Source organism: Asparagus officinalis, chromosome 8 (genome assembly GCF_001876935.1).
Source record: "Asparagus officinalis chromosome 8, Aspof.V1, whole genome shotgun sequence".
NCBI classification, from domain to species: Eukaryota; Viridiplantae; Streptophyta; class Magnoliopsida; order Asparagales; family Asparagaceae; genus Asparagus; species Asparagus officinalis.
Genome location: NC_033801.1, coordinates 119,215,034 through 119,265,557, shown reverse-complemented (window position 1 = coordinate 119,265,557; position 50,524 = coordinate 119,215,034). Strand labels below are relative to the sequence as shown.

At 37.5% G+C, this 50,524-nt stretch overlaps 4 protein-coding genes, 1 long non-coding RNA gene and 1 pseudogene across 7 annotated transcripts in view; 4 read left to right on the top strand and 2 right to left on the bottom strand.

The window, feature by feature from the left end:
* Positions 1 to 2,384, top strand: part of LOC109820303 — a 2,710-nt gene extending 326 nt beyond the window's left edge. The window contains exons 2-4 of the long non-coding RNA XR_002241796.1: positions 928 to 1,523; positions 1,694 to 1,867; positions 2,218 to 2,384. This is a non-coding gene — a long non-coding RNA (uncharacterized LOC109820303). The remainder of the gene's footprint in view (positions 1 to 927; positions 1,524 to 1,693; positions 1,868 to 2,217) is intronic.
* Positions 5,827 to 22,172, top strand: LOC109820590 (sm-like protein LSM5). The gene is made up of 4 exons (XM_020386749.1): positions 5,827 to 5,969; positions 6,031 to 6,154; positions 14,275 to 14,347; positions 21,836 to 22,172. The coding sequence occupies exons 1-4, from the start codon at positions 5,936 to 5,938 to the stop codon at positions 21,866 to 21,868; spliced, it is 264 nt and encodes an 87-aa protein (XP_020242338.1). The 5' UTR covers positions 5,827 to 5,935; the 3' UTR covers positions 21,869 to 22,172.
* Positions 15,522 to 21,826, bottom strand: LOC109820589. Of its 3 annotated transcripts, XM_020386748.1 has the most exons (5): positions 21,061 to 21,826; positions 20,146 to 20,247; positions 18,052 to 18,277; positions 17,760 to 17,960; positions 15,522 to 15,744 (listed from the first exon to the last, which is right to left on the bottom strand). In XM_020386748.1, exons 2-5 carry the CDS (start codon positions 20,164 to 20,166, stop codon positions 15,644 to 15,646), a joined length of 549 nt encoding a protein of 182 aa, XP_020242337.1. In that variant the 5' UTR covers positions 20,167 to 20,247; positions 21,061 to 21,826; the 3' UTR covers positions 15,522 to 15,643. The 3 variants fall into 3 exon arrangements, with proteins under 3 accessions (XP_020242337.1, XP_020242335.1, XP_020242336.1); XM_020386746.1 differs by lacking the exon at positions 15,522 to 15,744 and having other exon boundaries at positions 17,417 to 17,960; XM_020386747.1 differs by lacking the exon at positions 15,522 to 15,744 and having other exon boundaries at positions 17,417 to 17,960; positions 20,146 to 20,203.
* Positions 24,121 to 34,518, bottom strand: LOC109851454 (annotated as a pseudogene).
* Positions 34,825 to 35,961, top strand: LOC109851455 (histone H2AX). Its single transcript, XM_020421587.1, has 2 exons — positions 34,825 to 35,091; positions 35,549 to 35,961. Exons 1-2 carry the CDS (start codon positions 34,894 to 34,896, stop codon positions 35,768 to 35,770), a joined length of 420 nt encoding a protein of 139 aa, XP_020277176.1. The 5' UTR covers positions 34,825 to 34,893; the 3' UTR covers positions 35,771 to 35,961.
* On the top strand, positions 36,578 to 43,448 carry LOC109851453. Its single transcript, XM_020421586.1, has 7 exons — positions 36,578 to 36,832; positions 37,913 to 38,131; positions 39,172 to 39,258; positions 39,635 to 39,781; positions 41,242 to 41,268; positions 42,265 to 42,360; positions 43,084 to 43,448. The coding sequence occupies exons 1-7, from the start codon at positions 36,590 to 36,592 to the stop codon at positions 43,282 to 43,284; spliced, it is 1,020 nt and encodes a 339-aa protein (XP_020277175.1). The 5' UTR covers positions 36,578 to 36,589; the 3' UTR covers positions 43,285 to 43,448.

The window sequence follows — 50,524 nt, the reverse complement described above, 5'->3', positions numbered from 1 at the left end:
CACTAAACTCTGTTTTAAACCCATCCAAAGTCAAGCCTTTGCTTGCTAAAAATTTTAAACTCCCTCCAATCTATAAGCTAATAGTTTTCGTGTTTCTTGACTTTCTTTTTATTGGCTTTTGTAATGAATTTCAATTTTAGCAAGCTAAGATTGGCTTTAATGGGTTTATAAGAGAGGTTGGGTTCAAGACAAGAGTAGAACCTTAAAAAACAAAATCTAATAGCCCAGTTATTTTGTAGTTGGGGTAATCAAAAGATATTGTACTATGAAAACTATTTCAAACAACTGAAAGGATTTAGGTGACTTATTTAAAAAAATATGAAGATTTGTGGGACATACTTCACAATAGATGAGACTTGGAAGACCAATATCTCAAAAGCCCTTCTTCTTATAGTTGCGAAATGTTTATGTTTATATTTGAATAGTTTGTGGTATTTGATTGATCCCTATATACATCATGCAACACAATTCGGATGAAGTTTAGCCTAGTAAGAAAATTGAACATTGTTGTAAAGTGTTAACTTTGTATTCTGTGGGTTGCTCTCGATTGTTGTTGGTTTTCTCATCTTCTCATCCAAATTGGCATCCATCTGTACGCAGGATGCTCTTCATGACCTTGCAAAACTAGGTTCCATACTAGCGAACTAATACGGCAATGAAAATTGATAAACAGGAATCCATGGTTAAAATCTTGAGATTTTTATGGAGGTAGTTTTTGAGAGAGTTAGTTATGCTTTATCATTTGCATGAACTATTAATTGATGCAATTGTTGTGAATACTGTACTTATTGATGCAAAGTTTCGCATCAATATTTGCTATGTTCGTTTATGTTGGTTTCAAGAACACCTTCCTAATAATTCGATTATATTATTGTTTCAAGCACTTGGACTCATGAAGATAATGGGGGTTTTTGTTCAATTTTGCAGTGGATGATTAAAGGAATCAATCCAGTTTCGTAAGTCAAAATGACCTACACGGTCTTTGACAACTTCTACCTCATGGATGAACAACTCAGGCATTCACCCTCTTACAAAAATGGGATTGACAAACACACAGAAATGATGCTTCGGATCTAGAGGTGTGAACTCATCCAGGAGAGTGGCATTTTGCTGAGATTGTATCCTTTTTAGCTACTAAGTATCATATTAACAGTTAACTTTCAATCATATGTTATTTTTGATACGATAGGAGATCGACCTCTTGTAAAATATTTTCCTGTGTCACTCGATTGTTAAAGGCCTCGAGCTGTCATGGCCAGGGACAGGTTCTCTTCCACCGATTCTATTGCAAGGCATCATTCTTTAATATTACCTTATGTCAATATCTGGTGCATTATATTTTGTCTGACATATTAATTTTTTTGAATTCTAATTTTTTTAAGAGGGTTGCTACTATCTCTATTTGGCTTGCGTCGAAGTTGGAGGAGAAACTCAGAAAAGCAAGCCAAGCTCTGATTGTCTTCCACATAATGGAATGTCGGAGAGATAATTTACCAATAGAGCTTTTGGATTTGTTCTCTAAGGTTGTCTCTTTCTTCCATTTCCTTTTTGTCCCTTCAGGATTAATAATATTGTGTTTTCAGATATTTCCTTTGCTCGTTCACGAAGAAATTTGTTGTCTCTGAGATTAGAACTCTCAATTTCAAGAATAAGTTTCTTACTTACATTTCTCTTCTCTTTTTATTGGCAATAGAAATATCCAAAAATTGAAGGACTTGATAAGGACAAGATGATATTTGTAAGCAGAACTGGGCTTTGTCTGCCATTTAGCACTTCCTCAGAACTGTATCTCCCACTAGCTTGAAACACTTGATAACCCTTACGAACTGAGATTGAAAGCATGGAATCTCAATCTCGCCAACGATAGGTATTATTCTCGTAATCTAGTAAGCAACGTATGCTCATATGGTCCATTATGATGTGTTATAGATAGCACATTTGCAGTCTGAGAAAGCCTGATACATTTGTTTCGTAAGGTCCAATGACAATAACCACACACTGTAGTTTTAAGTCATCCCAAAATTTCTGTGGCAAAGTGTACACATGTGTATGACTTATTGTTTACGACAGTAATGCAACCGCACAATAATCACACTCCAACTATTTACATCTTTCTAAATTATATTGTCCTGGATAGATAGGTTTCTGATTTATTATTTACTGGTTAGAGGATGAAATGTACATGCTCCAATTAAAATATTTGCCTCAAACTTGCAGGCAGAGGAAGGCTGATGAATTACGGGAGTCATGGAGATCTTCCAATGATCATGAATGTAATTTTCATTCAAAATAATGTCGTCATTTGGAAATACTCCAGTCAGTCGCCAAATCATAAACCTTCTCCTTTGATCATCATTCGTCTTCACAAACATATCCTTCACATCTTGGGAAATATTTTGACTAAGGACAGTCAATCGTTCTTCATCGGTTCTTCACAAACATATCCTTCACATCTTGGGAAATATTTTGACTAAGGACAGTCAATCGTTCTTCATCGGTAAATTCTGGAATTGAAGCCACTCCCTCGACCCACGGTTGGTTGCGGCTTCGCAACAACCTCACCTCTGTGACTAACTCTTGTAAAGCCTTACTTATAATTATAATTCCACTCGCCATTTTACAATGCAGAGGCGGTGGTGCGGGAAGGTGCTCTACGAACATTTCTGCTAGTGCTAGAGGTCAATGGTACAGATTCAACCACGAGAGTGGCAGGACCTGGAGTGCTATTAGGGGGAGGTGGTGGAGGATCTACTGGTGGTTGGGTAGGTTCTACTTCACCCATAGCATCAAGTCCAATCTCATCATCAAATATACCCTCACCCAATGCATTATGTAATGTCGCACTCTCTACACCCTCACTTCCTAAGCCTCCAGCTGCTATCTCACTAGCTGAGTGGCTACCCACCACCATCTGCATATCCTTAAAATTTTCAAACAACTTATCTTTAAGCATTGATGTATTAGGATGAGCCTATCAAAAAACAAAGATAACAAATTAATTTTTTCTTTTTTTGTAATTAGCAAACATAACAATATATTATGTAGTTAGAAACTTTGGGTAATCTAACCTATTTGTAATTTTCCCACACCTCAACGGAGCAAGTAATTCTTTGAGATATTGGGTCCCAACCAAATCCGGAATTGTTTCTCAATAGTAATTCAATTGGTTCAATCTTCCTCTTCCAACTCTTGATCTTATTCTTTACATGATCAAATTTAAAAGTTCTTCCAAATTTAGCATTCATGAATGGAAACACATTTTGAGTGATGATATATTACTTGAAGTTGTCATTATCCATCTTGTTGTCATTCTTCACCTCCTCCACTAAAAGCCTTAGTTGCTCTCTATTCTCTTGCTCTAACCATATTACATAGTCACACCTAGCTTTTTTGGCCCTCTCACCATCTTGAGACTTGAGAGTACTCTTTCACATTTTGAGTTTCCGAAGCAAAATTTATCCTACAACGCAAATATCAATAATGACCAAAATTTATTTGCTTAAAGACTATAGCTTTATGTAGTATATACATGTAAGAGTTCAAATATAGCAAAAACATTGGTGTTTGAATGCTCAAGTCTACTATGTCAGCACTTATAATTTATGTTCAATAATAACAAACAACTTTAGCATATAACAAAGGGATCACTTATAACAAACAACTTCAGCACTTATAACTTCCACTTTCACTCAAAAACCATTTTACCTTAAATTCGTCCCAATTTAAAGAAAATCGTATATTCAGACTGTAACAATTGAGCAGGGAGCACCAAACATCTAGCTGTTAGTCCTCAGTAGATACACATATTTTTTATATAATTAGATGGACCAAGAATTCACATTTCACATCTATAAACTTAATATTTTTCTAAATTTGTAAGTAAATGGAAGGGACAAAGTAAATCAACTCCCTATTATTAACTTAAACAAGGCCAATTATAAACCCAATATCCAAATCTAGATGCACGTCCTCATCTTCTTGTCACGCTTCACTTCATTTATACCGACTGTTGGGGGAAAAGGGCACGTATCTGGGTTCGAGAGACGAAGGAGGAGGCGGAGGAGGCGGAGGAAGAGGAGGCGGAGGAGATGACAGTGAGGAAATCCTAGCTAGGGCTATCGAGCTCGAGAACGGCGACAGAGGTGGGCCCAGCTAGGGCTATCGAGCTCGAGAACGACGACGTTGAGGGTGACGATGTTGGCGTCGGATCTCTTCGAGGGGGCGACGGAGGAGTGGGCGATCAAGCTCGAGAACGACGACGGAGGAGCGAGCGATTGGAAGTGGGTAATTTTGTTCCCCTCTTGTTCTAGGAAGCGATATGGGGTAATTTTGAGGGTAGGGGCTGAGCAGTCTTTATATAGTTGGTGTAATTTTATGGGAAGTGGAGTATTTGTCCCATAATTATCCCAACAAACCAATAACACCATGAAGTTGAATACAACACCATCAACCCAATGAATAACACCAAAAAGTGTTGTTCCAAAAATTATTCCATTATCCCCAAATTTACACCAATGAATAACCACCCCTAAGAGAAACTCCAAACTAGTTATAACTGGAATTTACAATAATGCACCTTTTCTAAAACTTTTATATGCATGGACTTAGACCTGCACAATTAGCTTAAGAGATTAATACATTGCATAAATTTGCAGGCTGTTCATTTTTCATGTCTTTTGAGTTTCAAATATAGATAAAACATTTATGACCACCATCTCGGTTTGTTCTCTTTTTTATTTTATACTGTTTGTGGACAAACTTGTGCGTCTGCTTCAAGAGTGAAGTGGTAGCATGCGGGCTTATACATGTAGCAGCGTGCAGGTTTCAAATTCCTCTTCCTGGTTGGTTAGTATTCGATGCTCATTGGAAAGGGATCAATGAAATTTTAAGAGTCCTCGCACATTTGCGCTCTCTTCAAAAGGCACAATACATTTCAGTTTACCCAGGCAATATTGATTCTTTCTCGTCCAAAACTAAAACACCAAACTCACAGCCTCAAGTTCCGAGGGTAACACAAGTCTATATGCTATTATTTTTCGAGTGAAGGTGCTTGGTTTTTGTCTGCTTACAAAAGCATTTGTGTTTTTTTCATTAGAATTCTACAAAGAATGCTAGGATAAAGTTCATTCTTGACAAATATCTGAAGTTGAGGAAAATGGGTGATCACTCTAAATCTGAACAAGTTGACTTGCATTCCCAAAAAGATTCTGCAGAAACTCAGTTGCAGGAAAAAAAAAAAAGGAAGAGAGAAACGGAGATATCAAAAGCTAGGGAACGAGATATAAGGGGTAGAGACCCTGATCGTGATAGCAGAGGAAGAGACCCTCGTCGAGAAGAGGGAGCGAGCGCAAAAGCTAGTACGAGGAAAACCCTGAGTGTATTTTTCCTTGGGTTGAGACGCCCCCTGACGCACGGCCTTGGATATTTTACGAAATTAATTTTGTGTGGGTATTAATTTACTGTGGGCATTCCAAGAAATTATAACAAAAATCCTCCTTCATATGTATTTTGTTTTTCAAAGAAGCCCCCCTTATCTAAAAAGTTCAAATCGCCTCACCTATCGTTAATTTTTATAATAGAGTTTGGTTCTTCGTAAGTTTCGGCAAGCGCATTCACGTAACTAGGTTAATGATAAAATATTTTATCTAAGAACTAATTTTTTATTTTCTTCTTTCAACTTCTGAAACAATAATAAAATTATGGCCTGCGTTGGAAATGTACGGTACTTTGGTTTCGAGAAGAGGCCCACAATCAATCAAAGCCCATAGGCTGTGGATATCGTTCCGGGTTGAACGATACCAGACCCAAACACTATATTTGGGGTTTTCCCAAAAAAATAAAAAGGAAAAAGAAAAAGAAAAAGAGAAAGCAGGGGAAGGGCAAAACCCTACAAACTCAGTCTCAGTTTCAATTGCTGCAACCTCAAATTTTGAAGATGTCTCATAACCCATCTCAACTCTTGCCTTCAGGTAATTCATCTCTCTTTCCACAGTAAAAAATCGTTTCTTTTTTCCTTCTGATTTTTGTTAGAGCTGATTGATCGGTGCATTGGGTCGAAGATATGGGTGATAATGAAGGGAGACAAGGAGCTCGTTGGAACCCTGAAGGGATTCGACGTCTACGTCAACATGGTTCTCGAGGACGTCACTGAATAGTATGGTAACCCTAACCCTAATGTTACCAGGTATCTAGACTTCTTAAAGTTCTAATTTTGCTTATGTTTACTTTGTGGGGGAAGAAAAAAAGATTTATGTGAAAAACGTTGTAAGAGTTAACAAAGAAAGTTGTATCTAATTTGAGGTAAATTGCAACATTTAGTAGTGTTAAGAGGACGAAGCAAATGCTTAAATTGGAGCACTAGCGATTTTGGAATAATTGAATCGAGATTGTGAATCTTCGACGATCTTTCATTTCCTACTAACAGCCCTTTCAAAGCAATGAAACTGGAGGAAAGAAGCAATTTTCGTTGGTGTTGTTGTTGCTGGGAAGAGCAGAAAAGGAGGCGAATGATGAGATAGCTTTTCTTGAATAACCATTAAAAATACCAGTTTAGTGGGGGAAAAATAGTGAAAATAGAAGTATTTGCTAACAATGAGAAGTGCTTTTAGGTTAATGTTATTAGTATCTTATTCTACTTTGCATATGTAAGATATATACATGCATACACAGCAACTTAAGTAACTTCTCACTCCTATAAAGTTGATGCTATTTGCTAGATAAATGTATTTATTGTTCCAACTAGTTACCAACGAATCTCACTTCCAATTTTCCATGTTCTTAAGCAGTAATATTCTATGTACCTATCTGTGTTTTGCATATTGGAGAGATTTATGTTGTGATAATCTTGGATGTTTTTATTTGGCACATGGAAACTGTATGTTGCCATGCGAATAATAATAATAATAATAATTTACTGCTAATGACAAGTTACCATTTAGCACTTAGTTAATGATAAAGCTTAGTTAATGATAAAGCTGTTAGGAAGAAGTGTTTGCCTTAAAAAAGCATATAATTAAGGAGTAGGTTCTTCCTTGAGCCTTTCATTGCATTTATGGTCATTTTCTTCTGCTGAATTCAATACAAACTTTTTTAAAAGGGTTGCATGGATCGTGTTTTCTTCATATTCTTCATCCTCTTGCCTTTTCTTGTAGTCTTCAAGCTCATGTTTTTTGTCTACCTTTCACTGTTTGCGTCAAAAGTTGGTTTTGTCATGGAATTCATTATATCTTCGGTCGATTACAACAAATTCAAAAGAGATAGTCTTTTTATAAGACTTCTTTTACACAACAAAAGGAAAATTACAACTCTTGAGAAACAAACGCAGGATCGTTGTTTGGATCGCTGCTTGCGTGGGATCTTTGCCTGTGCCGGGAGCGCTTTGACTCGTGGACCACCAAATCACAGATTCTGATTGAACCGTGAGGGGTTTAATGATTCTTCCTTCGTTTATCGAAGTAAGAATTTGAAGCGAATATCTTATCGATGTAAGATGTTCACTCTTCTAAAGATCAAGTCAGAGCTTAGATCTCTAGGACTCGCCAGAAGCTTCTTGAGGATGTTTGTGAAGAAGGAAGACTCTCTCTCTTGCTCTAATTCACCAAAACTCAAGGCTCTCTGCTCTAATCTCTCTGGAAAATGCTCAGCCCCCGTCAATGATGGCCATAGGGGGGTATTTATAGCCTCCTTAGACGATAACTGAAGAGATAGCCGATCAACAACTGCCTCTTTAGGCGCGGCAGTTGATGCTGTCGCGGCTAAAGGGCGCGACAGTCGACACTGTCGCGGCCAAAGAGCGCGGCAGTCGACACTGCCGCGGCTAAAGGGGCAGTTACACCCACGTTCATACGTGTTTGAAACAGTTCTCCCACGACCTTTAACCACCTTTTTCGTGGTTTAACTGCTTGTACACGTCAGCACACGTTCTGTTTCTGGTATGCTGCCACGTGGGCCTCAAAAATCATCATATAACTGTTTCGTAACTGCTGCAACACTCCTTTAACATAGCCGCGGCACCCTAGATTGCAGCGCCCAAGCCGCGACACGACAAGCTGTCGCGCTAAAGCACGCGGCACCTATTGACTGCAGCGCCTAAGCCGCAGCGTCATATGCTGTCCGCGCCTTAGCCGCGCACCATGTCCTGCCGCGCGGCAGTGTTGCCTGATCGACGTGATATCTTCTCTATGTGTCTTGAGTGGTGTTAGGATGTCTGTAAGCACTTTTTTGACGCCTTACAGATATCCCCTCCAAAGTATCTCAGACTCATCATTTTTAGGAGAGGGGCTGGGGTCACTTGGAATATGATAACTTCTCCTGCGCACGATTTCTCCAGTGTTTTGTGAGGAACATTAGCGTTAGATGGTCTGTGAATGGCTTCAATGCCTTGACTTCCTTTAGCTTATTCAGTGCTTTGTAGAATAGCCTAAGATTCTTCCGGTGCTGCGTCTATCGCTTGGCGTCTGTTCGAAGTCTTGAATCACGAACTGTTGTGAAGAAGAATGGAGAAATAGTTTATTACTTCATATGCTCTAGTGTGAGTAGTTCGGGAACAGTTTAACCCTCATATAGCCTTCGGGTGTTTAAATCAGTTATTTCTTAAGAATATGTTTGAGTAATATCTTTCTCGGAAATTCCTGTTGAGATTAGCTGAAATAGTTTTAGACTCGGTCTCCTATTGGAGTATTCTGGTTCTCTTTTTGATTGGTAAGAGACGAATCCCGATGATGGCGGAGACAAGAATTTTATATTCTATCTCCCTGCTGCTCTTGTTTGTTGGGTAGAGTAAACCCAAAATCGGAGAGGAAGAATTTTATATTTCTATCTCCTCGGTCTCTTGTTTTGTTGCTAGAGTATGAACCCGAAAATCGAGAGAGGAAGGGAATTTTATTTCTATCTCCTGGTGCAAAAGAAACTCAAAGTGCGAGACTTCAACTTAGAGAAATCTAGATTGTTTGAATAATCCTAACTGTCATAAGGTTTGACCTGATTCAACTTAAAAGTGGACCTCTCGTTCGGCGAAGGAATCGAAAGAGACTTTGGCTGTTGCGTCCTAACTGCTAGTAAGTACTGACCAATTGAGTTTTGAGACGATCTAACTGTTTAAAGTTTTGATCGTTCGTTTTGTTGACCTTCTCGTTCATGGAGGAACTTCGAGAGGAGATTTTGTCTTGTGCCCAACTGTTTAAAGGTTTGACCAGATGGGAAATTGAGACGATTTATCCTAACTGTTTAAAGTTTGAATCGTTTAATTGTGGACCTCTGTCATGGAACGGAATCGAGAGGGATTTGGTTTGTGGTCCTACTGTTTAAAGTTTGACCAAGAGGATTTGAGACATCCTAACTGTTAAGTGTTGATCGTTCAATTTTGTGGACCTCTCGTCATGGAACGAAATCGACAGAGGGGATTTTTGGTTCGGTCCTAACTGTTAAAGGTTTGACCAAGATGGGAATTTGGACGATCCTAACTGTTTAAAGTGTTGATCGCTTCACAATTTGATGGACCTCCTCGTTCATGGAACGAATCTGAGAGTGGATTTTGTCGTTTTGGTCTCTAACTGCGTTTAAAGGCTTTGACCAACAATACGAAAAAAAACGATGGGAATTTCAGAGAGCGATCCTAACTGTTTAAAGGTCATTGATCGTCAATTTGCTTGCGACCTCTGTTCTGGAAACGAATCGAGAGGGGATTTGCTTTGGGTCCTAACTGCTTTAAAGGTTGACCAGATGGGAATTTGAGCGATCCTAACTGTTTAAAGGTTTGATCGTTCAATTGTGGACCTCGTTCTGGTAACGAAATCGAGTGAGGGGTTTTGGTTTTGGCCACTGTTTAAAGCGTTGACCAGATGGGAATTTAGCACGATTCTAACTGCTTTTAAACGTCCCGTTTGATCGCTCAATATTCTCCTGAAACCTCTTCCGCTTCATTGGAAGGAATTCGAGAGCGTCGAATTTTAAGCCTTTGGTCTCCATAACTCTTTAAAGGTTTGACCAAAATGGATTTTATGAGGGAAGATTAATCTAAAGAGGTAATCGAATCTCATCTCAGCCAAAAGAGTATTCGATATTCATATATAGAGTTAGGTTTATCACTTGTTCATAATGCATCGGGTTATCCCTAAGAATATTACATTTAACATTCTTCCGTGGAACTTCCCTTACATGAATATCCACCACAGCTTCGTTACATAACAACTATCAGTTCTTGTGTAACCAGATTACGTTTATCTCAGTCCGACAGTCGGGTTATCCTTAAGAATATCAAGATTCTCCCAGGAACATTCCCGTTATATAAATCATCCACCCCAGTTTCATTTCGAAACGGGTTACATTGTACTCCAGTGCGATATCGAGAGCAGTTTATACTCATATCTCTTTGGAGTGTGGGGAAAGTTCTATACTCGTGCCCACTTGGGCGGAGGTTGATGCCGTCTTTACCGACTTCCTTTCGTCGTTATGAACGCCGGAGTCAATTAGGGCTATGGATCCTGTTTTTAAGTCCAAAGCAAATCTCGGTGGATGAAAGAACCTTCTGTGGTACGCCCACAGTAGTTTGGATCCAGTATCCTCTTAGCTCCATCCTGATCTTAAATAGGTGTTAGCCCGATTTAGTCATATGGCGAGGCAGTATCCAAGATGGCTGGAGCTTCATCATTTCGAAGAAATACCCTTGAAAACTTCGGATCGGATCGGTCCGTGATTGCAGATGTCGTGCGTTGCTTCTCTCAGCTTTCTTTATTTAAGAAAGTGTTATGCTTGTTCACCGCGCCATTTTCAACACTTTCCAAGTCTTGGATGTACGACCCCCAGAGTCCAGAACATCGATAGAGAGATTATTTTGGCATGTGTGCCAGAATGAAAGTCCTCTTAACAGGATCTCTGCAATTCAGTTGCCCTTGTTACGGAGCGAGAATGACAAAATGTCGAAGACTCCCCGTCTTTTTGTTTTTCATCCAGAAGGTTTCCGATTGACACTTCGGTGTCATCATCGAGAAGTTGCCTGATGAACAAATTTCTTCTATTTCATTCCCAGCCAATTGATGCCTCCCTGCTTGAGCCGTCCGGTTACCAATCGAAGCCGACCGCGAAGGTGCAACGAATGACCGGACCATTAAAGCTGATTGCCGGAGATCATACCAAATGAGACTTGAAAAATCAAATGCTGAATTAGGCGCAGTTCTTCCCGTCAACGGGAAAGCTAATCATGCTTGAATTTTGCCGTATGCGTAATTGAATCCATTCCCTCGATAAGAATGCTGCAATACCGTCTTCTTACTTTGAGCCGTCATCACAATCTCTCTGTTGAGTGTGGCGACTGGATTCAGCTCGCTGACTGGACTCAGGAGGTTGAGGCCGTTGAGTTAGCAATTCTCTCATTTGTTGGATAGCTAACTCTATTTCTGTCTTCACTTCGGCTCTAATTTCTTCACGTTGTTTGGCTAGAGCTTCTTGAAGTATTTGAGCAAATTGATCAGAGGTGATCGTGAGTACTTCTCTGGTTTGTCCCGTGCTAGACATTGTATCATCAGAAGTGATTGCAGAACAAGTGTCCGAGAATTCATCCTCCGAGGACATTCCTTCTTGCATTCTTTTGTAATCTCTGCGTCTGATGGCTCCTAATTGGAGTCGAGACATCCTTTGAGCAATTCTTGGATTGACTTTTCCACTGGGAGAAAAGTCAGGATTTGAGTCATTTGAATGCCGCTTTGACTTTCTTTTATCAGCCACGTTGATGGTGACTTCAGGGAATTCATCATCTTGGGCAGCTGATTTTCTCTTGCGGAAATGTCTCGGCTTAGGCTTTGACAATACAGAGACTCTTCGTGAGATGGCTTCTCGTTTAAAACAGTTACATTCTGATAATGCTGCTTTAACGAGTCGCGCACAGGAACAATGAGAGTTTATTTCTCGAATAACTCTCTTTCGAAAATTATTCACAACCCCAACTTGATAATACGACTCATCGGTATGATTGCCAAAAAATCGTATCGTCTGTTGGCATGACCTCCCAGGTATGACGATATCATTTGGTGAATGCGTCTTCTTCTGGGGGTGTAAAACCTTGTTGGCATTCTCAGGACAATTTATTTTTGTCTTTGAGCGATCCAAGGTTATGTTGGGAGTCGCACGTCTAAAACCACCCGTCTTTGAGCGATCCAAGGTTATGTCGGGAGTCGCACGTCTAAAACCACCCCCTTGCGGGTATGGAGTCTTAACGGGCTCCGAATGCTGATTTTGCATAAGTCCAGACTTCGGAATCCAAACTTGGCGGAGTTTCGGTGGTTCTTTGGCCACCGTTTCCTTCCTCCTTTCTCGTCTTTGTTGTAGGAGAGCTCGGGCATGAGCAGCGTTTGCACGACGTTTTTGTATACATTCTTTGAGGGTCGAGCGAGCCCTCTTGACAAAAGTCCATTCATCCGTCGTCATTTTAGCAGAGATATGAGTGATTGGTTGTTGAGACAACTGAACCACTCGATGTCTCCTCGACTCTAGGTCCGCGTGATAGCGAACCCCGTCGGTTTGTTCCAAGGCCTTTCGTCAGTGTTGGTGGGCTTTGATTCGGTGACTCTTTAACTAGATAAGAGCCATTGTGAGCAGAGGTGTTGTGAGTAAAATTCTCAGCAACAATCAGGCGAGAGTCTTCATTTTGTGCCTTCTTTGGCATGTAAGTCTTCCTCAATTGTGAGATCCTCTTGTACTTGTGAGACAATGAAGATCTTGAAGAGGATGATGAGAGATATTCCTCAAATTTGGTTTAAAGGAAACTATTTGCATGTTTAACCTGTTTGCGTCAAAAGTTGGTTTTGTTATGGAATTCATTATATCTTCGGTCGATTACAACAAATTCAAAAGAGATAGTCTTTTTATAAGACTTCTTTTACACAACAAAAGGACCGTTGGCTCCCACTGTGGTCGCCAGCTTGTTTGCGTCAAAAGTTGGTTTCGTTGTGGAATTCATTATATCTTCGGTCGATTACAACAAATTCAAAAGAGATAGTCTTTTTATAAGACTTCTTTTACACAACAAAAGGAAAATTACAACTTTTTAGAAACAAACGCAGGATCGTTGTTTGGATCGCTGCTTGCGTGGGATCTTTGCCTGTGCCGGGAGCGCTTTGACTCGTGGACCACCAAATCACAGATTCTGATTGAACCGTGAGGGGTTTAATGATTCTTCCTTCGTTTATCGAAGTAAGAATTTGAAGCGAATATCTTATCGATGTAAGATGTTCACTCTTCCAAAGATCAAGTCTGAGCTTAGATCTCTAGGACTCGCTAGAAGCTTCTTGAGGATGTTTGTGAAGAAGGAAGACTCTCTCTCTTGCTCTAATTCACCAAAACTAAAGGCTCTCTGCTCTAATCTCTCTGGAAAATGCTCAGCCCCCGTCAATGATGACCATAGGGGGGTATTTATAGCCTCCTTAGACGATAACTGAAGAGATAGCCGATCAACAACTGCCTCTTTAGGCGCGGCAGTTGATGCTGTCGCGGCTAAAAGCGCGACAGTCGACACTGTCGCGGCCAAAGAGCGCGGCAGTCGACACTGCCGCGGCTAAAGGGGCAGTTACACCCACGTTCGTACGTGTTTGAAACTGTTCTCCCACGACTTTTAACCACCTTTTTCGTGGTTTAACTGCCTATCCACGTCAGCACACGTTCTATCTCTGATATGCCGCCACGTGGGCTTCAAATAATCATCGAATAACTGACTTACAACCACCACAGCACTCTTCTATAATGGCCGCGGCACTCTAAGCTGTCGCGCCGAAGCCGCGGCACCCTAAGCTGTCGCGCTAAAGCCGCGGCACCCTAGACTGCAGCGCCTAAGCCGCGGCGTCATATGCTGTCGCGCCTTAGCCGCGGCACCATGTCCTGCCGCGCTGCAGTGTGTTGCCTGATGACGTGTATATCGTTCTTCTATGTTGTCTTGAGTGGTGTTAGGATGTCTGTAAGCACTTTTTTGACGCCTACATTCAGTTTTTTATATTGCTGCCACTATAGTTCATAAATTTCATTATGGTGTGAATCAAGGTTTGTATTGTATAAATCTGTCCATATGCTGGATAAATTTGAAGGTACAGATGCATTTTTGTTTTATCATATTTCTTTCTTTCATTTTCCTTTTTCTCTTTTCTTTTTTTCTTTCTCCTAATTCTGTGGATGTGCGAGTGGAATATTTTTCCTGAATCAATTGAAGATATGTTCACATGCAAACATGAATTGCTTTTCAGTTTGTTCCTAGTCTGTTACTAAACAATATGTTTATTTTTCTTGGTTTAGTGAAATTACGTCTGAAGGGCGCAGGATCACGAAGTTAGACCAGATATTACTGAATGGAAACAACATTGCCATTGTAAGTAAACACAACTTTCCGAATATTTTCATTATCTAGTCCACTTTCTAAAGCTGTAAGAGCTGGTACCAATTTTAACCTCAGCAATGAGCTGCTGTTCATTATGCTTGCACTTGCTATGATGATGGGGAAACTGTGGATTTCATTGATATGCTATAAATATAGCTTCTCTTTAAGGCTATGTTTGGTTTGAGAGAAAGGGAGAGAAAAGAAAAAGAAAGAGAAAGTAAAAGGAAAGGAAAAGAAAAAGAAAAGAAAATGATATTCTTTCGAGAAAAGAAAAAGAAAGAGAAAGTAAAAGGAAAGGAAAAGAAAAAGAAAAGAAAATGATATTCTTTCTATTGTTTGGTTAGAAAGAATATTGTAATGAAAAATGATATTCTTTCTATTGTTTGGTTAGAAAGAATATTGTAATGAAAGTTAGAAGAAAATTCATATGAAAATAATTTTCTTTTGTTTGGTTACCTTTATGAGAAAATGAGGAAGAAAATTATCACAACATAAATTAATTCATACTTTTTGGAATTAGATTTAGATTTTAAATAATTTATAAAAAATAATTAACAAGCAAAAACACAACCACAATTCCACTAATTAAAGAACAATTCTCACTCATAATATTAACAAGCAAAAGCACAACCACAATTCCACTAATTAAAAAACAACATTTCTCACACATAATATTTTCAGAAAGAAATGTCAATGAAAGAACCAAAACAAATCTAAAGTCTCTGTTTTAAAAAACCTTCGCCTAGTCCGCTTAGGCGTACGCCTAGGCCTAGGCGGTACCTAGGCCGCCTAACTAGCGCCTAGCGCCTAGGCGGTATTTAGGCTGCCCACCTAGATTTTACGAACGTTTAGGGGAGCATTGTCTGTTTACGTGTATTGTACCCTGTAGGCCTTGATTGTGATTTTATGTGTCGTAGCCTACACGTCCTTCAAACTCCATTAACCTCCAAATATGAACACCTCCACTACCTCCTCCGACCTTCAGCAAAACCTCATCGACCACCACTTAAATGAAGAAAGAAAAAAAAACGCCCAGAAACCGCTTAGGCGTCCGCCTAGGCGACTAAGCGCTGGGCGTCAAGTTCGACGCCTGGAAACGCCCAGCGTTTAATGTAATATTGTCTAAAGTAAATGTCATGATATTCCTAATATAAACTAGAATCCATTTCTAGTCACAAATTCTATTATAATCAATTTCATATAGAAAATCTTAATCAACAAAGTCTATTACAATCAATTTCATATAGAAGATCTTAACCAACAAAGTCTATTACAATCAATTTTATTTCATATAGAGAATCTTAACCAAAGAGAGAAAAATATGCCGAAGTCCTTGGTTTTTGACTTTAGTGAGCCCATCAAGACATCAATCTCACATCCTTTATTCCCTGAAATTAATTCAAATAAAAATTCAAATAAGTAGAATATAAACATGCAATAAGGATACAAACTTGTGACATAATTGAACAAGTTGGTCATCCATCAATATGAAGAGCTTCAAACGAGTCAATCACCGAAGTCTGGTGATCTTTATCACTAATAAAAGTCACGGTGACGATACATGAATCATAATAAAAATCTACAAGTCCACTGAATAACAAAGATGTCATCAATAAGAAGGCTTTTATATTAGGCAAATGAATGTTTCATTGTAAAATTACCTCCTAGTACCGATACCAAGATTGTGTGATGCCCATCCAAGCTTAATCTCCAACCATCTTTTCCTCTGATGAATTGGTAACCCAATAAAGTTTCTTCCTCGAGCAGCATCCTCGGTAAGATAGTCGTAGGCTACAAGCTGTTCGTCCTCATTGAGCCCTTCAACTTTTGAAAACTCCTCAAATATCTCTCCTTCTGTGTAAAAACGAGGACCGATCTTCCAAATTGCAGAAGCAATTGACTCCATTCCGCTTTTTAGCCCATCAAGCTCTTCACCCAAATTGCTAGTGGCACTATGCTTTCTTTTATATATCACCTTTGAAGATGTTCCCGTTGCAGAACGGGTTTTGGGATCTTGTTCTTTACTTTTTGAAGGGCCGATGCATTCTATATCATTCTCTTGAACAGCTTCTCTATCATCTTGATTTGTATTGATAGAACTTGATTCATCTCTTTCATTTTCTATGCGAACACGTCTTTCTTTGATAGTTTCAGAAGCTAAACCAACAGCCCTGTCTTTCCCATAAATAATTTGCAAGTGTTCAAAACACGGTACAGGTTTGTAACGAAATTGTTTTGCTCCAGGATGTGCTTATTAATAGATAAAGAATCAACTTCCACCATTGATAAGTCTTTTCAATGGCACAAAGAAAACACAAAATAGTCAAACTAATATAACAACTAGTCAGGATGTGCCTATTAATACATTTATATTTATATATGTATTCAAATTCTAAAGATATTCATGAAAAGAATACTAATTTGGAGGATTACCAACTTAAATACAAAAAACTGAGGAACAGATGATTTTCATTCATATAATCCTCAGTAGAAGTTCTTTTCTTTTTCTATTTTTTTCCCAGTGTATTTAGCCATTGTTCCAGCGTCCGACTTCACCACCTATGATCACAACTCCAGAGCTTGGCCCCATTATTGTTATGAAGTGGACAAGTCTAGACAATACCATAAGCTCAGTATTCTCCAATTGTGTCTTATACGAGTGTTGGAGCATTGTGTTTAAACTTTTTTTACTACGAACATTTTCATGAGTCAGAACAATTACCAAAATTAATAAATGACTAATTATCCAATGTACCTTTATGCAATCTTCCCAAACTTTTGGCTCCACATCCATCATCCTTGTCACTCGATTAAATGCAAATCCATTAGAAGAATTCTGCATGTCTTGAAATACGCCCATATCTTTTTTAAGTGTCTTTAATCGGTTTTTAATATGATCCACTTCAACCTTTATTCCACATTTAGCATATAACTCTGCACATGTTGCTTGATAAACATGATATGAGAAACTTCGATCGGGCTTTTGCCCTTTGTGCACTTGTTCTCTCAATGTTTCAGTTAAGCAAATATCCATCTTCTCTGTCCTACATCACCAGTACCTATAGACGATACAATTGTTTCCAGATTGAAACTTTTTTGCACAGGAACATTAGCAGAGGGCAAATAAAACACATTTACTTTTTATTTGAAGAATGAAAATATTTCGAATAATCTCTCCACATATCATCGGCTATTTTTTGCCTTAGAATCTCTCCTCGTCTATACTCTTCATTATCATTTACATGAGCTTCAACATCTATCATTTGGTTCAAAACTTCCTGATCAACTTGTTCAAGAAGCCCCTCGTCAGGATCAACACCCATTAGAAAATTATGTAGAATAGTACATGCATAAATGATATCTTTTTGTGTTTTAATTGGATAATGAGGTTCTGTTCCATTACCCAAGATTGGAAATCGCTTCTTCAAGACTCCAAAAGCACGCTCAATTGCATTTCGCAGTGAAGAGTGGTGATGGTTATACACTTCACGAGGATTTTCAGGTTGTCTTGTTGAATATTCCTTGAGGTGATAACGCGTGCTCCTAAATGGTGTAAGGAATCCCGGCCTCAGCATAAAACCACCATCAACTAAATAATATTTTCCTAAAATTGAACAAAATTTAACAGTTAAAATGTGTTTATGTAAACAAGGTCTTATCTGATCTTGAAAATGATTGGACATAAGAGTTATCACCTTGAGGAACAAATATTTTGTCTTGTCGTATTAATGCATTGTTCAACACCCGCGAATCTGAAGCAGACCCTTCCCAACCAGCTAGAACATATGTGAATTTCAAGTCAAAGGTGCAAGCGGCAAGCACATTTTGAGTTGGAAATTCTTTTCGGCCTCGATACCTTCTTGTATCTTCTTTTGCCACTTTCACTCGAAAATGAGATCCATCAATTGCGCCAATACAATTCTATAATAGATTAACAAAGTGATTAGCAACTTGACTATTATTATCATGATGTAATATTTATTACAAAAATTTTATATTTTACCTTGAAATAGGGTCATAATCTATGATTTGTCTGAATTTCTAGTGGAACTTCGAAGCCATCTGGTTGTTTAATAAATTGATCCTCAAGCGATAGTAATGCCTCTAATACTTTGTGAAAGTGGCGGCTAACAGTCTCACCCGAACGCATAAAATAGAACTTCACTGCTCGATTCTTCCAGTTATGAGAAAGAATTTGAAGGAACTTAGCAACTTGTTCCTCTACAGAACTGCGTCTATTATCATAAAGACGTCCCGTCTCCCTAAGCAACTGACACAATCTAGCAAAAGCATTAACTCCCATGCGTAGTTGTTCACGACAATCTCTATCACTTTGTTGAGTTAGTTGCTCCATAAGTAAGTTCCTATGTTCATCTTTTTGAGCTAAGATTGATCTATCTATATACTCCACTTGGTAGATATTAGTTGCCATAATAGCACCTGCATATGTTACATATGCAGCCACAATCCCTGCTGAACATTTTATCTTTTTCCTTTGTATAGCCCATTCATCATCTTCTTTTGTCTACAAATTCAAACACTTTCTATAGTAAGCACGTCACAATCATAAACAACAATCATGAAAATATTAAACTGAAACCTTCGACTAACCATTTATAACTGATATGTCCATGTTGTTAATCTAACTAAACTAATAGAGTATGGGTAATCAAATTGTTAAGTAGGCGATTATGAGTCCTGGTCATAAGCTTCTGTGGCTACAGATTAAATATATGAGAATAAGCCATAAGCTTCTGTGGCTACAGATTAGTCTGCATAAACATGGATAGAAACTTGAATGCCCAAAAGTGTAAAACTCACACTATATGAGAATGTACAATAGAAATCAATCATTCTGGATACAAACATCTGAAAATGAAATCTTTGATTCCTTTCCTTCCAAATGACGTAGAATGCGGCAGACAAAGCTGCCCTCTTGAGCCTCTAGTCATATGAGTTCCCTTTACAGTTTACATTAATAATAGAACTAAGGGAGCAATTACCCTTCCTTGCACACAGAAAAATATCATACGAGAGTGTAATCATTTAGACATAATGTAATCATTTCGATATTATTTGACTTTAATGAGTTCAAGATCCACGTATTAAAGCACTGGACAAAACTAAGCTGTCACAGGAATATAATATAGGTAAAGCTCCTCAGGAGTGATATAATCGTTCCCATTGCTAAGGCATACATACTTTCTAACTTCCTGTACATGTATATGACATGATTTACATAGATTATAATGGAAATCCAGTCCACCACACCAGATCAAAGATGCAAATAGCTAATAAACATGTATAAATATGGAACTCAACAGATCCACATGGAAATGACCCCAAACCTATCCAACACTAAATGCTCCAGTGACTGAAATAACATATCCTGACGCAGAAAGTCACATTATTTCAATCAGTTTTTTGTTTCCTGCCAAACTATGTAGCATGTAACATTCGAACTATGTAGCATGTAAATATGTATAGAAAGGAAACAGAAGCCACGCTAAAAAAGACTAAACGTCCTTCAAGCGGCTATTATAACAACATACATGTTACGCATCTCAAGAGGGTATTATAACAATATACAAGCACATATCATTCTAAATACCTCAGCCGCACTGTTGCAATAATTACAACACTTAATTACAACGAAGGCCACAACCCAAAACAATATCTTCTTAAATGGAAGGTATTTTCATGCATCAACAGTATGAACAAAAATATGAGCAAAATATCACCAACAAATTAAACTTCAAAACCAACAAAAAAATATGAGTAGAATTTACCTCGGATGAATTTGGATTCATGTTGACAGAGAGATCCAAGAGAAACCTGCAGTTGAATCTGGAGCGGTTCCGAAAAGATCAAATATATCACCAAATACAAGCCTAATTGCGAGTAAACCAAACGAAAACATCAATTCAGACAATGAATCATACTATGTTACTGTAAATAAATCAAAAATAACATCAAACGACTCATCGCTTCAGATTAAACCGCAACCCAACATCTACAGAACAAAATCCATATCAAAAATAAATTACGAGCTCGAATTCATGGATGGCACCGAAATGTTGTAAATTCATAAACAAATGTTCTTTCCTAAAGTTTCAAATACTAAAAACTCCTCTTATATCAATCCTAATCATACTCAAACGTTTCTGATAATATACCCCAAAACTCAAAGTTGCCAATGTACAGGTTGAATCTACAAATCATCTATATATACAAATTCTGAATATTGATACTAATTAAAGACGTAATGTCAATAGACATTAGTGAACCTCTGCAAGAAATCACAAGTGGATAATGTCAACAACTACTACTTCAAAAAAAGCTTCCTCCATTGCCCTTTATCCCAAGTTTAGAATACAACAACAGCTCCCTTAAAATATTAAGCAAAAGAAGCAATTGACTTTTATTTAGTTGAATCCTGAATGCAACAGCTCTCTTCAGGATATTGAGCAAAAGAACCAAGTAATGTATCAGTTATTTTGATTTGCTTAGGTTTCAGATTAATTTACTAAAACCAGATAATACTCAATAATCAACAATAACCAAGAAAATACCCAAAAAAGCGAGGTTAAAATCAATACGTCCACCTTAGCTATGATCACAACATAGATCAAATAAGGGCTGAAGTCTCAATTGTACTAGTTGCAACTATAATATCTAATACCATAAAAATCTAAAAAAATTACCTCAACAGATCTGAGATGAGAATTCAAATCTTCAGCAAATCTGATCGGCGTCGGAATGGGATTTGATCGGCGTCGAGAGTTTGATCAGCGTCGAGAGGGGTTCCATGGATCGAGAGAGAGAGAGAGAGAGAGAGAGAGGAGAGAACGAGGAGGCAAGAGAGGAGAGAACAAGGAGGCGAGTGAACGAGAGAACGAGGACTCGAGTTTTGGAGGGAGACGCAAGAGATCGGGGAGGCGACGAGCAAGGCGTTTCCGTCGCTCTCCTTCGTTTTCACTAGGGCAGCTGAGAGAAATGGGGAAAGAAAATAGATATAGTGATTTTTCAACAGGAAAGTTTATTTTCTTTTTCCTTTTTATTTTCTTTCAAAACAAACACTAGAAATACATTTTCTCTTCCACATTACTTTCCTTTCTCTCCCTTTCCATCAAACCAAACACAGCCTAAGAGTTTCTATTTTCTTTTAGGAAACCTAGTATTGGAGATTAAATCGCCTAATTACTTATTTGTATGTGGCAGCATAAGTCGACATGTTCAACCCAGCCCAATACTATTGCACGCATATTACATGATACTGGATACAAATCTAGCTGTATCTCATACTTAGGCATGCTAGACAAAATGTACACATATTACACTCCACAGGAAGCTCATATATAGGCATGCTAAAAACATGTACACATGTTACACTGCACAGGACGCAACTTTTCTATTGTGACCATGATGATGCTTTTGATGACAACGATTAGCTCATGCATGAAGTGTTGTTCTTTGCAGTTGGTCCCTGGTGGTTCTCCTGATCCAGAATGAGTGAGCGGCGATTTCCTTGTGCACATGCATATTTCAAGCAGCCTAGAGACCGACATAGTGTGTTATTTGCTAACTTTTTTATTTTCTAAGTGGGCTTGCGGGGGTATATGGAAGTAACGTCCATATGGAGGGAAGAACAACACAGCTCAAAGCAAATATTGAATCGGCATTGTATCTTCAAATTTTTTTCCTTGGAAATCCGTTCAAACTTAATATTTTATATTTACATATATTTTTGTCGATGACTGAGAATATCTGTTGTTATTTGTTAGTGAAAAGGAGTTGTTTCTCCCGTGTTATTTCCTGAATGAGTCTACACTATATGAAGTATGGTTTGATGGTTATCAATTTCAATTTTCCTTAAAAAAAGTAACTTATAGTAGAAAACTTATATAGTCTGTTGAAAATAGCAGTTTGGTAGTTAAAAAAAAGCAACTATATAATAGCATCTTATATAATCTGTTGAAAAAGCGGCATGTCTGCTGAAAGAAAAGTAGACGCACTCGAAGAGAAGTGATTGAAATAGTGATACAAAAAAGTTGCATTGCCATAGTAGACTTGCCAATTTGGTATTACCGGACCTTATACTAAGTTGCTTATAAAAGCAACTTATAGAAGCAACTTATTAAAAGCAGAAATAATTTTAATAAAAAATGCTAGAAAATTTTCACAAAAATATCATTATTGCCATCTTCTTGAAAAAATAAACAGAAGCACTATAAAAAAAGCAATACCAACTAGCTTTTAATTCAGTGAAGTTCAAGAAAAAGACAGAATAACAAGCTGGGGACGAACTAGTAATGTATGTTGCCAGCTTAAAAGGAACATGAGCTTGTTTTCCGCTAAATATCCATATTGGTATTTTAATTCTACCCTATTTACCAAGAATGTATTTTAATTAGGCAAACCTGCTTTAAGACGTTATAATTGGTTCAACTTACCAACAAGGCCATTTTTCTCGACGGCGACCAGTTTTCCGACGAGAGCTCGTCACGTGCGTGGCACGTGATGATTTAAACTGTTATTTAGCTGCTGATGTGGTACGGATCTGTCCTATTTCTGATGAATTAGGATTTTTAGAGGGTTAATTCCCACCTTTAAATACCGCAACGTCAGAAAATTCGTGCCACATCAGCAGCTAAAAAACAGTTTAAGTCATCACATGCCACGCACGTGACGAGCTCTCGCCGGAAAACTGGTCGCCGACGAGAAAAAGAACCTTGTTGGTAAGTTAAACCAATTAAAATGCTTTAAAGCAGATTTGCCTAATTAAAATACCTTCTTAGTAAATAGGATGAAATTAAAATACCAATATGAGTATTTAGTCGATAGGAATCTGTTAATGTTTTGTCCTATGAAAATTAGATCTTTGCCTGCGGATGTATCTGCGTCTACTCTAAAATCGAACTTTGAAATGTTGCCGTAGATAAATATGTAATGTTGCCATAGAAAACTTTGCATTAAAGTTATACTGTTCCTGGGGAGAATATCCACAAAAGGGATACAAATGTGCCCCTTAATGGGATGGTATGGATTGAATTAAAAATTGCAATATGGACAGGCCAACTACGTAAGTAGACATTTTATGGAATACTCCATCTTTTACATTTTTGAAACCAATTTGACATGGGAAAATTTGCAAAATAGTCCGTTTTTGCTAATTATTTAGCAAAATAGACCGTTTTGCTAAATAATTAGCAAAATAGACATCTTTTTGACCAACAGGTCAAAAAAAAGTCTATTTTGCAAAACAGCTCAGAAAACATACGAAACTAATAATCACATATGTTTTAATCACGGATTAGTGAACTCAGAAAATTTCACAAAACATTAAGATGAACTCAGAAAACATACGGGACTACTAAACTGTATGTTTTCTGAGTCACTAATCCGTGATTAAGTTGGCTCTAAACATACGGGACTAGTAGTCCCGTATGTTTTCTGAGTCTTATTTTTCAAAACCGACCTCTTTTTTTTTCAAAAGAAGTCTATTTTGCTAATTATTTAGCAAAACAATCTATTTTACTAAATTAACAAAAACGGACTATTTTGCAAATTTTCCCTGACATTCTATCCTCACATTTGGATTCGTTTTTCATATGATTTTGCACAACTCTTGGCTGTAGGTTGTAGCTACCTAAAACCGAAAGATCGCGCTTGGTTACCACACACACAACACCCCCACCCACACCAAAACACAACAACAACAAAAGAAAAGAGGAAAAAAAGAACGTATCCATCACAATACAAAATCAAGGGGACCAGCATATTTGGTGGCTACAAACAGAAGACATAAATTGCACAAAGGCCATAAAACAACTTTCATACCAAATTCAAAAAGGCCAGTTAATGAAAATGCAACTTCACAGAATATCAACATGTCAAATTCATCTTCAAGATCCTAAATAGTTTACATAACCAAAACATGCTAACATAATAGCATTACGTCTAATGAAGGATAGGTAACATATCCCATCTCCAGACCTACCAGCTCACATTGCTCGATTGTGGCGTGGGCCATCACCGAGGACTGCCCAACAGAGAAATCAGAGTAAGACGTTGAGTTTCCCAAAAAAATGGTAAATTGTATGTAACCCCCTCATCTATACCTTTAGCTGCTCTCAACACCCCTCAACTCATTCACAAGCACTTAGCACCTCTGGATTGCTATTTGTAGAAAGATTAATTGCAGGCAACACCCCCTTCTCCTCGTGAATTAAGGGGAGCTAAGTGCTTACAAATGAGTTGAGAGGTGTTTTCTGCAACTGAAAAGTACAGATGAGGCGGTTATGTGCAATAAGCGAGAGAAAAGATGGTATTAACCTGTAAGATCGAGACCTAGACAGGCTTCTCTCCTTCCTCCGAGGGCTGGGGGATTGTTGCTCTGGCCTGTATTCCCTATCACCATGAGGTGGGGTAAGCGAGCTTTGTGGAGAGTGATCATGACGTGTGCCTCTAGCTCGCTCCCTGCATTTATACTTATCAGTAAGTTCAAAAGGAATTAAAGGAGATACAACATCTTATTGTGAACAGTAAGAACCGGATTTCAAAAAAAAAAAAAAAATCACACGGGGTAGCTACCGGCAACAATAAAACTAAAAGGGGAGTAAGTTCAAAATATATGATACTACAAGAGGTCTATCCATAACAATGAAATTGGAAGGGTAGTAAGTTCAAAACGGCGCTACTTGAAGGGGTCTATCCACAATTAACCCTATAGTACAACACAAGAAAGAAATTAAAGGAACAGAAAATCCAGGATAATTTAATACAAGTATGCATGTACGGACTTATAACTGTAAGATATTCAATCCCACATGTTGAAAATTTAAAGGAAGTTTTCTGAAGCTAACTGAGCATATTGTTGGAGTATGACAGTTACCTGTAATTCCATAGATTCTTGAACACAATTATGGTACATTCTTCCATACAAAGTTATCCTCTAAAATGGTGGCTCATGACCAGCATGATACTTTATAGTTCTTTTGCCTCATCTTTGTTAGACCCACATTACTTCAGATCTCTTTGCCTCGTCTTTCTTAGACCGACATAATCTTTACTCTGGAAAAGATTTTTATCTCTAGCAGAAGAACTGATTGGCTCCTTGAAAAAATCTTTGGTCTACTACAAGCTCTATTTTCTTTTTAACTGGATAGTATGCAAAGCCAAAATATTAATCTTCAACATAAGCAAAATAAAACATAAACCTACACTGTGATAGTTTATTTGACAAACGATGCATATTTTCGAATGTGACTTTTACCTGCAAGTCCACAAATTCTTGAACACAGTCATTCTTCCAAACACATGTTATCGTCTAAAATGGTTTGGCTCATGAACAGCATGAAACTTCACAAGCTCTTTGCCTCTATCTTTGGACATTACTTCAGATCCCTTTGCCTCATCTTTCTTAGACCGACATAATATGTACTCTGGAATTTTTTTTATCTTTAGCGGAGGAACTGATTGGCTCCTTGCAAAAATCTTTGGGCTATTACAAGCTCTATTCTCTTTTTTAACTGATAATACGCAAAGCCAAAACATTAATATTTCAGATATACAAAATAAAACATAAACCTACATTGTGATAGTTTATTTGACAAACCATGTGATTTGGTAGTTAACTGTTCGAGAGATGAAAATTAATGATACAAGTAGCTTTCAAAGAAAAACGGTAGTCAAGTAGGTCTCTTTCACTTTGGCTTTACTAAACTGTTCATTCAAAGGCCCTTTTTTCAATTTATTGATCTGCATGAGCAACAACATTTTAATCCATCAAAACACGGACCAGCTTCAACGAATAAGCAAGTAGCTTATACCTCTTACAAATCCTGCAACTAACAACTTTGAAACATAACTAAATCATAAGCAGAAAAGAGAAGAAGATGATATCAATATCATGGTACATTTTCCTCGTATTCATGTGCATATTTTACCATGTTCAATCCTACTTATTCAGCAAAATAACACCTCAATAGACATGACATTAGAAAGCCAAATACATATAGAACACTGCAACACCCCGACTGACATGTGTTAAATGTATGAAATCAATGACCATTTCAACCAATCACAAATTCACACATGTAGTTAAAATCTGAGTAAACAATGCACAATTCATTAAAGTGACACCATAACATTGAAGTAGAAAGATTATAAGCGGTGCTATGTATGTGTTAACCGTTATATAGGACATACTTCCCATCATGTAGCTGATGCTTTAGGTGCCTCAGTGGGTGCGGCCATGTCATTCTTGTGTCCCTTCTAACTGAACACCCTTTGCAATCAAGCAGGAATTGCCTTAGGATGAAAGAGAGAAATATTTGAGAGGCAAAGTGTCATTTACAAAGGGACTAAGAAGAACTATGGAATTCTGGATTCAAATTGCCATCCATGTCGTGTTTGTGTCCCTTCTAACTGAACACCCTTAGCAATCAAGCAGGAATTGCCTTAGGATGAAAGAGAGGGAAATATTTGAGAGGCTAAGTGTCATTTACAAAGGGACTAAGAAGAACTACGGAATTCTGGATTCAAATTGCCATCCACAGGTGAAGTAGGTGATGCTTCCAAAGAACCAAAAAAAGGTAAAGGTCAGAATCGCTTGCTCCAGAAATCAAGGATAAGCATCATGTTGTAGAACAGAACAGAAAGATAGATTTGATTTTCTAACTAAGAGATACAGAGAAAGGAACTGTTTTTATTCTCCAAATCATAGACATGTTGATGGTGAAAGGAAATTGCAAGCCCATGATGTTCCATATGAATCTATTTAACTTCTTTGAAATTATTCTCGAATTGAGAAATACATTCTAAAGACTATGGTAATGTGGTGATAATCCATTTTCAGATTTTCTTAAGTTCAATGGGCATCTTTTTTTTTTATCCGTGTAGTTTAAAGATAACTGGTATCGCCTTATTTGAGCTTATACATTTCATTAGACCATGACCACTATTACCACCTCTTTCAGTAGACACTGTTAACCTACCTTTTTTCCTTAACTTTTAAGACTGCAGTAGCAACACGACCCACTGTTTTGTCAACCTGCTATTTCTAGGATCACTCTACTATTTTTATGCAATACCATTTACTACTACATCGATTACTTTCATTCTATCATTTTAACCTATACTTAGAACTAATTGCTCCAGACAATATATTCACTCGTGGCTCCATACCACTTCAACCCTAATCTGCCTGTCTGTGACCAAGGTTAACTTGCTAGTGTAGGTCTAGTAAGAAGCTCATGCTACTTGAGTACCAATAATGTACCATACTTGTTTTAGGAGTAAAAAACGGCTAGTTCAGCATCTCACCGTCTACAGTTACAGTACATAGCATTTCTATGACTAGCGTGCTAATTCTGGATAACACATCAATCGTACAGCTAGTGCACAACTTCAGTGACTAATATGCTACTAACAGATTAGTTTGCCATCTGGGTACATGTTTAAGCAACCTGTTGATACTTGGAAGGTCAGGCTGCTAAACTGAGTGAAGCATGAATAAAGATTTTGTGATACTAATAGTAAGAATTATAGAGACATGATGATATCATTAATATGAGCCAAGAATTTCACTAGAAATAAGCAATAGAGTTATAAATCAGATAATGATGATAATGATGTGAGTCTCATAAGCAAAAGATGCAATGAGGATAATATTTCTATAAGAAAAGAAGTATGAGACAAATATTAAAAAGCAGCACTCAAACACAGTGTGGAAGCAATGTATTCAAGGCAAGTCACAATATTAAAAAAAATCTAAGCTAAAAATAATTATAAGCAAGATCTAGTATAACAAAACAAGAACCAAGTCATGATTGATTGACAGCTCAATTATAGCAAAGAACAATGACGTAATCTACAACATTAAAATAAAAAAATTCAAACCTTGAGCTGTGTCTTGGTGAACGAGATCGCGAATATGCTGCCAAAGGAAAAGGAACTCATGACCATCAGTTCAGGAAGCAAAAATTAGAAATAATATGGCAAATTCTTTCATGCAAATTACACAAACTAAAACAGATTGGTTCCAGATAACTGACATTGGCCGCGCCTAGGAGATCTTGATGACCTTCGGCCTCCACCATATCTTCCACTGCATAAGCCAAAATAAAAAAAGAGAAGTATGTGTTACAGCTAAGAAGAAATTCCCTCTATGGCTCTATCGAAAGCAGGCTCATTTAACTAAAGGGATAAGTTAAAGACTCAGCAATACCTAGTGTGCCTTGTGGATCGCATTTCCTGTGGAGTTTTCCTATTTTCGTCAGCAAATACAATTGAGATTTCACGCCCACCAATAACTTGATGGTTCATTTCAAATTTGGCCTCAGCTGCATCTTCAGCATTTCGGAATTTCACAAATCCAAAGCCACGGGGTTCCCTACAAGGTCAGTTTAAAATTGAATATTACCAAGAGAAAGTTTAGGGCCAAGAACTCATCTTTATTTACAGATGCATTCAATGTCATTTAGTTTGAACTTCAGACAACGTTACACCGCAAACTTGTACCCTTGTTATCACATGCACTGTTGTCAAACTGTCACACCTTGTAATACATTTGTAAATTATGACATAAGCATTCATTAAACGAACAGTCACCATTTAGTTTCTCCCATCAAATCATGATTAGAGATAAAGGGACAGGTGAGAAAGACTTGTGCCTGGAGGCAAGAAACATGACAAATCAAAAGCTTTCAGCACCAGCCTGTTATAAGCTCTAAAGCTCCATCCATCAATTATAAATTGCTCAGTAAAACATGATTTATTTTTAACCCTCTCAAACGAATGCAATGGAAGTCTCAGGTAAATACATCTTGCATCAAGTTGTGATTTTCTATGAGCTAAAATCCAGATTTAATCATTGGTACCAGCTTGATAAATGTAAATATTTTATTAAGGAGTATATTCCTAGAAACATAAGCTTTAAGGAATTTTCTGACTCAAAGATGCAAAAATAAAAGTGTTCATGGTATTCAGTATTTAGTTTAAACAAGTTGAAAGCACACATCAATGAGTTGAAACATTAAAATCAAAACCAAAATTATTGAGGTCAATTTCACCGAGTAGCTAATTCTTAAGAGTTTTTGCTTAATAGTTAGCAAAATCATGGGAAATTTTTTATCATGATCATGAAACAACCATATTTTATCCTGCAAATTTAGAAATAATTTCACAAGCGAAGAGTACAAAACCAGCTAATAATACAATAGAACAGTATTTTGTAACACGATTACCACGAAAACAATTGTGGCATTGAAAAGAGTGTTTCTATAGCATGTCAAATAGTAATGTGAATTGGAAGCCCAGAAAAATATTAAACCTTTAAGAGGAGCTCATGTGTCCTTCCAAAAACTCCAAAATATGCCATATAGAAAGCCATAATTTGATTCGTACCTTGCCTCAAAACTTAAGATGAATCTGTAATTTGACTCTTTGTTTTCCCAAAAAAAAAAATGTTGTGGAGTGCATATGAATCTAGAGAGGATGATAGGCAGCAACAAAGTTTTGAGCGACTTATAGAGCTCAATCGTTTACATTAAAAATGGAAACAATTCACTTATTTAGCAATGAATAAAATAAAAATTAAGCATGATTAAAATGAAAGGTTAAAGGTCAATTAAGGTTAAAAAGATCAGAAAAAATCATGTTAAATGGTGGAGAAAAATATACAAATGGAACTTGCACGAGAAAATTATAAAGAACAATAAAGTCATGTCTTCAAGATTCATCTAAACTATACCCAGTGTAGTAGTTTCTCGGAAGATAAACATCCCTAACAGGACCAAAGCGTTCGAATGGGACCCGAAGATCCTCTGGCCTGCACAAGAAAAAAACATTGAATAAAAATAAAATAAATATTTTCATCAATTTATCTATGAAGAAATGAAAGTAACATAAATCTGAAAAGGGTGGAAATGACAATCTTACTTTCAAATATGCATTAAATAGACCAATTACCCACATATTATAAATGACATGTAAACGCTTCAATTAGAAATTGCCGTATGATAACCAATAAACTTAAGGGATATTTTCATATTACCCCTTAAATCATGTGTAATTTGCAAAACATCCCCCCAAATCATCAACTTTGGAGGGGGATAAACCCTAAAATCAACAAATCAACAACTTGGTAAGTAAAAATTTGACTATTTTGTTAGTTTTTGCATTAAAATTACAAATTAGCCAATCAAACTTGATGATTGATTGATTTTGGATTTTTTTATTGCGAAATTGATGATCTGAGGGGTAGGTTTGCAAATACTAAGATTTGGGGGTACTTTTGCAAATACCCATCATTTAAGGGTATATATGCAAATAACCCTAAAATTAAACGAGAGAGCAAAAGGACAATAACATCGACGATCTACGTTAGCTATATACTTCTAATCTGAAGTCGTACCTGAACCAAACACATATCCGTATCCATACCCAAACTCCTTGGACACTCTTTGCATACATACATACATTTATTCAAACATGTCCTCAATTATACAATACATGTTTTAATTTAAAACACTTATCATACATTTTTTGGACATATATCCTACACTTCACATCCCCTTCGTGAAACATGTTGGACATAGGTCAGGTTTTGAATTATGATTTAAGGGTCATTTTGGATGTCTGGTTCAGAAACAAGTGATTTTCCAATTTATAATCCACATAATAAAAGAAACATAAAATTGTCATAAGAATTTAATTCTCATCCTTTTTCTCGTATAAATTAGCAATTCAAATATATAATATATGTGTATATAAATATTTATATAGCCGTCTCTATACACTACACATAGTTGAATGGAATCTAGATCGTTCCAGTTCATGGGACGGGTATGGAAACGTGGTACACCACTAATTAGGAATCGATTACGAGGGGGGTAGGCTTATATAGTATGCTAGAAAATGTGGTACCCCTTAGGTTTAGGTCTTAAATGCTAGTTGATATCGGTAATGGTAAAGAACCTTGAGAATCATGTTGCAATTAAGATATGCATATTTTATTTGCTTAATCTCTCACTTTCTTTGTTGTTTATTATTTTGAAAAGAGTTTTTTTTTAAATTAACTAGTTTGAATTCTAAGTCGCTAGAGTTGGTGAATCGAGTCATGTTCCACCCGAATTTGGGACGATTGAACCCGGTTCGCGGTTCATTATAGTGTACAACGTTCCCAACTTCTATGACCTTACCTTTAACAAATTTGTTGAATCCCATACCCATACCCATACCCATACCGTACCAATGCAAGTACCAATGCAACATAGCCAAGGTTATCGATAACGGATAGCGTCGCGTAGCGGTGAGGCATCGCTAAAGCTATTTCTGACTATTGCGGCAAAAATAACGGTAAAAAATGCAAAGTCAAATAACAATCTAATTTAGATATGTATAAAAACTAAAAAAAGAAAAATTAAAGAAAAATCTAAGAAATCTAAGAAATCTAAAAGTACACATTGGATGATTTAAAGAGATCCTAAACATGAAATAGATATGTAACCATCACGTAATACCGAAGATGACTGGAGAAGTCAAAAAGTCATCATTTTCAAGAAGAAGAGCTTAGCGGTGACAGGACTGCCCTAAGAGGAGCTCACGGTGAAGGAGGTGAGAGGAAGTATCAAGATAGGTGTCAGAGGATATGAGAGGTGGCGGGAGTATGCTAAAAATCACAGGAGATAGTGAAATGCAATGGTCAATGGTTGAGTTTAATTTTTAAAAAATAAGCCTCAAACCGCTTTTAAATAGCAGTCAAAAAGCAAATTTCGAATGCAATCGCTCACTATTTATCGTTATGACACACTATTGGCCGTTTTTGCAAACAAACATATTCCGCAATATGTCACCGCTATTGCGCGATAGCGTAGCGGGCGATAGCGTCGCGGGAAAGGACCGCTAACGCTATTAGCGCCGCTATTGCAGAGCTATTTACCGCTATTTATAACAGTGAACGTAGCCTAGGATAGTCACAAATGTCAACTATGAGAAAAGCAAGTTTTTCTTATAAACAATAGAACGAAGAAAAAATGATGTTCATTTTATGTTGCACCCCATAATATGTGTCATTGTTTAACAACAAAAGCAACAAAGCCTTTATCCTACATTTAATAAAAATTTTAGCAATTGTCATATCCTAAAGTTACTAGAATGTTGTGTATGTATATTATAAACTGATAAACCGTCATATATGACCATACTATAGTCCAACAGAAACTAAATACTTAATCTAAGTAACAAAGTAATTTAAAATTTAAAAGTACTAATAAGTTTAGGCAAAAAAATTATTGTATTCATCATATCTTGAAACTACAAATCATGTGAAGTCCAGCGTTAGATCCAAAAAAAATGCAGCAGACAACCAAATCTTTTTCACTTTAGGAAAAGGATTGAAGTGATTTACATATGATATACTTTGTGATTTGTATAAGAATCCATAACTAAAAGGTTTGTACTTTGTAGAAAGGAAATACTCCTATTTACAAATTAAAAACTTGACACACTGTTGCACACATCATCTTCTTACACAGCGTGGCATCTTATTTATTACTCGTTAAGAGCTGATTAATCTTACTAACTGACTATATCTGAATAAAGAATTGAAACCGCAGCCACAAGTATCTAATGAACCCAGATGGATCAACTCCTATACCTCTCATGATTCATATAATCGATTCTGGATGAAATCCTAAGAAGCACTACATTTTATATCCCAATTTTATTCTTGCCGTAAAATGAGAATTTAAGAACATCCAAATTTTGGTTTTATGTGAGTCCGCGAAAAGAGCATTTCTTCACCCTATGCTTATTTTCTTCTAAACTTGAATTCTTTACCAATAATTAACCCATTCAACTAAAAAATGACTTGTGTACAGATGAGTTGATCTATTATTGAATTAAATGATGACACATGTTTTGTCAAAATTAGGGCATTTGAGGGAAGATTTTTTTGTAACCCCATAACAAAGTAGTAAAACCTACTACCTGTTAAAACCCTAACCTCAAAATATGTCTGGCTGTTTAACAACAACAGTAACAAAGCCTTTATCCTACATTTAGTAAGAGTTTCAGCAATCGTAATATCCTAAAGTTACTAGAATGTTGTGTTTTCATATTGCCAACTGATAAATCATCAAATATGACCATAGTTTGAAAACTAAATACTTAATCTAAGTAACAAAGTACATTAAATGTACTAACAAGTTTAAGAACTTTTTTCCTTGTATTCGTCAAATCTCAAAACTTTAAATTATGTGAAGTGTAGCATTAGATCAGTAAAATTGCAGCAGTCAACCAAATCTTTTCATTTTAGGAAAAGGATTGAAGCAATTTACATATGAGATATGACATACTTTGTAATTTGCATAGGATCCATAACTAAAAGGTTTGTACTTTGTAGCAGGGAAATGAACCTATTTACAAATTACAAACTTAATAGTTGTCGCATACATAATCTTTTTACACAGTGTGGCATTTTATTTATTTCTCGTAAGAGGTGAGTAATCAGACAAATTGACTGGATTTGAATAAAGAATTGAATCATAACCACAAGTCTTTCGTGATCCCAGACATATTAACTCCTATAACACATATGATTCATATAGCGTTTCTGCATAAAGATCCGTCACATTTTGTATCTCAACTTCATCCTTTAAATAAAATGAGAATCTAAGACCATCCAAATTTTGGTTCCGACAAGAGCAGTTCTTTCACCCTATGCTCACGTTATTCTAAAACTTAATTCTTTTAACTGCAACATGAAGTCAAGCAATCAACGACTTATAAATTGACAAGCCCAGAGAACAACAGACAAATCCCCTGACAAGATGAGACAAATACTACTTATGATGAGAGATGAAGCTCTAATCCCCAACCCTAACCCTAGCTCTCGAGAGAAACTAATCGATGAGATGGGACGAAAGTAAATGACCTAGCATCGAGAGAGATGTTGCGGATGCGGAGCCGAGGGGGCGGAGCGCCGATCCCTGAACCCCTCCGCCTCCGGCCCGCCCGACCTGCCGCGCCGCCGCGGGGGTGGCGGTCGTGGGTGGTCGTTCGTAGGTGTTTCCGGCGGGGAGGCTGTGGCTGAGGCGGCGAGGGCTGTAGCTCCTGGTCCTGCTCGGTATCGACCGCTTCATCGTTCGATGTAGGAAAGAGAGAAATTTGGGGGAACGAGAGAGGAGAGAGAGAGAGAGGACGACGAAATGGGGCAAGGCGAAGGGTTTAAAGGGCAGGTGGAGGATTAGTGCAGCCCGTGAGAGTAATTCTGGGCGGGCTGTCTTGAGAGGTAGGCTTGAAAAAACCCCGCCTTTGTGGCCCATCACCTTTCGCCGCGACATTACCAAGATCCACATCCCTCCGCTACTCCATCACGACCGTCCACCCTGGCGATCCTCGTCAACATCCATCAACCAATCACGACACAGCTCCCCCTCTATATAAAACCTCCGAGATGACCTAGCTCATCGCAGCCCTATATCTCTCTCTTGCGCCCTTCCAAGTTCCTCCTTCATTATCGTTCCTCGACGATGAGCTCTGCAGCGTCGACGAAGGGGGGGAGGGGGAAGCCCAAGAGCTCGAAATCCGTGTCGAGATCGAGCAAGGCTGGGCTCCAGTTCCCCGTTGGCAGGATCGCTAGGTTCCTGAAGGCGGGAAAGTACGCTGAGAGGGTCGGCGCCGGAGCTCCGGTGTACCTCTCTGCGGTTCTTGAGTACCTCGCTGCCGAGGTGAGCAATTTTGTTACCTTTAGGGTTTGGATTTAAATATTTGGGTGTTTGTTGGTTGGTTGGGGTTGATGATTGAAGTGCTTAAAGTAGGGTTGATGATCTGGTCGCTGGAGCTGTTTTGCGATTAATATTTCATTGTGGGGAATTAAAAATGGTGACTTTTTATGTTCTTCTGCTAGGGGCTCAGGTTTGTTGGGGAAATATGCAATCAAAATGTGATTTTTAGAGATATTTTAGTTGGTAATAGGGCAGTGTTTCATCTCTCGTTTCTTAAGAAACTATCACGAGGGCGTTTTTGAATTTTGGGGAAATTTGCAGTCAAATTTTAATTTTGTTCTGAGTTACTAGGGCGGTAACTAATCTATGTTTCTTTAGTCTAGGTAGTGTTTTGGAAGTGGCAACTAAAGTACGGTATTGTACTGCGTTCTCTGATCTAATCCTGTTCAATGTGGTTTAGGTTTTGGAGTTAGCTGGTAATGCCGCAAGGGACAACAAGAAGAACAGAATCGTGCCGAGGCACATCCAGCTTGCAGTGAGGAACGATGAAGAACTGAGCAAGCTCCTGGGGACGGTCACAATTGCTAATGGAGGAGTTTTGCCTAACATTCATCAGACGCTGTTGCCTAAAAAGCAAGGCAAGGGGAAGGGGGATGTTGGGTCTGCATCTCAGGAGTTCTAGGTGTTTGCCCTTTTTGTGTGCGAGAGAGGGAATATGTAGTTTTGAAGTATTTTGGTTGTTTTTTTGGGCTCGCGTAGGCCCATGATTACTGTGGAGGTGTGTGACTGCTGTAATATTGGCTTGATGTTGGAGACAACTGTCTTTATATAATGATAGTCAATCAAATGGTGATATTTTTCAGGTTGTATTTATTTGATCCATCAATTTTTTTGCATGATATGGTAGTGATAGTCAATGAAATGGTGATGTTTTTGCTGTTACTCGGATGTGGAGATTAAGAAAAACTTTTATGTTTGATCTGTCATCCTTGAAGTTTATCAGGGCACTGTTTCACTATTGCTTCTTTTGTTTTTTTTTTTTCGTCATGAGTTTGTTTAAACCTGCAATTGAAAGTTCCTATTTTGATAACTATTATAGTGCATGCTTTGCTCTTATATTTTGGATTTTCTTTTCTGTGTGGCTCAAAAAGGTTGCTTTTTAAAGTTTTAATGTGGTCACTTTGTGGTCTCAATCTAGCGTAATGCAATTACACGTATATTCTTTTTTTTTTCTGAGTCCTTAATTCCTTTATGTTCCTTCATGTGTATTGATTTTCTAAACCGCTGTAATTTATGTTTTTTGTTTGGTTTTGTTTGCTTTTCTTGGATTTGGTTTGTCTCTTCTATTTCTGTGGCTCAGAAAGTGTTATGATGTCATTATATGTGGATGGCTGCTATTGCTGTGTGAGGCATTTTGTTTGGGTCTGTGGTCCAGGTTTATTCTAAACCAAAAAGGTATATGCCCTTATCATCTAAAGAAATTGTTTTGTTCTTAAGAAAAATGAGTTTTACTTGCTATTACCATGGTTGTTTACTTCGTTTCAGGCCGAGGACATTGACAATCAAAGCTGTCAATCCTACTGAGTCAACTTCGAAATCTGTTGAGCCTGCGTATGGACGGTTGCAGATCCTAGAAAGAGTAGATGATTTGCTGCGGAAGGGAAATGAGAGGGAAGCACTGCTTTTTGTCAAGGAACAGCAGGAGAATCCTGGTGGTCTAAGGTGCTTTGGAGCAGCGAGGCAGGTCGATATTCTCTGATCTCTTGATACTTAATTTTAGATTTCTTTGCTTGAATTCAAGCCTTGCCATATGAGTTCTCTCTGTGATTTTCATGATAATATACATTAGCTGGGTTTCATGATTCGGTTTTACTGATTACGATTGTTGTTTAGAATGAGCTGAACAACAAACTGAAATATAGCTTTAAACTTTGTCGAATAAATAAATGGGCCTGATTCACGAGCTTTAAGAAAAGCACTTGTTATTCTTGACATGCTTAGGTAAAGATATGCTTGCATGCTTACAGTTTCCATATGATATAAAATCTAACTGGAATATTTCTGTACATTTTAGATGGTTTTTCATGGTTGTCAAATATGTCACCCTAGGTAACTGTATTCAGTAATAGCCGGGTCCTCAGAGAGGCAATGCTAGCTAAACGAGAGTTCCATTTTGGCTCCTATGATGCCAATTTCCAGAACAATAACAGCGCAATACTGGTTTTTGATCGGCGTGTCCTGGTTCAGATGAACATAATATTTGCACTATAAACAAGTCCCTTTTTCATGAGAACCATTTTGCTAGAAACATGTGGAACAGTTAGATTATTTCTAATTACTTTTGTCAGATTACTGGTGTTTATTTTTACTACAAATTGATTGATAAGTAGAGCTAAATATTTTTTTTCGAGGCTACTGCATGTTGCTTGAAGATGCCGATGATTTCTTCAAACTTTCCTGTAAATGGAAGACTAAGAAAATGCCCCTTGGTTATTTGATAAAGGCTCATAAATGAATGTGATAAGAAGTATGCCATTTTGTTTGACATATTAATGTTTTTTCCGTTCTTCTTGAACCCCAGTTAATTGTTAGATCTGCTAGCTCTAGAATAATAGGCGCTAATAGTCTTGAGTTTATTTAGTCTAGTAATCCTTATATTTTGCAGTTACTATGTGATATATGTTTTCGATCTATTGCAGCATATGCATGAATTCATACTCACATAAATAGTACTATTTATTATTTTAGAGGAACAAATAATCAAACCCACACTTACCTTTGCTGATGTTTTGGCTTTGATCTCGGATTTGAAATGTTGGTGCAGGTGCCGCAGAGACTCTATACCCTCGATGAATTGAAGTTAAATGGAATAGATACATCTTCTTTCTTGTCACCGGTGGACGTTACTTTAGGTTCAATTGAGAGAAACCTCCAGTTTGCTGCAGTTTTAGGAGGGCTTTCAGCATGGTTTGCATTTGGACTTTCTCAGCTACAGATATTGTATATATCAGTGGGATTACTGTTTTTATGGTCGGTTGATTTGGTGAGCACACATTTATCCAATAATTTACATAATAATAGTTAGTTATTACCTTGGATTCAGAATGTTAACTGTTTGCTGAATTTGCATGAGTCACATTCACCATATGAGATGGACCATTAAAAGGCAGCAGGAAGAAGACATTAGGAGGGTGGAAAAGGGTATGTAACTGTATAAGACATAGTTTGTACATGTTACAGATCTTTGAGAGAAGATTTGGGTTGGAGAAAAGGTTTATTTGTAGCTATATAGGACATTAGTAATTTATGTGCCCAATTAGGATGGAGGAAAGTTGTGTAATTTGATTGGTAGAATCAAGAGCGGATTAGTTGGTGGTTTGAGTTTGAGGATATGGGCTAAATTGATGTATGGAGAAAAGCAACTTATGGATAATAGCATCCCTGAAAACCTCGACTGTTGTTCCAGTTCCAGTTCAGATTCATTGCATTTACTTTTTGTTTGCTTGATACGAAAAGCAAAATGTGAAAAACCTTGAAGGTTAGAAAAATTATAGACACGAAAACATGAGAGGAATATGTGAGTATTAGTATAGTGAAGTAAATAAGAGCAGTGAAGGAGGTTAGTCAATTCCTATCAGTGCTATATATTGATGAATGATTTGGAACAGTGCAATTCTATAGTTGGAAAAATGTTACATAAAACAAATCGTACACCTTGATGGCCGTTGGCATTACTGGATTGTGCATCTGATTCGACTAAGCTAGACTTTTCCAAATCTGAGTTACTCATGAATTAGTCAACAGCAGTATTCAAAGCAAGCTCCACTTTCAGCTAAAGTTGCAGCTGTTTCTCAAATAGGATGCTGAGCTCTGCTAATTTCTTCAGCTAAGAGTTGCAGCTCTTTCTCAGATAGCACTGATACGAAGTTGCTAGAACTAGGCCAGGCCATTGCTTGATTGCATTACTCATTGAATCTATTGGGAAGAAAAGTTACTATCTTACTGGGAAGAAAATTTACTCTTGTTATTTTCTTTGCCCATCTTGCACGTGCTCTCATGTACTAACTAATACTATCTTCTTAGATCTCTTTTGATGGAGGTGTACGGAATTTGATACTTGATACTATTGGTCACAACCTCAGCCAAAAGTATCATAACAGGGTTATTCAGGTAAAATGAATCTAACTGGTATTACTGAGTTTTCTTTTTTAGTTATTTGATTGTAGTGCTTGATAATGACAATGAGTTCATCAATTATTCTTTTATTGGATAGGTTAGTTTTGTTGACTCGTCACTAATAATTTGGAACATGCTATGCCGTGATGAAAGATGTATAATAAACCAAAATGTATTTCAGTAGCATGTCAGCTATTGAATTTTTGGTTAAACATTATGTTGTGCTAAAAGATGTAGAGTTGATTGTTTTACGTATTATTGTTGGAACTTTTGGTTAAATGCACCGAGTGGCTATCTATTTTATGCAGGGAAATTAGTAAATTTGATATCTTCTTGAAGTAACTTCATTTAGTCTTATACTTGTATGCAGCATGAGGCTGGCCACTTCTTAATTGCTTACTTGCTTGGAATTCTTCCAAAGGGGTATACTTTATCAAGCTTGGAAGCCTTTATAAAGGATCAATCTCTGAATGTTCAAGCTGGCACTGCTTTTGTGGATTTAGAGTTTGTCGAAGAAGTAACTTTTTCTTACAACCTTACTGTTCCTGTTGTTTCATTGTTTGATTCTGTCTGCATCTCCTCATCGCTCCTTTATTTGATGCTATATCGTAAAGTGTTCCTGTTTGTATTCCTTAAGCTATGAAATATTTTTAATATTTCCTGGAATCTCTATGTACTATTTCAGAAATCGCCATGTGCGGCAGCTCACCTCTTGGATGAGTCTGGGAGGTTTTTTCTCTATGGTTTAATTTTATCTGGATTTATATTTATATTTTTATCTAACTTATTTCTGCTTATATGAACATTATTAGAATTTAAATATATGGTATTCTTTACAATAGAAGCATATATTTGCATTAATTAAGGAGCATCATATTTTTAATTATGTTTGTGCAACATATGAGCTATTGTGTTTTATGTTGAGGAATACCTGAGATACCATTTTTTATATTAATTAAGGAAGCATCATATTTTTTTATTATGTTTGTGCAATGTATGAACCATGGTGTATTCTGTTGAGGTATACCTGAGATATCATTCTTTCTCCTGCGAGAGAGCAAAATCTCAGAGGGGTGATGATTGTCCAGACAAATTCCTAGTTGGTTAAGTTGGCACAAGTAAAGGATAAGGTTAACAATATGTGCTAAGGAATAAATAAACACAAGCAGAGATGATGAATGCTTTTGTACCTTAGATCTTCTTCTTAGTAATAAGGATATGATAGCGGTCAACTAATCGAGGAGATAGCCCTTAATATGCATGAAGATATGTTTCTTTGTCTTCATAGTTTGTGGAATGGCTTAATGAGCTCAATATATTTAGCCACATATTAGGACAGGTTCCGGAAAGAGGAATTGGCGAGACGAAATAATTCATTATCAGGAACTGATTTAATTTTAGGGTCAAATAACCTCAAATTGTGTTCTTATATTATACATCAAACAAATCCAAATAGTGTAATTGTTGTGTATCACAGTATAAGTAACTGCTAACCAATATTCACAACTTAAGCTAGGGGGAATTGGGATAAGACAATTGTTATCCCCAACACTGAAACACAAGTTTAGGCTACTATTCATCTCTCCAAGTTTTTTTCCTTGCAGATGCTATCTTCCACATGTAAATAACATTTGCTCTCTGTAGAGCCATGGTGTGATGGTGGTTAGGGGCTTTTTGGACTTTGCATTATAATAATATTTCTTATATATAATTAAATCAACTTTGTGTCAGTCGTGTACTGTTTTTTGGTAACTTGTCCTTTGGTCACCTCTCGGATATAATGTGAAAATTAAAAAAAAACTTTACCATCATATTTGATCTCCTCTTCGACAAACCACCTCAAAGTCTTAGCTCAGTTTTATAAGTTTATTACTTTACTATTAAGCTATTAGTTATGAGGTGTCACTGTCAAGAGTATTGTGACTTGGTCTATTACTTTCTTGGACTTATGATTTATGGTGGTGTTATTTTATGCAGATTGATGCTGGAAAAGTTTCTGCAAAGGTGAGAACTCTTTATTTTTTATTTATAGTTTTTGCAAAAGATAAATTACACCCACTTACATGTTTTTGCCTGCTTTTAGTTTCTTTTTATAATTCTATGTTTCTTTCGGTTCCACCATAGATGCCATAAGCTTCTGCAGATTTTCTTTATCAGTCTCATTTGTAAATGTTCTGTTACTTGCTTTTGTTGAAGAGACAGCTACTATCCATGTGGATATTGATTACACTTGCTATGGTACCCTTTCATATTGTTAATATTTTTTGCATTGAGGAGAGAGGTGGATACCTTAAATTGTCGCTTCATGAGACTCCAAGGTTTTGAGCTCATTCAACCCATTTTATCTGAACTAGAATTAGAATTACAAAACAAAAGCAGGTTTGAACGGTTATGATGCATCTTCACACTTGGTCAACTTTTATATGCAGTGTACTAGGACTATAAATATTTTTTTTAAATATGTTATAATAACATATCTTATGATAGAGGCCTGACCAAATTCTTCGGAAGAATTTCATTTAATCAATCTTCTGCAGAGTGCAGAGCAAGAAGCTTACATGACCATCCTTCATAGTTAAAATCATGTATGGCTGAAACAAAAATTTTCTCTTGGAGGCAATCATAAAATAAAGTAATCGCTTATATATATGTTCAAAATAATTAAGTACTACAAATTACCGCACCAGTGAATCAATATTTCATCAGTCCTAGGAAGTGATGTGTGGTTTCAAAGAATGCCTAAGTTTTCATCCTTGAATGATGGTTCAGTATGCCTATCATGGTGTAGAAATGTGGCTAGGTTGTAATTCAATGCTTGGTTTATTTAAATTTCTAAATCTACGTATCAAGGGTTAATGCAAATGCAATAAGATAGAAAGACCAAATGGCCGTGACTAGGCGTATTGTATACTCTGGTAGTAATTAAGTTACTAATTTTACAGTGGTAATATCAAACTTAAACGTCTTAGTTATACTCAGTACTGGAACATTTTCCCTCAGATGCTGAACAGTTTCTCATGCATAGCACTGGCCGGTGTAGCAACTGAGTATCTTCTGTTTGGATATTCTGAGGGAGGACTTGCTGACATTTACAAGGTAAAATCCCCAAACCCTTTGAAAATAGTTTAGTTGTAGATGTACCCCTTGAATTATTTTAGGGTTATTTGCAGACAGAATCCCTGATCTATCACCGAATTGCGGGTGACCATCTGTAGCCCTATTGGTGCGGCATCCCTATACTATTGATTGGCTGCGGATAGACCATCTGAGTGAGCGAGCGTGAGTGTATGTGCGCACGCGCGCTCTTGAGTCAAAAAAGTTCAGTCAGGGTCTATATTTACGCACCACTAGTACTACAGTGGTATATCCGCAATTGGGCGAGATGCCAGGGAGGCTATCCGCATCAATAGAACTACAAATGGTTCATCCGCTGCAATAGAATTACAGGGAGTCTATCAGCAATTAACCCATTATTTTTGTTAGCAATTAGGCTCCCTGAAAATGTCTTCCCGTGAGGGTGAGATATCACGTAAAAATTATTTTTCTTTTTACCCTCGATGTTTTCAGCAGCAAATAATTTGTGGCTTTGTGATTCCCACGCAACATCTCTAATAAAATAATTTAGGGATACAAGTGATCACACCGTATAGTACAAAGGTGTAGTTAGAAATAAATGCATTTGCATAAACTGACTTCACTCTAATAAAATAATTTAGGGATACAAGTGATTACACCGTATAGTACGAAGGTGTAGTTAGAAATAAATGTATTTGCATAAACCGACTTCATTCAGGCCTCTTGTATTTCTCTGTGGTGTAGTTGGATAGTTTGCTCAAAAGCTTAGGCTTCACACAGAAGAAAGCGGACTCTCAAGTGAGATGGGCTGTATTGAACACGGTATTGCTGCTCCGTCGCCATGAAAGAGCTCGATCGAAGCTAGCAGAAGCCATGGCTTCTGGAAAATCCGTAGGATACTGCATTGATGTTATAGAAAATGATATAGATTTCGAAGATCTTTGATAATCGATCTAATTATAGCTCTTCCAGTGATTACCATTTTTTTTCCCTTTTCCCCCTTTAAAAGACCTGTATCTGTTTTTTTTTTTTGGGATAATATGTATCTGAGATTTACTGATAGTAAAGTATAAGTATTATTAAAATTCGCGAGCTGCGTTGGATCGCTATTCAAGTTGGTGGACTTGGATCCTCTCCAATGTAGGAAAATATGGAGGATCAGTATGCTATCACAATCATTAATTTTCTATAGATGGTTAAGATTTTTCTTTTATGTGAATTTAAAATGAGTGTGATTTGTTGGAGTATGGTAAGTGTTGGATTTAGAAAGAATTTTAACCACCTACCAGAGATCAACGGTTACTATCGAAAGTAGTGGTCTCTCCATTATTTCTTTGAAGTTGGACTACTGCATTTTGTTCCATTTGATGCAACAAGGTAGCACAAATTCACAATCAGAACTTACTCGAGTTTGACTATAATTGGACAACTGTTTTATCTTTATTTGAGGAATTATAGATATTATTCGTGATATTTTTTTTCCCTTTTTTTTCCTTTTTCCTGCGTGTATCACGGTCACATCTCCTTTTATATTATTTTTATTCCCAATTAACTTTGTTTCTCTACTATCTTTTCCTTGCTAGTGTAAGGCTTGGCTGGATTCTCAGTATATAAAATTGTAAGGCTAGTCGATTTATCGTAAAATTGTTATACCACGGTCGATCGGTGAGTTCACTTTATACGGGAAACAAAGGCTTTGAATTGGCAATCACTCTAAATAGAGCTCGAATTGATTGATTTCGTATTTGAAAAAAATTGAGCCAATATTGACACAATCTTCCTTAGACCAAAATTAAAACTTGGCCCTTAAAAGTGGTGCTTTCTGAATCATCACCTTTGATTTATTTCTAATCTGATTAAGAAAGAGCTGAGCTACGATCAATCCTGGTTCAGTTTGTGAGTGATTGTCAAACACATCCAAATAGATGGTAAGCATTAAATCCTAGAATCATAATGTCACCTCTCCGAGGGGGCTTAGAGCATCTCCAACCCAAAAACCCAAAATGGTGTAGTTTTTACACTAAGTTGGTGTAGTTTTTACACCAAATCACTATTTCATCTCCAACCATTACACCAAATTTTACACCAAAAAGAATATTTATTTTATTTACAAACTATAAAATGGGATATAGTTGGAATATTTGATTTGTTATAACAAACAATAAGGGTAAACTTGGGAAAAACCAAAATCTCTATAGCTACAGTGCTGCGCCAAATCTGGCGCAACACTGTAGCACGTCTTCAAAATGGTGCTGAATTTGAAGTCCGGTTGGAGGAAGATTTGGTGTAGTTTTTGCTCCATTTTGGGTCTTCAAAATGGTGCTGAATTTGAAGTCCGGTTGGAGGAAGATTTGGTGTAGTTTTTGCTCCATTTTGGGTTTTTGGAGTTGGGTTGGAGATGCTCTTCGGTTGGAGGAAGATTTGGTGTAGTTTTTGCTCCATTTTGGGTTTTTGGAGTTGGGTTGGAGATGCTCTTAGGGGCTATTTGGTTGCAATGTATTTAAGAGGAAATAAGGTAAAGTAGAGTTTTTGTGGGGTCCGATGTCAGTTTTACCTTCTTTACTTTGTTTAATTCAACAAAGGCCATTTTGTATTTTTTTTTACGGTTTTTCAATATTGGTCCCTTAAATCATAGCAATTTTGATATTAGTCCTTCAGATCTTCATATTTTGATACCCATCCATCACATACACTTTAGCTGTTGACAATAGTCCCTTTGGTTAGTTGGTGTTAAAAGGAAACGGAATATTGTGTTAATTTTAACATTACACCCATTTGGACCCGAAACCCAAGTCAAATTACCCATATTAACTGGGCACCACCTTTTGTGGGGAAAACTCGGTCTTTTCTGCCTCGTGAAGTTAAGATAGGTACTTATAAATTAAGATAGTAATGAGAGCACAAGAGTTTATGGTCCTCCAATATGGAGGTTCTTCCACTATACAAAAGAATAGTAGGATTATAATAATTTATATTTTACAAAACTGTCTCACTTCGGTGGCTCACTTGAGCTTGAGGATTAGGACTCTCAAGCTATCTCACTTCTCTCTCAAAGTGGCTCTCTAACTCTATATTAGAGGTTTTCTCTCACTCTAGGAAGTGGATTGTTTTCTTGTCTTGGATGGATAGGAATGAAGACTTCCACCCTTATTTATACTACTCCACCTTCATAATGAGTGGTGGGGATTAATTTGATCCAAGGGTGTAGATTAGCTCTCTAGAATTCTCCACACATATTTTTACTTTCTAGAGATTTCTAAGGAATCTCTACACTCCTCCATTCTATTCCATACTCTTCCAGAATGTTCTAGAAGGCTTCACACATCTCTAGAATATTCTAGAGGATTCCACACGCTTCTATAGAATTCTACACTTCTCTAAAGTTCTCCAGAAAGTTCTAGAATTTTCTAGAATCTTCCCAATTAAGGAGGGATCCCAACAAATCTCCCCCTCCCGACTTAATTGGGAGGTAGTAGCAAACCAACACCTTGACAACAATCTTCAAACTTCTTGTATGGTATTACCTTGGTCATCATGTCTGACCAATTTTCATCTGTGTGAACCTTGTCAAGATGTATGCGCTTTTCTTCGAGAGCCCTTCGGATCCAATGATACTGTGTATAAATGTGCCTTGTGCGGGAATGAAAAGTTAAATTCTTTACTAAGTAAATTACACTTTGGTTGTCACACTTCAAGACATACATGTCTTGATCTACTCCCACCTCAAGCAACAAATTCTTCATCCACAGCATCTCCTTGCAAGCTTCAGTAGCTGCGATGTACTCTGTCTCAGTAGTGGACAATGCAACGCATTTTTGTAACTTTGATTGCAAGAAAATAGCTCCCCCTACAAAAGTAGTTAGGTATCCTGACGTTGATTTCCTAGAATCAATGTCACCAGCCAAGTCTGCATCTGTGTATCCCTTTAGTACATGTTTTCCATTTCCAAAGCATAAACACTTCTTGGAAGTACCGCGTAGATACCGGAGGATCCATTTGACTGCAGCCCAGTGTTTCTTCCCCGGATTAGCCAAGAAGCGACTAACAACACCAACTGCATAGGCGATATCAGGTCTTGTGCATATCATTGCATACATGAGACTACCTGCTGCAGATGAATATGGAATCATCTTCATTTCCTTCATTTCTTTCTCACTTGTGGGACTTTGCTTCGAACTCATCTTGAAGTGTCCAGCAAGTGGTGTGTTGACCAGCTTTGCTTTCTGCATGTTGAATCTTTCTAGCACATTCTCAATGTACCTCTCTTGGGATAGCCATAGCAACTTCTTTGATCTATCAGGAGTGATCCCTATCCCAAGGATTTGTCTAGTTGGTCCCAAATCTTTCATGGCAAAGCTCTTGCTTAGATCTTTCTTCAAAGCAGCTATCTTTATGCGATCTTGTCCAATAATCAACATATCATCAACATAGAGTAGAAGTATGAGAAATTCGCCACCTGCATACCTCTTTATGAAGACACAATGATCGCTCTCCGTGCTTTTAAAATCATGTTCTGTCATGAAAGAGTCGAACTACTTGTACCATTGCCTAGGTGCTTGCTTAAGACCATATAGACTCTTCGTTAGGCGGCACACCAAATTTTCTTTGCCTGGAACTTTGAACCCTCAGGCTGCTCCATGTAGATCTCTTCCTCTAGATCACCATGAAGGAGTGATAAATTGACATCGAGCTGCTTGATCTCCAAGTCTTGCACTGCTGCTAGGTCAAGAACAACTCGGATAGATGACATATTTATCACTATAGAGAATATTTCTTCAAAGTCAATACATTTCTCTTGACTGAATCCTTTTACGACCAACCGAGCTTTGTAGCGGGGCTTTGAGCTACTGTCTTCAGTCTTGATTCGATACACCCACTTATTCCTTAAGGCTTGTCTCCCTTTTGGTAGCTTCACTAGTTCATAAGTGTTATTCTCGTGCAAGGATTGCATCTCCTCTTGCATGGCTCTTATCCACTCCACTTTATGACTATCAGTTATGACCTCCTTATAACTTTGAGGCTCCCCCTCATCGGTGAGCATCGCAAACTCCTCTGTGCTATATCGGGAAGATGGCCTTCGGTCCCTTGAAGATCGTCTTAACTGGGGCGCTAGTGGAGAGCTAGACTGAGGTTCTTCTTGAACTAGCTAATCATGAGTCTCCTGGTTGTTTTGCTCTAGGATAGGCTCATGATCCTCAACATCAATATTTTCAGGTGTGGCATTATCCTCACGTCAGACCGATGTAAGGTCTGTGCTCTTGCTGCTTCTCAATCTTGGCCTCTCCGATTTCTCGATGTCTTCAATTGTTTGGTCTTTGAAGAACACAACATCTCGGCTTCGGACAACCTTCTTGTTGATTGGATCCCAAAGTCAGTACCCAAACTCATCCTTAGGAGAACGAAGATATATGCATTCCTTAGTTTGTGCATCAAGCTTGGCTCCCTCGTCTTTGGGGATGTGAACAAATGCCTCCGAATACCTTGAGATGGTTGTAAGAAGCCCTTTTGCGTGACCAAGCCTCCTCGTCCAAAGGAACTGATGGTGGGAGGTTGACTATGTCAACAACGATCATCACAGTTTCTCCCCAGAATGATTTGGACAACTTGGCATGAGAGAGTACACATCGAACTCTTTCTTCAATAGTTCGGTTCATTCTCTCAGCTAGTCCATTCAACTGTGGCGTCTTGGGTGGAGTCTTCTCTAGCCTAATCCTATATTTCTTGCAATAGGCTTCGAAAGGACCTCTATACTCATCTTTATTGTCTGATCGCACACACTTAATCTTCCGTCCTGTCTCACGTTCCACTTGGGGAATAGAACTCCTTGAATGCATCAAGTACTTGATCTTTTGATTTTAACAGGTGTAACCACACCTTCCTTGAATGGTCATCGATGAAGGTGAAAAAATGCAATGCCCCACTATTGGATTTCTCGGACATCCAGCACACGTCGGTGTGTATGAGGTTTAGAATCGGTGTGTATGAGGTTTAGAATGTTCTTTCTCCTTGTGGGTGTGGAGGATCTTTGGAAAGCAACTCCATGTTGTTTTCCAGCCAAACAATCAGTACATGGGTCAAGTGATTTACCTTTTACGTCAGGGAGGAGTACGTCAGGGAGGAGTTTCTTTCGAGCGAGCATATGAAGGTCTTTCTTGCTAATGTGCTCGAGTCATTTATGCCATATCTTTATATCACCAGTGGTGGTATTTACCTCCCCTTTACAAAGTTTAGTTTGCATCATGTACAATGATCCTTCCTTCTTTCCTTGAGCCATGATTAAACTTCCTTTGGTGAGGTTCCACTTTCCTTCGCCAAAATAATTCATCAAACCAACATCATCTAGCTTTCCAGCAGAGATAAGATTGAGGCGTATGGTTGGGACGTGCCTCACATCATTTAGGACAAGCTTGCATCCAGTGCTTGTTGTCAGGATGATGTCTCCTATCCCGATAATTTTGCTCCTATCTTGATTTCCCATTTGCACCGTACCAAAGTCACCACTTTGGTAGGATGAGAAGAAACTTCCATGGGGAGTGACATGGAAGGAAGCACCAAAATCGATAATCCAACAACTATCATCATAAGAAATGTTTAAGACATTACCTTCTCCAACGAGATAAAACAGTTCTTCTTTTGTAGCCACGACAGTAGTGCTCTTCTCTTCTTGCTTCTTCGTTGGGTTGATTTGGTGTGGCTTAACATTACCAACCTTTTGATCTCTCTTGAAGGATCGACACTCTATTTTCTTGTGGTCTATCCTTCCACAGTAGTAGCATGTAGTCTTTGAGCATGACTTGGACCGATCTCGAGATTGGTGCGCATCTCGACTCTTGCTACGTCCACAACCTTCATTCCTACCCCGGTTCTCAACAACATTTACCTCGGGATGGATAGACTCGCCTCGTTCCATTCTCCTTGCTTCTTCACTGAGAAGGCTATCAATGACGGATTGTTAGACCCTAATGCCACTAGAAAGGAACCCTAGAGGGGGGATGAATAGAGTTTATGCTAATCTAATTTCGATTTAATACCAATTAAAAACTTATTAACAAATATCCTAGCAAATTAGATATGCAACACTTAATATGAAAAACTTATTAACAAATATCCTAGCAAATTAGATATGCAACACTTAATATGCAAGGATATGAAACTAAGGGTGATATAAACACCAAATTAGATATGCAACACTTAATATGCAAGGATATGAAACTAAGGGTGATATAAACACAAAGCAATATGAACAAGATAATGGACAATATAAACAAAGAGTAATTGACAATACCGACAAGAATGTAATGAACACTAAGCACAAATGAAACGCCAAAGCAAACTCAAACACAAGCAAGTGATCACGGAGTTCGGACCTTCCGTCCTACGTCTCCGCTCCCCACTCCCGGGAAAAAAATCAACTACGCAACTAGGTTTTTAACACTCATCCGAATAACGTTTACACCTCACACTCGGTTTTTTAGCTTACCGAAAACTATACAATCAACACTCTTGCAATCCCACTTTATACCATCTAAGTGTTGGTCTCTAGCCCGTGTCTACCTTAAATGCTCGGATTTACAACCTTTTCCTAGGTTGTACTACTTACGCCACACCTCTTGGGATGACCCCGTCTCTTACCACACACTCATCTCAGTGTACAAGTGTATAACAAAGTGATCTACACAATGAAGGCTCAATACAAAAATTTATTCTATAATATGGATGAGAACACAATGAAATCTCACTCTCAATGCACAACCCCACAACTCAAATATACTATGTATGAAAATACTAAAGCTCAATGGTTGTGTGTGTAAGCAATGAGTAAAACAAATCTAATGTATGAAAATACTAAAGCTCAATGGTTGTGTGTGTAAGCAATGAGTAAAACAAATCTAAACTCAATATAAATCTATGTGTGTGTAAGCAATGAGTAAAACAAATCTAAACTCAATATAAATCTAGCTTTAATAAAAATGATTAAGAAACAAGTAAATATAAAGCTAGAAAGAGTTTAGGGAAACTTCTCTATAGATTAAGAGTGAGAGAGAGAATGAAATGAAGCTCAAACACCAAAGATTATCTCATCAAGAGTGAGAGAGAGAATGGAATAAAACTCAAACACCAAAAATTATCTCCTCTTGCTCTTGTGAAAATCTCTTCACAAAACAAACTCTTAAACAAACTTTAA

What these genes read in the sequence shown, in the direction of transcription:
- LOC109820590 (XM_020386749.1), top strand. Translation starts at nt 5,936, where the DNA reads ATGTCTCATAACCCATCTCAACTCTTGCCTTCAG. An exon ending in CTCGAGGACGTCACTGAATA is followed by an intron (nt 6,155 to 14,274) that starts GTATGGTAACCC and finishes TTCTTGGTTTAG; the next exon opens with TGAAATTACGTCTGAAGGGC. An exon ending in ATGGAAACAACATTGCCATT is followed by an intron (nt 14,348 to 21,835) that starts GTAAGTAAACAC and finishes TGTTCTTTGCAG; the next exon opens with TTGGTCCCTGGTGGTTCTCC.
- LOC109820589 (XM_020386746.1), bottom strand. Translation starts at nt 20,166, where the DNA reads ATGAATCCAAATTCATCCGAG. An exon ending in TGAATCCAAATTCATCCGAG is followed by an intron (nt 18,278 to 20,145) that starts GTAAATTCTACT and finishes AATCTATTATAG; the next exon opens with AATTGTATTGGCGCAATTGA. An exon ending in CAAAATATTTGTTCCTCAAG is followed by an intron (nt 17,961 to 18,051) that starts GTGATAACTCTT and finishes GTTCAATTTTAG; the next exon opens with GAAAATATTATTTAGTTGAT.
- LOC109851455 (XM_020421587.1), top strand. Translation starts at nt 34,894, where the DNA reads ATGAGCTCTGCAGCGTCGACGAAGGGGGGGAGGGGGAAGCCCAAGAGC. An exon ending in TTGAGTACCTCGCTGCCGAG is followed by an intron (nt 35,092 to 35,548) that starts GTGAGCAATTTT and finishes AATGTGGTTTAG; the next exon opens with GTTTTGGAGTTAGCTGGTAA.
- LOC109851453 (XM_020421586.1), top strand. Translation starts at nt 36,590, where the DNA reads ATGAGTTTTACTTGCTATTACCATGGTTGTTTACTTCGTTTCAGGCCG. An exon ending in GCTTTGGAGCAGCGAGGCAG is followed by an intron (nt 36,833 to 37,912) that starts GTCGATATTCTC and finishes ATGTTGGTGCAG; the next exon opens with GTGCCGCAGAGACTCTATAC. An exon ending in TTTTATGGTCGGTTGATTTG is followed by an intron (nt 38,132 to 39,171) that starts GTGAGCACACAT and finishes CTATCTTCTTAG; the next exon opens with ATCTCTTTTGATGGAGGTGT.